The sequence below is a fragment of the Pinus tabuliformis genome, chromosome 7, assembly GCF_031772625.1.
Source record: "Pinus tabuliformis cultivar Carrire ecotype Pingquan chromosome 7, CPIR1, whole genome shotgun sequence".
Lineage (NCBI taxonomy): Eukaryota > Viridiplantae > Streptophyta > Pinopsida > Pinales > Pinaceae > Pinus > Pinus tabuliformis.
Window position 1 is genome coordinate 506,482,014 of NC_142293.1, and position 72,089 is coordinate 506,554,102.

The 72,089-nt window shown below is 38.6% G+C and overlaps 1 protein-coding gene across 1 annotated transcript; it reads left to right on the forward strand.

The window, feature by feature from the left end:
- Positions 1-6,201: 6,201 nt before the first annotated feature.
- On the forward strand, positions 6,202-34,334 carry LOC149248267 (small ribosomal subunit protein eS25-like). The gene is made up of 2 exons (XM_089456022.1): positions 6,202-6,334; positions 34,117-34,334. Exons 1-2 carry the CDS (start codon positions 6,239-6,241, stop codon positions 34,228-34,230), a joined length of 210 nt encoding a protein of 69 aa, XP_089312148.1. The 5' UTR covers positions 6,202-6,238; the 3' UTR covers positions 34,231-34,334.
- Positions 34,335-72,089: the final 37,755 nt, after the last annotated feature.

Sequence of the window (72,089 nt, forward strand, 5' to 3'; positions counted from 1 at the left end):
AGTCTCTACAAGCTCAGTCATCAGAGCCATGTAGCCAATGTACCGAGGAGGTGATATCCTTTGCCCACGTTATGAAGTGGGTGCTCCAACATTCTCTATAGCATCAAGCAATAATCTATCAGCTTCCCTGGTTCATTTCCTTCCTTCTCTGGATGTCTCTACTTGAGTGGCTGTCTCCATTCTCTACTCCTCTGCTTATGGCTGCTGTACAACTTCCCGAGGTTCTTCCTTTGGAGTCAAAAACTCCAGATCAGGCTGCAACTGAAGCTCCCTCTCAAGAGAACACCTCATTAACTTCTCCTCATCAAACTTCACATCCCTTCATACAACTGTCATTCTGAGGTATTGAAAGTACACACGATAATTGTGAGGTGTCTCTGTGTACCCCACAAATATCCCCAACTCTGTTGTTTGATCTAGCTTTTTCCTTGATTCCTTGGAGACATGGTAATGCTCCAAAGATCCTGAAGTGTGACACATCTAGTTTCTTCCCTAAAAAAATTTCTTTCGGTGTACTCATGCCAGGAATCTGATGAGGACTCTTGTTTTGAACATAGACCGTTGTGTTGCATGCTTCTGCCCACAAGTGCAGTGGTAGGCCTTGGTCATGCAACATCACCCTTGTTTCTCCCACAATACTTTTTTTCTTCCTCTTAACCACTTTGTTCTGTTGTGGGTTGTGGGGTGCTGTCAACTCCCGTTGAATTCCTTTCTTTGCACATAAATTTTTAAACTCATTCGACACATACTCACCTTTGTTATCGCTCTTGAGAGCCTTCACCTTCTTTCCAGTTTCTTTCTCAACAAGTGCTTTGAATTCAACAAACTTGGAGAATGTATGGTCTTTCTTCTCCATGAAGTAGATCCAACACTTCCATGAGAAATCATCTACAAAGATAACATAATACTCATGCTTGACAATGGAGGCTGTCGAGAAAGGTCCACAAACATCAGAGTGGATCCTTTCAAGCACTGCATGCACCTTGTTGCCCCGATCATGGAAGGTGGATTTTGCGTACTTCCTCAAATTACACCCTTTGCATGCCTCCTGCTACTCCAGTGCTCCTCTAGGTATGCCTATGGTTATTTGCTGCATGATATTCAAAGCTCCATGATGCAAATGGCCAAGTCTTCTATGCCATAGTTCATGAACATCGCAACTCTGCACCTTCTCTACCTTTGTGCTCAATGCATCACGATCCTCCACATCTAGCTTGTACATGTTCTTTACCTGAACCCCAATCTGTTTCACCTATCCCATGGCTATGTGTTTCAAGAATGCCTTTCCTTTGCTAAAGATCACATCATAACCATGATCTTCCAAAATTGCAATGAAGGCAAGATTCTTCTTTAGACCCGGAACAAACATTACATCCTTGAGCCTGAGAGGGGAGCCCTAGTCCCTCTAAAAGGTGGATGTACCAATATCGACCGCGCTATACATTCCATCATATCCCATCTCAATGCGCATCTGGATATATTTCTCCTCCAACTCACTAAAAAATTCTTTGTTCCCCATCATGTGGAATGAGGCACCACTATCCACATACCACAAACTTTCCATTATTCTTCTTGCCATGCATGAAATGAGGGTGAAGTCAAGCTCAAACTATGAAGCTAAAGCTTCACTTGCCTCTTCTCCTAAGGTCTTCTTGCTTTCCTTCTTGTGTGGACTCTTCGTGGCACAGTGCCCAAATTCATGACAGTGAAAGCACTTGATTTTGGACAAGTTTTTCTTCTTTCCCCCTTGACTAGATTATGGTTTGGATTGGAATTTATTCACTTTTCCCTTCTTTTCCTTTCGAGCTAAGGCACAATTTATTCATCCTCACCCTTAGATGAAGTCATGTCTCTAGTATTCCGCCTTATTTCCTCCTGTACCAAATCAGACCATAAGTGTTTCCAATTTGGTAGTTTCTCCCTCCCATTCACCGAATCTTGGTAGTTGTGCCAGCTCTTGGGAAGGCCTAGAAAGGCTAGGCTCACCAAATCATCATCTCACACTTTGAAACCAACTCCAACAAGTTCATCACGACATTGTGTGAACTCGCTAAGATACTGTTGAATTGAGTTATTCTTTTGCATCTTGATACTTCAAAGCTTGTCCTTGAGCGCCAGCTTCATATGGTCACCGTTATTCCAGAATAGATCTGTCAATGCTTGCCGCATTGCATACATAGTCTCTTTCCCATGGAGATTTGAGACAATATGGTCTTGGACTCCCTCCAATATGATTCTCCTCGCTTGGCTACACACTTCTTCCATTCTACTAGATTATGAGTATCAATTGCTGATGGTTTCGGGATATCTGTATCAATGAATTCCTTCAACCCATTATCTTCCAACACTGCCTCCATGCGGTCCGCCCAAGCAACATAATTCGAGCTTCCCTCAAGGGCATACTTGAGTCTTAGTCCATAGAAATACATCCTTTTAGCTCTGAAGAATTGATCTCGCAAACCCAATCCTCCTGTAATAACAACTTCGAAATCTCTTCTCTACTATGAATCTTGCTCTAATACCATGTAGAAATTAATGTGTAGATTGAAAACTGCTCATGAAATTTACTAAATGACAAGACTGGAAGCTACTCTACTGATCTATGGAAGTTAATTCACAATCAAGAACACATAACATCGACTTGCAAGAAGAAACATAACACATGCACAAATATTTATCTAGGCAAAAGCCACTGCTCAAAACCCCTTATTATATGTATTGCATTAATCAAATAATAGAGATGAAATACAATGCTTTCTCAAGCGTGAGCACAACTTGCAAGTGTATAATCTATCCTTCTTCCCAACTGACTGAACCTAGCCAATTTTTCAAGCCTCCAAGCTCCTATTTCCTTGCGTTGTTCCATAAGGAATTAACCCCTATTTTTTAGAAAATACTTCAATTCGATTGGGAATCTCTGTAGGACGATTCTCTAACTGCATGCACCACCTGTACACATGGGCCTAGTCTATTGATCAGTTAATTGGATGACCACTGAGTGTGATTGAAGTTACACTGCACAACTTGACCTTCCATTAGTTTCTCCAACAGTTGGAACTTGTAACTGACAATAACTCAAATTAACTGAAATAGATTGCTACAACTTAGCAATCAATCATACTAAACTGAACTCAAGATTCCCTAAATCGAATTAACTGAGTTAACTGAGTGACAAGTGCCATGTCACCTCAATTAAATACCTCCAAGATTTTATTGATGTGGAAATTCATATTTTCTCTAGTTTGACCATGGCAAGGTCAGATTGAGATTTTCTTGTTGCATTTTCAATAGAGTGATCCAAGGGATCCAAAAATTGCCCAAAAGTCAAAGTGATCAAATTCTCTTGAAACTAATGCCAAGTCAAAGAGCTTGTTGTTCTGATTCCAACGAGGCTTGAATTGCCCAATCCAACACTATATGAGAAAGTTATGGTGTTCTAAAGTTTTGGCCAAACAATAAAAAAGTCAACTTGCAGGGTATCACTGCTGACGTGGCAGTTCGTATAGTGACGTGGTAGCACTCGGTTGGATGTACGGATGGACAAGTGGGTGAATCATGTGAAGCCATGTGTCAGGTGGCATCATTAGTGACTAGGCATACGGTTGATTAAGTGGACCCAAGTGGCCTCGTTTTTCATGCCAAAACTTCATTGGGTCGAACCAGACTCCACAGGAATCAAACACTTGACCTCTTGGCAATGAAAGCAACACTATACCATTATACCAAAGGTGGAACTTATTTACATATGTCGGTGTGTTTTATTTATGGGTTACGATTTTTAGTTGGGGACAAAAAGGGCGGGCCAGTGGGCACACCCGACCGACCCAACCCATATTATATATGTCATTATTGGCGCCACGATGGGCTTGCACATGGCTAGTGGACCACCACTAGCACCCGTATACAATGAATAGTCAACGAAGACGGGGGTGTTCCCATTACCACATATGACCGTGAAAAGCGGGGCCAACGAACTAAAAATAAATAAATAAATAAGTATATATATCTATATATATATATATATATATATATATATATATAACAAATGCGCCATTGTGGCTGACCCCGACAGATCAAACTCAAGATCTATGAGTTCCAAACCAATGCGCTTAGCCAATAGGGCACGAGCCTGTTTGTTGAACAATCAACATAGGAAATTAATTTTGTGGCAGAGTTTGCATATAGTTTGGAAAAAGAGGTGTATTTTGGTCATTTGGAGGTCCTTTTAAGTGCAACAAGAGCCTATATAAGGGTTTTTGAGCATTCTGGACAACAGGGGAGCATTATTTTTGCAAGTCGAGGCTTGTATTTTGATGTAATGAGCACTTGAGCATCTTAATAAAGTTGTCACTATTGGAAGCTGTACCTTGAGATGTAGCCCAAGATGGGTGAACTCTGTTATCAACTTGTACTTGTCTTGTGCTTTGTTTTTATCCTCTTAACTCACTAACTTAAGTTTGTGTGTTTTCGAAATCTTGATACATTGCACAAAGATACATAAAATAACTTGCAAATTACTCAGTAAAACCTTCACTTTTATTTTTGTATCAATCTCAAAAGGCTGAGTCCTCTCATTCCTTAGATGTTTCAATCCTACAACCTTAATGGAGGTTTTAACACGAGTAAAGCAAGGGATGTATCAAATCATTCTGAGGGCACTTGGGTCCCCATTCATCACATATTTTTATATGATTATATGTAATACATTTGGTATATATTACTTTGCATTTGAGATCAATGTATATATTTTGTAGGAAGGTTAAGCTGCATGTGGAAGTTAATTTAAGATGTGGAACAATCTCTTAGAGGCCTGTGACAAACCTCGTCTTCAACCCAATATGCTTCAACACCCACAACAACACTTATTTTGGTCAGTTCTCTCCATTTCCACTCTCACTCATTTCCAACATTTGGTTTAATTAGCCCACTAAAGGAGACTTGAGAATTAAACCTGGGTTGACTTACAACATTTAGTTTAATTAGTTCATTGAAGGAGATTGAGAATTAACCCTGAGTTAATTTGTTTTTGCTTTATTAATTTGTCGACATTTACTTGCTAGAAACCTTAATTGAAATACTCTAGTTAACCTACAATGACATATAACTAGTTAAAATTAAAACCCTAAAGGCCTTGTTAATTTATTTTTTCTTTCTCTCCTCCCTTTCTCTCAAGATTTCTTGGTTTTTCCCTAAAACTAAGTAAGGACTCCACTCTTTCCTTCTCTTTGTTGGTGATACTATTTGTGGTGGGATGATTAACCATCATTACTCATGTGCTACCACATTTTCATATGCTTGGATTTTGTTCCATATCAATATTCCTACTCTTAGTTGTTTTGTGTATGTGTTAACATCCTCTTGATTAAATACTCAATAAAGAAACCATATACAACATCACCCTACACTACATTCACACATTGCCAAAGTTTTTGTCCCGTATTAAATCTCCTCTTCAAAATCACCTATAAGCCAACTCCTTGTATTTTCCTTTATCGGGCCAGCTCAATTCTCCTCTTCAACATCACCTAGAAGCCGACTCGTTGTATTTTCCTTTATCGTTAGCTCTTTATCAGGCCAGCTCATGTGACCACATTATAGAGGAGGTATAATGGTTCAATCCCGAGAAACCCTAGCACCGAAACTTCAAAGCTTTTAAGTTTTCACACCAGTTATTATCCAACCTAAGGTTCGAGCTGGATTAGGGTTTTCAATCTGTAATATTCACATTGTCTTCATTAGAACATTGTTACAGCCTTGTGACCATCCCTGCGTTTCTCATCGGAGGAGACAAAATAGCGGCCATTTCATTCCCTTGTAATTGAAAAAGGTTGGTGGCTATCTTTCTGCCATTATTCTGCAAATACAATCAGTTTAATGCCCATTTGGTCGGGTGCTGCTATATTTTAGGTTTTTTCTTCTCATGTTCTCAGCGTTCATGGCAACCTATACCATAAAACTTATAATGGGTATTAAGGGTATCAACTTTTTTTATTGAATAATGGGGCTTTTTGTGAATTTTTACAGGCACTGAAGAAGGACAAGGCTCCCCCACCACCCTCCAAGCCTACCAAGTCTGGCAGTGGCAAATAGAAGAAGAAGGTAGCATAAATCATAATGGAAGTTCCCCCGTTATTAGTGAATAGCTTTAAGGTTTTTATTCATTAAGAATTAACCCTTTATATCTTTTGTCACGGTGTAGAAATGGAGCAAAGGAAAGCAAAAGGAGAAGGTGAACAATATGGTGTTGTTTGATCAGGCAACTTATGATAAACTTCTCTCTGAAGTGCCCAAATACAAGCTCATCACCCCTTCCATTTTGTCAGACAGGCTAAGGGTAAGTTTTTGCATTTTTTTTCTCTTGATTTTTTGTGGGCTATTTTTCTTATAAATAAATCGTGAATCAAGCATAGATCCATTGTTAAATCAAACCTGTTAATTACAAAGAAGACAAATTTGTAATTTTGAAATGGATTACTGCAATTAATCTGTAAACTTCGAGTTGAGATCTACTATTTACTTAAATCTGTGATTTCAAGTAGGTATTCTGTGTTATGTTGTACCGTAGGTTCAAACGTGTTTTTAAAGGTTCTATTCCTACAAGTAGGGATTTTTGTTAGCTTTGGGGTTGACTATGTCATTGTGGGTTGTAGTGAATTAGGAACCCACAAGGGTGGTTCAATAGTGCAACCAATGCATTATTTGATTGCAATCATAAGTGTGGTTTTATCCAAAAGAGTGTTGGATGCAGTGCTATAAATGTGAGTTGCCTAATAATCTGGGTGTTGCAAGGGATGAGAGTATTTGATCTTGAGCTAGTGAATCCTAGGTCCCAAATGGAACCCTTTGCTTCCCAGGCACCCACATATTTACTGCGATTTGGGAGGTCTGTGATTTGGGAGGTCTACACATGACCGTCAATTTCTGATCATCAATTCCTGTCCACCTATGATTTTTTATTTTTGTGTTTTTTTTCCAATTTTTTTCTTTTGAAAATGGGCTTGGGCTCCCTTACCCTGAAGGCAAGTTAAGAGTAATGTTGTTGGTACCAGGCTAACCCACAGTTATAGTCATTTAATGGTTTTTTTCTTAGGATCAAAGGCATTACAACAATATTCGTCAAAACGAGTTATTTTCTTAGGCTCAAAGCCATTACAACAATATTCATCAAGGCACCAATACAACAATAATACAACAATATTCATCAGGGGATAATAATAATAGTTCTACCCATCCACCTGAGATAATCCCAATTGACATACACCTATCATTGAATCATTCATGGTATTTCTGTGGGCCCTGGGGTTACTTTTCAAATCACCCTATCCATAACGATTCAACAAAGGCTTATTTATTTGCCTCTACGTCCCCATAAAGAGTGGGGAGGTGTTATAGACATTTTTGGGCCCTACAACCCCAAGCATGAAATGTCCATAAACCAAGGGCTCCTAAGTCCCTAAAAGTGTTGTTCTAACCCCCAAAGGAACAAGGTCAACAGATTACAGCTTCTCCCAGAAGTTCTCCATGAGAAACTGCTCAGAATTGGTCAAAACAAGATCATTGCAGCTGCTCCACTGGCTAAGTGTGTTGCATCTCACCTAAATACACTGTGAGGGTGCATTTCATTTCAAAAGTCCCTTCTGTGGGGTGCGGTGGGCGAGAAATGACAAATGGCAGTGTCATTCCGTGAGGTGGAGAGGCAATGGAAGCTTCCAGAATCTTCTCCTGTGACACTTGCCTCACTGAATTCAACCAAGGATGAGTAAGAGACCATCAGTCTCCAAGTGGAAACAAGAACTATCAGAGAGAAGACACTAATCAAATCACAAGCTGACTCATCCCCCTTACAGATATCTATATATGGATCCCTCATCCCAGAGATCCAGAGGCTGTAATTTTGCATATTGTAAGGAATTGTTGTTGGTTTCTTGAGACAAACATCAGATTGTTGGGTGATCTAAGCTTTGTTTGAGGTGAAGAGGGGCTTCTTTGCTGGGAGGTTGATGTTGGGTCAGAACAACTGGTTGTAACTCCTCTTGGCTCTTTTCTTGTTTATCAATAAAAGCTATCTGAGTTTTCCTCCATGCTTTTGTGTCATTGATGCTTGTTACATTTGTATGGTCAATTTACATCTGATCCTAGGTTGTTTATGATTATAGATCCATGTCTTTGTATAGTGCTATGCTTCTGTGATCTTACAGGTACTTTGTGAAGCTGGACGTGCAAGGGAGCAGGTAGCTGAAGACTATCAAAGAAGAGAGGGATCAAATAAGGAGATTAGCGCAAGACAGAGGTTGGTCTTTCTGTTCCTCTCTATCTATAATTCATAAAGGAAAAACAAAAGTAGCTTTTCTCTGTTTGTTTCTAAGGCAGCTGTCACACCTTAGTGGGATAGAGCAGTTCTATATAGACACTTTTCCCTGTAACAAAATGGCGACTCCACTGGGTAACTCTAGACTCGTCTAGTTGCTGATTCGATTGTTTAGGAATTGCGGTGTTTTGAATGACAGAGGTTGAGAAGAGCCATACAGGCAAACCAATTGTCAGTCCTGGAAGCGACAATGTGGCCATATGGGGTGCACCAACATCTCCCCAAGAGGAGAAGGGACTAGGATTTCCTCCAAGGGGAATTCCTTGGTTGGTGGATTCCATTTTCTCAACCCAAGATCAACATAGGAAAGGGTAATGAATATTCCGTTTAAAATAAATTTTAGATGCTTTGACACAACTTGCTTTTTCAATTTTTAAGAGTCAAGAAAAAACAAAAGATGACTCTAGTCTCCTTAGATTTTTAATGAGCCTAAAGTGACAAGTGCTCAGATGGACCTTTTCCATTAAGGAGTCTAAAAAGGAATGAAAATGACTACTCTGGAAATCTAGGTAGAGGGATTACCAAACCAATCGCAAAACTGCAGAATACTTTTTACGGTACGGCAGTCAATCTTCCCGAACGCTGTGTTCAGTGCATTGCGATCGATAGGGCAGCAGACACGGCTTCCTATGGATAAAGGATTAAGCCTATTGGGGTCTCCCAAAATATACTCGACGGTACGTGGGAGCACAAGTCCATACTGGCACTTATCGTCTCAAAGTGGAGGAATCACCAAACCATTAGTGAGAACAACAGTTACCAGGCTTTACGACACCGGAATATGTCTCTAGCCTAGACTTCTAAATGTTGTGTGTTAAGTTCCAAAGCGTTGTTAGATTCATTGAATTTATTTTAAGTTTATCTTGTTTATGAAGTTTTCCTTTCAGGTTCACCACGAGATGTAGATGTAATTCCTAAAATGCAATCTAAGATGATAAACAAACTTTTTATCTCCTTTATGCAATGAAAATCCTAGCTACTAGGGAAAAGAAAGACAGAATTTTTTCACAAAGAGCAAAGAGCACACTCTAAATGCACTTTCCTAAATCAAGCCAATCAGACTGTCTATATGCAAATGCACATGCATGTATTTGTTTTCGACTTTCTTAGTATATGAATGCTAAAAAGAAAGTTGATGCACAAATCTGAATTTCTTTTCAAGCAACGAATATAAACAAGTTTCTTTTCGAAATCAAAAAATGGAGACGATCACAACACCTTACGATTTTGAAATGAATACTCATTTTTGACACTAGAAAATTACAAATTCAGACCAAAAGCAATAGTAACAGGATAATCGACCATCAACAGCAATCAAACTCTTTCCTACGATTGAAATCAACACTTGCGACAGTTTCAAATCAAAGGACGATAGTACGATTATGCTACTCTTGCAAAGGAGAACTGTAAACGACTCAACAAACACACAAAAACATTTACAGTTCTTTTGTACAAAGGAGGCGGAATAACAACAAGGAAAAGGGGTTTCAAACAGACATATACTGATCACAGGCAGCAAAATTCAGGAATAGAACTGGAAAGAATGAACCACAGAAGCCACAACTGCACAGAGCTAGTCTGATTAGCGCACCTGTAACACAGAGAATCTGAAATGCAATGCAGGTTGTCCACTCGGGAAGTGCACTGAAATTCAGAATCTCTGAACAGTACCTGCGCTGGGCCAGAAACGAGACTCTGTTCGGGTTCCGGGTCACAGTTTGCAGTTCAGTTCTTGGGTTTTGGCCAAGCAAAAAGCAATAGGTAATGCAACAATCAGGGGTAGATCTAAGGAGGATCTAAGAGCTATCACAAGGGAAATCAGATAGTTTGTGAATCAGTTGTTTAAATCATAAACAGATCCAGTAGATGGATTGAAGTAGCAGTTATCTACTTTGCATTTGTTATGGCAAATGCAATTCGAATGCCACTTGTTTGTAAACCCGGTTGCATTCCTTATCGATGTTCGGTAAGCCCACAAAGCTGAGTACATGGCCTGGAAGCAGTCTTACCAATCCAGTGCGAAATCTCGTCTCTCAAACTCACAATTGATCTCCTCCCCGGAACTTCAGAAGAAGAAGCTCGTTTCATGGAATTAATCCAATTGGATGAAACCCGTCGTGATGCCGCTTTGGCTAACGAAGCCCATAAGAAACGAGTCAAGGCGCAGTTCGACAAAAATGTCAAACCCCGTGTCTTCTCAGAAGGTGACTTGGTCTTGCTTTACAACCAAGAATCCGATAAATTGGGAGCAGGTAAATTTAAGTCTTTATGGATGGGCCCCTATATTGTTAAACGAGTGTTAGCAAAAGGAGCCTACGAGTTAATGGATTATGACGGAATTCCACTGGTGCAACCTCGTAATGGGTTGTACCTCAAGCGTTACTATGCGTAATGGTAACCTGTATGCTTTTGTTATGTTTTTGTTTTCGCTAAAGTGTTTATTTTGGTCAAGTAAATCCACTTTTTACATTTATTGCAGATGTCAAACCTATTGGAGTCATGTGTTGGATATGCCGACAAAGCGAGTCGTAGTTCGCGGAACCTATCTTCCGCAGCCTGGGCCATTTTTGATCCAAGCGGCGAGTTAGTAAGTTTCAGAGGGGTATGCATTGGTCGATCAACAAATAACATCGCTGAATATAGCACATTGATAGAACTTCTCTCTGATGCCATCACACATGGTATACGCTGACTAATTGTCAGGCTAGACTCACAACTCGTAATACTACAACTCACTGGTATCTATTCTGTCCGAAATCCAGCTATTTATCGCATGTTCCTAAGGGTTAAGATTTTGGAAAGACAATTTGATTTTATTCAATATTAACATATTTCCAGAAACTTAAACACATTAACTGACTCATTAGCAAATTATGTGTTAGATAGACATTTGCAACATTTATAAAAAGAAACATACCATCAATGTTTGCATTTGGATCATGTAACTTAACCAAAGTAAAACTCCGAAAATCAAAAATATATATAACTGTTTATGGTTTACACATAATGTTCTGTAACCAAGACAAAATCGGTCGAGTGACCAAAAACTCAAAATGCTAGGGGGCACCCTAGTCTAATGATGCTCGTGATAGCAAGTCACAGCCTGTGCGATCATGCGTAAGAGACGAGTCCATCGTCTTGGCACACCAGTAGTATGTCGCTGTAGCCTCAAAGGTAGCTCGTCAGTCCTCACATCTGGAATACCAAGAGTGAGGCCCTCAACCTGCTCCTGTAATGCTGCGAGAGTCTCGACCACATCAAGGTCATGAAGGATAGCCCTTCCGACAGCCTCTCCTGCTGGGGCAGCAGCTGGTACTCTCAGGCGAGCTACTGGACGAACAGGACCAACATATGCATGTACACATGAGTTTGATTAAAGTCTTGATAGAATAAAGCACAAGGACATTATAAATGAAAAACGATAAACAGGAATATGGTCAAAGATTTTACCAATGGCGCCCCACTGTTCGCCATCCGGCAGTACTAGATCTGGATCACCCCGGAAGTCCATGACAGCATATGGATACTCGGAATAAACCATCTCCTGACGATCAAACCACTTGAAGAAGGTATCAGAAAATGAAATCTGAGACTGACCAGCATGCCTAGACATATGGTCAACCCATCTCTGCATACATGGTTCAATAGGTGAAGGTAAATTGAGTGCAATATACTGCAGCTGCATCAGTGGTATTTTCTCCAAGGCAAAGGGGGTCAAAATAGAACCATACCCAAAGTTCTTCAACCTCCCGCTCTTTATCTTGGTCAATTGTTCTTTCATCACAAGAAGTACTGCGTCGCACCAGTTGAACACCTTCGGTTGGAGGCATTCCAAGGCATACTGCGTATAAGATCGGTTGGCTACATGAAGAGTCGCACCACCGGACATCCTACCAAAAGTAAACAGAATAGTCCTGAGGGACCTGTCAGTGACATCACGGATGATGATCTTGTCGTCTTTACTCAGCTGAGATCCTTCTCTACAGTACCGGCGAACATAATCTCTCACAGAGTCACCTCCTCGGGCCGAACCTAATAAAGAGATGGGGGCACCCCGCCTCGACAAGCCAGTCAAGAAATAGATGTCTACTACAGTCAAGGGGATAGATTTGCCCCTGATCTGGAAAACCTGGTTGGTAGGATCCCAAGCATCGAGCAAATACTGCAGTAAGTTGATCTGTTGTCTCATGCTAGAAATGCGGAAAAACTTCAGCAAGCCACAGTTCCGCAGTGCGTTTACTGTAACTGGATCATGTAGGGCAAGCATGTCCTCTTCTTCATGCTCACGTTCTCACCATGTAATGGTCATCTTACTCCAAAGATCTCTGAAAAACAAACAAGAGAAGAGTTAGATCCTGATTTTGGTAAGAAACAGGCAAAATTTCCATCAAAAATTGTGCACAGAATTCCTTCTCTGCGCCCATCGCACCTACAACAGTGCTCTGGGTGCATTGCATGTCAGATGCCCTTCAGACTGGCCAACATTCAATGCACCTTTCGATACACAGAGGGTGCGCTGAAGGCAAAACGAGTTTTTCAAACCCCAGAGGCTCAGGAAAACTAGGAATCAAGCTCAGAATGCAAAAATGGAAACCAAGAAATGAAAGAGCTCAGGTTTAGCTCCTACCTGGTCCAGACGGCGCCGAGAATCGTCCACAGAATCTCCCAAAATCAGCTAATGAAAATCAAAGGGGGAAAGCACCTCCAAAGCTCCAACAAACCAAAGTTCAAATGAAATGGTAAAATGAGAGGTAAAAACACTTTTTCATTACTTTTTACGTAGTTCAAAGTAAAATATTAGTGTTCTAACTCGTTTTCAAACATATATTGTTCATTTCTGACTAGCTTGTTGAAGCATTTGAAAATACAGTGCAATCTTTGAAAGAACAAAGCTATTTATGGTAAAATCAAAAAGGGGCCATTCAATCGAGCAGTTTTAGCACATAGTTCAAGCTCGTTAAAAAATAAACATAAGACATGAGCAAATGTTTCCCCCCACGTTTAAGCTCGTTAAAAAATGAACTATTCCCCGGTAAATAACCATTGTGAATGTAGTACTTCAGCGGTTAAAGCCTTGGTCGTGTTTGCACCGTCACCTCCACTTTTTCATTGGCCGATCATTCACCTCCATTTGATTATTTATCCATTTTGAGGAACAACTGCGAAGAGTGATTTCACTAGCCATCCTTGTGACACTGCCATGATTGGAAAATTCCAACCCTTACCTGGAATCAGCTGCTACCCATTTTATCACTCGTTCCTCAAAAGACGAGTCTCCTTTAAGCTCTTTTCAACTGACTCGTAAAATATGAAAAGATTGCCGAGCCATTGGCCTCTCCAGCTCGTTAAAGGGACAGGAAGTGCTATCCCTCCTCTAGATTTTAATCTTTTTGGACCTGAGGGATTATTACACAAAAAGATCGAGCGCTTGTTTTGTTCAGCTCGTTAAAAGTATCGAAAATTCATCCCTTCTGTATTGTTTTATACTTTTTTGGACTTAACGGATTAGATGACGAAAAAGGAATTTTGGAGTTACCTTTACGTTCCTTTTCATACTCTCTAAAATTGAAAAGGACCGAGTTATCTTTGTCGTTAAACTCGTTAAAAAGATTAATAGCGACAAACTTGTCTATAGACGAGAACGAGTTTCACTGTCGCTAGGCTCGTTAAAACATAGCGATGGGTTTGCCCGAAGGGCAAATTATAGAACAAGCATATGTTATCCTCCTCAAGCTTGCAAAAAATAAAGAGGTACTGGTCAGCAATGACTGGGGAAAATTGGGAAGAAAACTTAAAGAAACGTTGTTGGTAGCAAGTCGCTCTTGAACATGACACTTCCACTCCGTGTCCGAGTCGGGTTGGGTTGTTTCATTCACCGGTCACATCACCATGGTCACGCCATACCATCCACATTTGGGGTTAATGCTACCAATCCATCACATCAGTGTCGCCAATATGTTCAAGAGAAGTCATTCAGTGAATTCACTTGTGTCTCACCCACTACCATACATTATACTACATTCTTTCATGACCGCCACCCTGAACCTTATATCACCAAATCGTTTTCACCTCCATTAAAATCATTTGCTCCGTTCCGTGTCATTGATGTGGGATTCATTAAGGTCCTCCTATGAAAGATCACTTCTTGTCGACATCAGCTCATTATCCAAGAATTTGATCTAGGAAAACCCCATTCAGTACTTTGAAGCTTGCATGCCTCAATGGCAAGTTTCTCACTTCCGACGACAGGTTTACATCAATGGCCTTCGACCGAAAGATTTTGCGTGGTGTTCGACGCCAAGTCCTTTATTCACACCGCGTGAATTGTACTGCAGTACCTTGAGGGTCATTATCATTATCGGTGATTCCTCTCGCGCTTGTTAACAGTTTACATCATTGACTGGTAATCAAGCGATGTCTTTCCATGTTCGACTTCAGAACATTTCTCACATGGATCGACTTGTACTTTGAGTGAAGATCGGACGAGATTGAAGACCCCGGATCTAGTTTCATCCATCCGGGCTGCGATATATATTCAGGGAAATAAAGACATTAAATGTACATCATTGCTACACAGATGATCATCCACTCAAAAGGATGATGGCTCTATCAGAATCATCAGTCTACACTCAGACGATTGTCTGTCCTATGTACATGAAAATGAATTTATAAAGCTGAGCATGGGAATGCCCGCCTCAGCTAGATCATGAAAATAGTATGAAGATAATGTATGGTATTGTATCTTATTACAGGTCTCCTCCCAGCATTGAAAGAACTTCGGATCCTCATAATAAAGCATTTCACCCGACACCAAAAGATTAATGACCTCATGCTTTAGGGGGCAACTGTTATAAACATTTTGGGCCCTACAACCCCAAGCATGAAATGTCCATAAACCAAGGGCTCCTAAGTCCCTAAAAGTGTTGTTCTAACCCCTAAAGGAACAAGGTCAACAAATTACAGCTTCTCCCAGAAGTTATCCATGAGAAACTGCTCAGAATTGGTTAAAACAGGATCATTGCAGCTGCTCCACTGGCTAAGTGCGTTGCATCTCACCTAAATACACTGTGAGGGTGCGTTGCATTTCAAAAGTCCCTTCTGTGGGGTGCGATGGGCGAGAAATGACAAATGGCAGTGTCATTCCACGAGGTGGAGAGGCAATGGAAGCTTCCAGAATCTTCTCCTGTGACACTTGCCTCACTGAATTCGACCAAGGATGAGTAAGAGGCCATCAGTCTCCAAGTGGAAGCAAGAACTATCAGAGAGAAGACACTAATCAAATCACAAGCTGACTCATCCCCCTTACAGATATCTATATATGGATCCCTCATCCCAGAGATCCAGAGGCTGGAATTTTGCATATTGTAGGGAATTGTTGTTGGTTTCTTGAGACAAACATCAGATTGTTGGGTGATCTAAGCTTTGTTTGAGGTGAAGAGGGGATTCTTTGCTGGGAGGTTGATGCTGGGTCAGAACAACTGGTTGTAACTCCTCTTGGCTCTTTTCTTGTTTATCAATAAAAGCTATTTGAGTTTTCCTCCATGCTTTTGTGTCATTGATGCTTGTTACATTTGTATGGTCAATTTACATCTGATCCTAGGTTGTTTATGATTATAGATCCATGTCTTTGTATAGTGCTATGCTTCTGTGATCTTACAGGCACTTTGTGAAGCTGGGCGTGCAAGGGAGCAGGTAGCTGAAGACTATCAAAGAAGAGAGGGATCAAATAAGGAGATTAGCGCAAGACAGAGGTTGGTCTTTCTATTCCTCTCTATCTATAATTCATCAAGGAAAAACAAAAGTAGCTTTTCTCTGTTTGTTTCTGAGGTAGCTGTCACACCTTAGTGGGATACAGCAGTTCTATATAGACACTTTTCCCTGTAACAAAATGGCGAATACACTGGGTAACTCTAGACTCGTCTAATTGCTGATTCGATTGTTCAGGAATTGCGGTGTTTTGAATGACAAAGGTTGAGAAGAGCCATACAGGCAAACCAATTGTCATTCCTGGAAGCGACAATGTGGCCATATGGGGTGCACCAACATCTCCCCAAGAGGAGAAGGGACTAGGATTTCCTCCAAGGGGAATTCCTTGGTTGGTGGATTCCATTTTCTCAACCCAAGATCAACGTAGGAAAGGGTAATGAATATTCCGTTTAAAATAAATTTTAGATGCTTTGACACAACTTGCTTTTTCAATTTTTAAGAGTCAAGAAAAAACAAAAGATGACTCTAGTCTCTTTAGATTTTTAATGAGCCTAAAGTGACAAGTGCTCAGATGGACCTTTTCCATTAAGGAGTCTGAAAAGGAATGAAAATGACTGCTCTGGAAATCTAGGTAGAGGGATTACCAAACCAATCGCAAAACTGCAGAATAATTTTTACGGTACGGCAGTCAATCTTCCCAAACGCTGTGTTCAGTGCATTGCGATCGATAGGGCAGCAGACACGGCTTCCTATGGATAAAGGATTAAACCTATTGGGGTCTCCCAAAATATACTCGACGGTACGTGGGAGCACAAGTCCGTACTGGCACTTATCGTCTCAAAGTGGAGGAATCACCAAACCATCAGTGAGAACAACAGTTACCAGGCTTTACGACACCGGAATACGTCTCTAGCCTAGACTTCTAAATGTTGTGTGTTAAGTTCCAAAGCGTTGTTAGATTCATTGAATTTATTTTAAGTTGATCTTGTTTATGAAGTTTTCCTTTCAGGTTCACCACGAGATGTAGATGTAATTCCTAAAATGCAATCTAAGATGATAAACAAACTTTTTATCTCCTTTATGCAATGAAAATCCTAGCTACTAGGGAAAAGAAAGACAGAATTTTTTCACAAAGAGCGAAGAGCACACTCTAAATGCACTTTCCTAAATCAAGCCAATCAGACTGTCTATATGCAAATGCACATGCATGTATTTGTTTTCGACTTTCTTAGTATATGAATGCTAAAAAGAAAGTTGATGCACAAATCTGAATTTCTTTTCAAGCGACGAATATAAACAAGTTTCTTTTCGAAATCAAAAAATGGAGACGATCACAACACCTTACGATTTTGAAATGAATACTCGTTTTTGACACTAGAAAATTACAAATTCAGACCAAAAGCAATAGTAACAGGATAACCGACCATCAACAGCAATCAAACTCTTTCCTACGATTGAAATCAACACTTGCGACAGTTTCAAATCAAAGGACGATAGTACGATTATGCTACTCTTGCAAAGGAGAACTGTAAACGACTCAACAAACACACAAAAACATTTACAGTTCTTTTGTACAAAGGAGGCGGAATAACAACAAGGAAAAGGGGTTTCAAACAGACATATACTGATCACAGGCAGCAAAATTCAGGAATAGAACTGGAAAGAATGAACCACAGAAGCCACAACTGCACAGAGCTAGTCTGATCAGCGCACCTGTAACACAGAGAATCTGAAATGCAATGCAGGTTGTCCACTCGGGAAGTGCGCTGAAATTTAGAATCTCTGAACAATACCTGCGCTGGGCCAGAAACGAGACTCTGTTCGGGTTCCGGGTCACAGTTTGCAGTTCAGTTCTTGGGTTTTGGCCGAGCAAAAAGTAATCAGTAATGCAACAATCAGGGGTAGATCTAAGGAGGATCTAAGAGCTATCACAAGGGCAATCAGATGGTTTGTGAATCAGTTGTTTAAATCATAAACAGATCCAGTAGATGGATTGAAGTAGCAGTTATCTACTTTGCATTTGTTATGGCAAATGCAGTTCAAATGCCACTTGTTTGTAAACCCGGTTGCATTCCTTACCGATGTTTGGTAAGCCCACAAAGTTGAGTACATGGCCTGGAAGCGGTCTTACCAATCCAGTGCGAAATCTCGTCTCTCAAACTCGCAATTGATCTCCTCCCCGGAACTTCAGAAGAAGAAGCTCGTTTCTTGGAATTAATCCAATTGGATGAAACCCATCGTGATGCCGCTTTGGTTAACGAAGCCCATAAGAAATGAGTCAAGGCGCAGTTTGACAAAAATGTCAAACCCCGTGTCTTCTCAGAAGGTGACTTGGTCTTGCTTTACAACCAAGAATCCGATAAATTTGGAGCAGGTAAATTTAAGTCTTTATGGATGGGCCCCTATATTGTTAAACGAGTGTTAGCAAAAGGAGCCTACGAGTTAATGGATTATGACGGAATTCCACTGGCGCAACCTCGTAATGGGTTGTACCTCAAGCGTTACTATGCGTAATGGTAACCTGTATGCTTTTTTTATGTTTTTGTTTTCGCTAAAGTGTTTATTTTGGTCAAGTAAATCCAATTTTTACATTTATTGCAGATGTCAAACCTATTGGAGTCATGTGTTGGATATGCCGACAGAGCGAGTCGTAGTTCGCGGAACCTATCTTCCGCAGCCTGGGCCATTTTTGATCCAAGCGGCGAGTTAGTAAGTTTCAGAGGGGTATGCATTGGTCGATCAACAAATAACATCGCTGAATATAGCGCGTTGATAGAACTTCTCTCTGATGCCATCACACATGGTATACGCCGACTAATTGTCAGGCTAGACTCACAACTCGTAATACTACAACTCACTGGTATCTATTCTGTCCGAAATCCAGCTATTTATCGCATGTTCCTAAGGGTTAAGATTTTGGAAAGACAATTTGATTTTATTCAATATCAACATATTTCCATAAACTTAAACACATTAACTGACTCATTAGCAAATTATGTGTTAGATAGACATTTGCAACATTTATAAAAAGAAACATACCATCAATGTTTGCATTTGGATCATGTAACTTAACCAAAGTAAAACTCCGAAAATCAAAAATATATATAACTGTTTATGGTTTACACATAATGTTCTATAACCAAGACAAAATCGGTCGAGTGACCAAAAACTCAAAATGCTAGGGGGCACCCTAGTCTAATGATGCTCGTGATAGCAAGTCACAGCCTGTGCGATCATGCGTAAGAGACAAGTCCATCGTCTTGGAACACCAGTAGTATGTCGCTGTAGTCTCAAAGGTAGCTCGTCAGTCCTCACATCTAGAATACCAAGAGTGAGGCCCTCAACCTGCTCCTGTAATGCTGCGAGAGTCTCAGCCACATCAAGGTCACGAAGGATAGCCCTTCCGACAGCCTCTCCTACTGGGGTGGCAGCTGGTACTCTTAGGCGAGCTACTGGACGAACAGGACCAACATCTGCATGTACACATGAGTTTGATTAAAGTCTTGATAGAATAAAGCACAAGGACATTATAAATTAAAAATGATAAACAGGAATATGGTCAAAGATTTTACCAATGGCACCCCACTGTTCGCCATCCGGCAGTACTAGATCTGGATCACCCCAGAAGTCCATGCCAGCATATGGATACTCGGAATAAACCATCTCCTGACGATCAAACCACCTGAAGAAGGTATCAGAAAATGAAATCTGAGACTGACCAGCATGCCTATACATATGGTCAACCCATCTCTGCATACGTGGTTCAGTAGGTGAAGGTAAATCGAGTGCAATATATTGCGGCTGCATCAGTGGTATTTTCTCCAGGGCAAAGGCGGTCAAAATAGAACCATACCCAAATTTCTTCAACCTCCCGCTCTTTATCTTGGTCAATTGTTCTTTCATCACAAGAATTACTGTGTCGCACCAGTTGAACACCTTCGGTTGGAGGCATTCCAAGGCATACTGCGTATAAGATCGGTTGGCTACATGAAGAGCCGCACCACCGGACATCCTACCAAAAGTAAACAGAATAGTCCTGAGGGACCTGTCAGTGACATCACGGATGATGATCTTGCCCTCTTTACTCGGCTGAGATCCTTCTCTGCAGTACCGACGAACATAATCCCTCACAGAGTCGCCTCCTTGTGCCGAACCTGATAAAGAGATGGGGGCACCCCGCCTCGACAAGCCAGTCAAGAAATAGATGTCTACTACATTCAAGGGGATAGATTTGCCCCTGATCTGGAAAACCTGGTTGGTAGGATCCTAAGCATCGAGCAAATACTGCAGTAAGTTGATTTGTTGTCTCATGCTAGAAATGCGGAAAAACTTCAGCAAACCACAGTTCCGCAGTGTGTTTACTGTAACTGGATCATGTAGGGCAAGCATGTCCTCTTCTTCATGCTCACGTTCTCACCATGTAATGGTCATCTTACTCCAAAGATCTCTGAAAAACAAATAAGAGAAGAGTTAGATCCTGATTTTGGTAAGAAACAGGCAAAATTTCCATCAAAAATTGTGCACAGAATTCCTTCTCTGTGCCCATCGCACCTACAACAATGCTCTGGGTGCGTTGCATGTCAGATTCCCTTCAGACTGGCCAACATTCAACGCACATTTCGATACACAGAGGGTGCGCTGAAGGCAGAACGAGTTTTTCAAACCCCAGAGGCTCAGAAAAACTAGGAATCAAGCTTAGAATGCAAAAATGGAAACCATGAAATGAAAGAGCTCAGGTTTAGCTCCTACCTGGTCCAGACGGCGCCGAGAATCATCCACAGAATCTCCCGAAATCAGCTGATGAAAATCAAAGGGGGAAAGCACCTACAAAGCTCCAACAAACCAAAGTTCAAATGAAATGGTAAAATGAGAGGTAAAAACACTTTTTCATTACTTTTTACGTAGTTCAAAGTAAAATATTAGTGTTCTAACTCGTTTTCAAACATATATTGTTCATTTCTGACTAGCTTGTTGAAGCATTTGAAAATACAGTGCAATCTTTGAAAGAACAAAGCTATTTATGGTAAAATCAAAAAGGGGCCATTCAATCAAGCAGTTTTAGCACATAATTCAAGCTCGTTAAAAAATATACATAAGACATGAGCAAATGTTCCCCCCGCGTTTAAGCTCGTTAAAAAATGAACTATTCCCTGGTAAATAACCATCGTGAATGTAGTACTTCAGCGGTTAAAGCCTTGGTCGTGTTTGCACCGTCACCTCCACTTTTTCATTGGCCGATCATTCACCTCCATTTGATTATTTATCCATTTTGAGGAACAGCTGCGAAGAGTGATTTCACCAGCCATCCTTGTGACACTGCCATGATTGGAAAATTCCAACCCTTACCTGGAATCAGCTGCTACCCATTTTATCACTCGTTCCTCAAAAGACGAGTCTCCTTTAAGCTCTTTTCAACTGACTCGTAAAATATGAAAAGATTGTCGAGCCATTGGCCTCTCCAGCTCGTTAAAGGGACAGGAAGTGCTATCCCTCCTCTAGATTTTAATCTTTTTGGACCTGAGGGATTATTACACAAAAAGATCGAGCGCTTGTTTTGTTCGGCTCGTTAAAAGTATCGAAAATTCATCCCTTCTGTATTGTTTTATACTTTTTCGGACTTAAGGGATTAGATGACGAAAAAGGAATTTTGGAGTTACCTTTACGTTCCTTTTCAGACTCTCTAAAATTGAAAAGGACCGAGTTATCTTTGTCGTTAAACTCGTTAAAAAGATTAATAGCGACAAACTTGTCTATAGACGAGAACGAGTTTCACTGTCGCTAGGCTCGTTAAAACATAGCGATGGGTTTGCCCGAAGGGCAAATTATAGAACAAGCATATGTTATCCTCCTCAAGCTTGAAAAAAATAAAGAGGTACTGGTCAGCAATGACTGGGGAAAATTGGGAAGAAAACTTAAAGAAACTTTGTTAGTAGCAAGTCGCTCTTGAACATGACACTTCCACTCCGTGTCCGAGTCGGGTAGGGTTGTTTCATTCACCGGTCACATCACCATGGTCACGCCATACCACCCACATTTGGGGTTAATGCTACCAATCCATCACATCAGTGTCGCCAATATGTTCAAGAGAAGTCATTCAGTGAATTCACCTGTGTCTCACCCACTACCATACATTATACTACATTCTTTCATGACCGCCGCCCTGAACCTTATATCACCAGATCGTTTTCACCTCCATTAAAATCATTTGCTCCGTTCCGTGTCATTGATGTGGGATTCATTAAGGCCCTCCTGTGACAGATCACTTCTTGTCGACATCAGCTCATTATCCAAGAAGTTGATCTAGGAAAACCCCATTCAGTACTTTGAAGCTTGCATGCCTCAATGGCAAGTTTCTCACTTCCGGCGACAGGTTTACATCAATGGCCTTCGACCAAAAGATTTTGCGTGGTGTTCGACGCCAAGTCCTTTATTCACACCACGTGAATTGTACTGCAGTACCTTGAGGGTCATTATCATTATCGGTGATTCCTCTCGCGCTTGTTAACAGTTTACATCATTGACTGGTAATCAAGCGATGTCTTTCCATGTTCGACTTCAAAACATTTCTCACATGGATCGACTTGTACTTTGAGTGAAGATCGGACGAGATTGAAGACCCCGGATCTAGTTTAATCCATCCGGGTTGCGATATATATTCAGGGAAATAAAGACATTAAATGTACATCATTGCTGCACAGATGATCATCCACTCAAAAGGATGATGGCTCTATCAGAATTATCAGTCTACACTCAGACGGTTGTCTGTCCTATGTACATGAAAATGAATTTATAAAGCTGAGCATGGGAATGCCCGCCTCAGCTAGATCATGAAAATAGTATGAAGATAATGTATGGTATTGTATCTTATTACAGGTCTCCTCCTAGCATTGAAAGAACTTCGAATCCCCATAATAAAGCATTTCACCCGACACCAAAAGATTAATGACCTCATGCTTTAGGGGGCAACTGTTATAGACATTTTTGGGCCCTACAACCCCAAGCATGAAATGTCCATAAACCAAGGGCTCCTAAGTCCCTAAAAGTGTTGTTCTAACCCCTAAAGGAACAAGGTCAACAGATTACAGCTTCTCCCAGAAGTTCTCCATGAGAAACTACTCAGAATTGGTCAAAACAGGATCATTGCAGCTGCTCCACTGGCTAAGTGCATTGCATCTCACCTAAATACACTGTGAGGGTGTGTTGCATTTCAAAAGTCCCTTCTGTGGGGTGCGATGGGCGAGAAATGACAAATGGCAGTGTCATTCCGCGAGGTGGAGAGGCAATGGAAGCTTCCAGAATCTTCTCCTGTGACACTTGCCTCACTGAATTCGACCAAGGATGAGTAAGAGGCCATCAGTCTCCAAGTGGAAGCAAGAACTATTAGAGAGAAGACACTAATCAAATCACAAGCTGACTCATCCCCCTTACAGATATCTATATATGGATCCCTCATCCCAGAGATCCAGAGGCTGGAATTTTGCATATTGTAAGGAATTGTTGTTGGTTTCTTGAGACAAACATCAGATTGTTGGGTGATCTAAGCTTTGTTTGAGGTGAAGAGGGGCTTCTTTGCTGGGAGGTTGATGCTGGGTCAGAACAACTGGTTGTAACTCCTCTTGGCTCTTTTCTTGTTTATCAATAAAAGCTATTTGAGTTTTCCTCCATGCTTTTGTGTCATTGATGCTTGTTACATTTGTATGGTCAATTTACATCTGATCCTAGGTTGTTTATGATTATAGATCCATGTCTTTGTATAGTGCTATGCTTCTGTGATCTGACAGGCACTTTGTGAAGCTGGGCATGCAAGGGAGCAGGTAGCTGAAGACTATCAAAGAAGAGAGGGATCAAATCAGGAGATTAGCGCAAGACAGAGGTTGGTCTTTCTGTTCCTCTCTATCTATAATTCATAAAGGAAAAACAAAAGTAGCTTTTCTATGTTTGTTTCTAAGGCAGCTGTCACACCTTAGTGGGATAGAGCAGTTCTATATAGACACTTTTCCCTGTAACAGGAGGGCCCTCCTCATATGTTATATGCGTGTTAGCAGATTGAGTCTATAAGATTAGGATGTTAGCTGCTGGCAATTCGAGACACCTGTTTTCGTTGAGATATGGAGTAACAAGGTTATGTATCTTATTATAACCTCTTTAGTTAGGAATATTTGGTGAAAGTTTTACCTTGTCTGGGAGCATTGCATTTCTCTAAACAAGCCAGCCTGTAATTAGTTGAACTGATCAGAAGACAAACCATTTGAAAGCTAGACAATGTGGACACATTACATCACCTTCATTTTCCAAGCCCTAGGAACAAGAAAAACAATCTAGCTTGTTATGAATGCCAGTGGTATAATAGTAGGTGATATGTTAAGACTTTTACTTGGATTAAGAGGGTGTGTGATGAAAGTAATGAACTTAGTAATTTGTCTCAATAATGTGAGAGATCGCCTCTTGTTGTAGTATGTAGTTTAATAATGTTGCGCACTCTCATGGCCCTGGAACAAGAAAAACATTATAGTTTGTTGTGGTGGTCTATGACATCGCTAGACTTGATATTGTGGTAAGAATCTTGATGACATAACTTTTATCTAATGATTAGTAGGTTTGAATTTGGCGATAGGTGGTCATTAGATCAATACTGACAGCATGTGAGACTTACAAGTCATCCCTCATCCTATTAAATGGATTAAATATTATCTAGCTTGTCAATTAGATCAATACTGACAAAATGTGAGACCTACATCTCATCCCTCATCCTTTCAAATAGATTAAATATCATCTGGCTTGTTAGTTTGGCTACTTGAAACATGCAACCTAATTGAAATTTGTCTAAGAGTATGTAGGTTTTAACCCTGTATAGAAATTACTTGCATACGAATTCTAAAACACAGAAAAATAAAAAATGCGAGAGCATAACACATAAAACACATATACACAGAGATTTTCCCCTGGATCCCAAAACCGAGACTACCAACTTGATTTTTCATTATGTTCCTTTCAATGTTACAATACATATTTATACATGCCGAAGCATCCAATACCATGGACCGAAAACCATCGCGTCCAATACCATGGACTAAAAACCATCGCGTCCAAAAAACATGTGCGAAAATCATGCACAAAACCATAGGTGGGTCCACCCAACCTAACATAGGGTCCAAAACCAAAATTTTTTGGGGTGCTACCCCGGACCCCATAAAGTGGGGTTACGGGTACCCCTCAAACCCCCTGTTAACTACGTGGAAAGAATATAACACAACCCAACATTCTCCCACTTGTTGTTTTCTTTCCACAGGGGGCCACAAGAGAGCTTAGTCATTTTTCCAGCCCTGAAATGCCCATTGTCTCTCTACACCAAGAGAACTTCTTAGAGCTCACAGATTTTGTCAATGCATCTGCAATATTCTTCAAAGTGTCCACCTTTACCAGCAACACCTTTTTGTCTTCTATCATATCCCTCACAAAGTGATACTGAACTGCTTTGTCTTTGAATGATATGCGGGGTTCTTTGCCAAGAAAATTGCACTTTGGCTGTAAAAGTCTATACTTATAGCTCCCTGTACTAACCCCATACTTGAACACAATCTCTGCAACCAAACTACTTCCTTGCTTGCATGAGTGGCTGCCATGTATTCTGTCTCTGTAGTTGATAATGCCACTACAGATTGTTTCTTACTCATCCAACTGACTGCACATCCAAATAGGTTAAACACATACCCACTTGTAGATCTTCTCTGATCTAGATCTCCAGCCCAGTCTGCATCAACAAAGCCACAAATATCCAACATTCTGTCCGATCCTGATCTTCCTTGGTAGCACAAACCATAATCATTAGTGCCACACAAATCCCTGAAAACCCGCTTCACTGTTGTCCAATGCTCCTTTCCTGGTTTTGACATAAACCTGCTCAATACTCCCACTGCATGTGTAATGTCTGGTCTAGTACAGACCATTGCATACATCAGGCTACCGACTGCACTTGCATATGGAACATGGGACATGTCCTCTTCCTCTTCTTGTGTCTTAGAACATTGTTCAGCAGATAACCTCACACCTACATGAATAGGAACCTTCACCGATTTACTATCTTGTATATTAAACCTCCGTAGTATTGTCTCGACATACTTCCTCTGGTTTAACCAGAGCTTCCTCTTTGCCCGATCTCTTTTAATTTCCATGCCCAAAATATAGTTTGCAGCATCAAGATATTTCATGTCGAATTTGGAGGACAATTGGGTCTTCAAATCCTGGATAATTTCTTTGTCATTTCCAACCAGCAACATATCATTTACATACAAGACCAGATAAATAACACAGTCACCAATTAATTTAAAATACACACAATGATCTTCCTTGCTTCTGGTGAAGCTAAGTCCCCGTATAAATGTATCAAATTTCTCATACCACATCCTTGGTGACTGTTTTAACCCATACAGAGACTTCTTTAACTTGCATACCAGTTCTTTTTTACCCTTCACCGCAAAGCCTTCAGGTTGCTTCATGTAGATCTCCTCTTCCAGATCCCCGTGAAAAAATGCTATCTTCACATCCATATGTTCTACCTCAAAATCAAAAGCAACAGCAACAGATAAAAGTAATCTAATAGAAGCCACCTTAGCAACAGGGGAAAAAATATCACCAAAATCAATTCCCGGCACCTGGGAATAACCTTTTGTTACCAACCAAGCTTTGTATTTCTCCACTTTTCCTTCTGCATTTGTCTTATTTTTGAACACCCATTTGCTGCCAATGGGTTTCCTTCCAGCTGGCAACTCCACCAGATCCCAAGCCTCATTTTTGTGCAAAGATGCCATTTCATCAACCATGGCCTCTTTTCAGAGTTTTCCATCCTATGAATCTACTATTTCCTTCACAGTTCTGGGATCATCGTCAATAATAGATAAAGAAAAATTTGAACAGAAAGTAGATGGAATATACCTTTTAGGATGCCTTCTTTCTTGAACTGATCTTCTTACAGCCGGAGTTTGTGGCTCTTCATCTTCTTATTCCTCCTTTGCTGTGGAGTTTGGTTCTTCCTCCTTTAGCTCAAACTCTATCTTCTTAGGTTCCTTTGGCTGGACTTCATGTTTAATAACATCTTTCACCTCTCTTAACACCACATCTTGGTTGTACATAACCTTCCTTGTTACTGGGTTCCAAAGTTTATAACCCTTTAAACCATCCTTATACCCAATAAAGATGCACTTTTCAGATTTATTATCCAACTTGGTTATTTTCTCCTTTGAAACATGTACATATGCATCACATTCAAATACCCTTATATGTGAAAGAGAGGGTTTCATACCAGTCCATACCTCTTGTGGAGTCTTATCCTCTAACGCTGATGAAGGTGACATGTTGACCAGGTAACATGCAGTATCCACTGCTTCTACCCAGAATTCCTATCTTGACCTGGCACCACCGAGCATGCTTCTTGCCCTTTCCATCAATGTCTTATTCATTCTTTCTGCAACTCCATTTTGTTGAGGTGTATATGGAGTAGTCTTCTACCGTGCTATACCACACTTCTTACATAATTCTTCAAATTCCTTACTGCAAAACTCTCCACCATTATCTATCCTCAGCACCTTTATCTTCTTCTCTGTTTGATTTTCCACGATAGCCTTAAATTCTTTAAACTTGTCAAAGACTTCAAATTTCTTCTTAAGGAAATATATCCATGTATTCCTCGAGAAGTCATCTATAAATGATACATAGTACATAGACTTACCCGGTGATGGAACCTTCACAGGTCCAAACACATCACTGTGCGCAAGCTCTAATATTCGTTTTGCCCTCTTACTACCACAGGGGAAACTCACCCGATTCTGCTTCCCATATACACAATTTTCACAAAAATCAAAATCCAGAGAGCTATTACTCATACCTTCTACCATACCTTTACCATGAAGTATTTGAAGGCCCTTCTCTCTAATATGTCCAAGCCTTTGATGCCACAGCATGGTCTTCTCTCCAGAGACCACTAGATTTTCTACTCCACTTTCAAGAACCAGAGAACTATTGTACCCATCAATAACAGTGCTACCTTGCAGCTTGTACAGAGTTCCAATCCGAACTCCCCGCATCAATACCAGTGCTCCCCGAACCATCTTGTAGGTATCCTTCTCGAACACTGTTTTTACACCTGTATCATCCAACTTGCTTATAAAAATCATATTTCTGGCCAATGCAGGAATATGCAGAACACTTGGAAGTGTTCAAACCCTTCCACCTTGCAACTTCAACTTTACTTTTCCGCAACCAATGATTCTAGCCTTCCTAGCATCCCCTAAGAAGACATCACCACCATGGTATTTCTCATACTCGCAGAACCACTCTCTATGGGAGTGAAGTGAAAGGATGCACTTCATTCAATCAACCATGCCTCGTGATCTATATGTGTACTTGAAGAAACCAAGTCCACATCCCCACCTTCATCTAAAGTGGTTTTCGCCTTTACAAAAGGAGCATCATCAGATCCCTTTCCTTTATCAGGAGCTTTAGATTTACAGTCCCTTTTATAGTGCCCTTCCTTTCCGCATTTCCAGCACACCACCTTTACAGGTTTTCCTATAGATTTAGATCTCCCTCTAGATTTAGATCTCCCACTCGATGACTTATTTTTGTTTCTGTTCTGGGACCATCCTCGTATAGACAAGGCATCACCATTCTGGCTCGCTATATTTTTCCATCTCATCTCCTCTGTCAGCAAGGATGAGACTATTTCATCAAAATGCAAGGCAGTTGCATTGCTACCTATTGCAATAACTAGACTATCCCACGAATCTAGTAGAGAACACAACAAACTGATGCACTTATCTTCACCTAAAATTTTAATATCAACAGATGCTAACTGACTTACCACAGTATTAAACGCATTCAGATGCTCTGTCACTAGGTCTCCATCTTTCATCCTCAGGTTATACAGCTTTTTCCGTAGGAATAGTTTATTCACCAAAGACTTAGATTGGTACAAAGTCCCTAACTTGTCTCACAAAGCCTTTGCCATAGCTTCCCCTCATACATTCAGCAATACTGAATCTGAGACACACAATCGTATTGTGCTCTTTGCCTTCTGATCCAACTTCTTCCATTCTTCATCGGTCACTCCCGTTGGTTTAGTACCCGGATCTACCGCGATCCACTGATCTTTATCCACCAACAGATCCTACATCTTGAGTTTCCACAACTCAAAACTTTGACCATTAAATTTCTCGATCTCTATTTTTCCACTGCTCGCCATCTTCTTTCACCACTAGAATCGATCTTGCAGATCTCCCACTGAACAGGGTCTACCACAGGCTCGAGCAAAACCCCTCAGCAACAAAGGCGTCCCCTTGAAGCCAAAACTGCTCTGATACCGAATGTAGGTTTTAACCCTGTACAGAAATTACCTGCATACGAATTCTAAAACATAGAAAAATAAACAATGTGAGAGCATAACACATAAAACACATATACACAGAGATTTTCCCCTAGATACCAAAACTGAGACCACCAGCTTTATTTTTCATTATGTTCCTTTCAATGTTACAATAAATATTTATACATGCCGAAGCATCCAATACCATGGACCAAAAACCATCGTGTTCAATACCATGGACCGAAAACCATCGCGTCCAAAAAACATGTGCGAAAATCACGCACAAAACCATAGGTGGGTCCACCCAACCTAACATAGCGTCCAAAACCAAAATTTATATGTGAAAGAGAGGGTTTCATACCAGTCCATACCTCTTGTGGAGTCTTATCCTTCAACGCTGATGAAGGTGACATGTTGACCAGGTAACATGCAGTATCCATTGTTTCTACCCAGAATTCTTGTCCTAACCTGGCACCACTGAGCATGCTTCTTACCCTTTCCATCAACGTCTTATTCATTCTTTCTGCAACTCCATTTTGCTGAAGTGTATATGGAGTAGTCTTCTGTCGTGCTATACCACACTTCTTACAGAATTCTTCAAATTCCTTACTGCAAAACTCTCCACCATTATCTGTCCTCAGCACCTTTATCTTCTTCTCTGTCTGATTTTCCACGAGAGCCTTAAATTCTTTAAACCTATCAAAGGCTTTAGATTTCTTCTTAAGGAAATATATCCATGTATTCCTTGAGAAGTCATCTATAAATTATACATAGTACACAGACTTACCCGGTGATGGAACCTTCACAGGTCCAAACACATCACTGTGCACAAGCTCTAATATCTGTTTCACCATCTTACTACCACAGGGGAAACTCACCCGATTCTGCTTCCCATATACACAATTTTCACAAAAATCAAAATTCAGAGAGCTATTACTCATACCTTCTACCATACCTTTACCATGAAGTATTTGAAGGCCCTTCTCTCCAATATGTCCAAGCCTTTGATGCCACAACATGGTCTTCTCTCCAAAGACCACTAGATTTTCTACTCCACTTTCAGGAACCAGAGAACTATTGCACCCATCAATAACAATGCTACCTTGCATCTTGTACAGAGTTCCAATCCGAACTCCCCGCATCAATATCAGTACTCCCCAAACCATCTTGCAGGTATCCTTCTCGAACACTGTTTTTACACCTGTGTCATCCAACTTGCTTACAGAAATCAAATTTCTGACCAATGCAGGAATATGTAGAACACTTGGAAGTGTTCAAACCCTTCCACTTTGCAACTTCAACTTTACCTTTCCGCAACCAATGATTCTAGCCTTCCTATCATCCCCTAAGAAGACATCACCACCATCGTATTTCTCATACTCGCAGAACCACTCTCTATGGGAGTGAAGTGAAAGGATGCACTTGAGTTAATCAACCATGCCTCGTGATCTATATGTGTACTTGAAGAAGCCAAGTACACATCCCCACCTTCATCTGAAGTGGTTTTCGCCTCTACAGAAGGAGTATCATCAGATCCCTTTCCTTTATCAGGAGCTTTAGATTTACAGTCCCTTTTATAGTGCCCTTCCTTTCCGCATTTCCAGCACACCACCTTTACAGGATTTCCTAGAGATTTAGATCTCCCTCTAGATTTAGATCTCCCACTCAATGACTTATTTTCATTTCTGTTCTGGGACCGTCCTCATACAGACAAGGCATCACCATTTTGGCTCTTTGTATTTTTTCGTCTCATCTCTTCCGTCAGCAAGGATGAGACTATTTCATCAAAATGCAAGGCAGTTGCATTGCTACCTATTGCAATAACCAGACTATCCCACGAATCTGATCGAGAACACAACAAACTGATGCACTTATCTTCATCTAAAATTTTAATATCAACAGATGCTAATTGACTTACCACAATATTAAACGCATTCAAATGCTCTGTCACCGAGTCTCCATCTTTCATCCTCAGGTTATACAGCTTTTTCCGCAGGAAGAGTTTATTCACCAAAGACTTAGATTGGTACAAAGTCCCTAACTTGTCCCACAAAGCCTTTTCCGTAGCTTCCCCTAATACATTTAGCAATACTGAATCTGAGACACACAATCGTATTGTGCTCTTTGCCTTCTGATCCAACTTCTTCCATTCTTCATTGGTCACTCTCGTTGGTTTAGTACCCGGATCTACCGCGATCCACTGATCTTTATCCACCAACAGATCCTACATCTTGAGTTTCCACAACTCAAAACTTTGACTATTAAATTTCTTGATCTCTATTTTTCCACTGCTCGCCATCTTCTTTCACCACTAGAATCGATCTTGCAGATCTCCCACTGAACAGGGTCTACCACAGGCTCGAGCAAAACCCCTCAACAACAAAGGCGTCCCCTTGAAGCCAAAATTGCTCTGATACCAAATGTAAGTTTTAACCCTGTACAGAAATTACCTGCATATGAATTCTAAAACACAGAAAAATAAACAATGTGAGAGCATAACACATAAAACACATATACACATAGATTTTCCCCCGAATCTCAAAACCGAGACTACGAGCTTGATTTTTCATTATGTTCATTTCAATGTTACAATACATATTTATACATGTGGAAGCATCCAATACCATGGACCAAAAACCATCGCATTCAATACCATGGACCGAAAACCATCACGTCCAAAAAACATGTGCGAAAATCACGCACAAAACCATAGGTGGGTCCGCCCAACCTAACATAGGGTCCAAAACCAAAATTTTCCGGGGCGCTGCCCCGAACCCCATAAAGTGGGGTTACGAGTGCCTCTCAAACCCCCTGTTAACTACGTGGAAAGAATATAACACAACCCAACAGAGTGAGGATGTTGTGATGATTGCTTGAATTCAAACTTTGCCCCCATGATATGGAAATTATGTGATGTAGCTTGCATTTGCAGACCTGCGTGAAATAAAGAATATCATGCAAGTGGAGAACATCAGGAACTTTGTCAAAAGCTAATCTCGATTGGAAGGAATAGCTGGAACTAGTCCACCCTAACCATTGAAACACAGTGAATGATAGAATCGTTTAGATATTGGAGAAAATCATTGTCCTCTTTTTGAGGCTTGCATCCTGCACATTACCAGTGTTTTCTTTTTGTGAGGAAACATTCAAATGGACTTTCAAAGTGGAAATGGATTTGGGTACAAATATGTTCCTACAGATTTGGGTTTGGTCTAATGATTGGCAATGGGCATGCTTTTGCATGAGCGTCAGTTATAAGCTTGATGGATGAGTCTCTTATGCAGATGAAGGCATTTTCTGTTATTGATTTATTTTTAACCCACCAATACTATTTTGTTATGTTCTGAACACCTCATTAATTCAGTGCATCCTATGCTACAGAGGTTTTCTAATAATTTTTAATTATAAAATTTGTAAGGCATCTTCGTTGTATTCTCTAGCTCCTACATATCCCGAATCTTTCATGCTTGGTAAGTTGGCAACAATAATGTCGGGGAATGCTATTTCAATTTCTTCGGAGGTCATCTGTTAGGGGCAACTTGCAGTAGCAGCATGAATGATAATAATTACAATTTTTACAAGGTGTATACCCTGCATTGTTATTTATTTATTCACAAGCTCTATAAATTTGCTCATGTTTCTGATGCTTTGTGCTAATATGCTGCACTGAGTTTGTAGAAGTCTTGTTAATTCATGTTTTTTTTTTATTAGACAACGAAAATGGCATATGAGTTGAGACCAAGCTGGACAACCTAGTTTGAACAATATCTGTTCGGGGCAACTTGCAGTAGCAGCATGAATGACAATAATTACAATTTTTATAAGGTTTATACCCCGCATTGTTATTTATTTATTTGCAAGCTCTATAAATTTGCTCATGTTTCTGATGCTTTATGCTAATATGCTGCACTGAGCTTGTAGAAGTCTTGTTAATTCATGTTTTTTTTATTAGACAACGAAAATGGCATATGGGTTGAGACCAAGCTGGACAACCTCGTTTGAACAATAACGCCGCTCATAAAAATATGTTTGGCCTAAAAATGTAACCTTAGTTGAGGTATTACTGGTGTCTTGTAAACAAAGGGTAAAAGCTAGAATAAAAACTTCATTGGTTTCTTCATAGTCCTATAGGAATCACTTGTATGGTGAAAATAATGGAAATAACATGAAATAAAGTTTTCTGTGAATTAGACCATAGCGTGTATAACAGATTTGGGGGCTTGTCCCCTTGAAATGAAAGTTGGCAAAAAAAAACATCCTCATCCTTTTCTTCAATATGATAATTGGTCTTGAAAATTTAGCAGCGGAGTAACATAGTGAATAATAGGCATGCCTGTCTCTTCTTTAAGCCCTCTTTGTTTGACCTAGCTTTTCAAGAGATTGACTTTTCGATATAACAATGCTTTTAAGATTATTGTATTTTTACTTGTTATTTTAACGTTTAAGCTAGTTCCATATCCCTGAAACGGTCCCAAGTTTATGCCCTTGGAAAACATGATAATATAGCATGTGCTCATGCACACACCTTGTCATCTCCAATACAATATCTTTCCCTTTTACTGTCATTCTTCTGAAGTTGGTCAATTTAATCATGAAAAACAAGTGAGTTGTTCTTTTCGATGAATATGACTGGAGATAAGTATGTAGTTCTTATTAATTCTTCATGTGTTCTTTAATTTTTCAGATTAATGGTTCACTTTCCAGAAAGGCTATCAAGGATCTGATGGCACGAGGTTCAATCAGGATGATTTCTGCTCACTCAAGTCAGCAGATTTACACCAGAGCAACTAACACATGAAGCACATTTTTTTTTAATGTTTTTGTATGGCAGTTGGCATTGGTAATTTTTAAAGCGGACATATAAGTCACAGTTTGTAGTTCAAATGTGCCATCTCTTAGGTTAGCGAGACAAAAGTGTAGACAATATTTGCCAAATACCTTAAATTCGGACGAGTGCTTTTCATGTTTTTTTAAGCATGGCTGTTCTTGATGCAGTTATTTTAAATATTTCATTAAGATTAAATTGTTTAATTTCATCTGTGGGATGCAATTTTTCCTTGTGAAATTTTCCTTGTTTCTGTATTTCACGGAGTCATGTATTCTATTGATCTAATGTTTTAGAGGTTTGCTTACATAATTAGCTATGGAAATGGAGTATATTTATTTGGTTTCACCATAGCCTCTTTCTTGTTTATCCATGTCAAAACGATTTAAACCTTTTATTGGCCATGCTTATAAGGTGTCATGTCACTCTGGATAGTGGAATGTATGACACAATGCTTATAAGGTGTCACGTCACTCTGGACAGTGGAATGTATGACACAATTGCCGGTAGTGGAAAATAGGCAATAGTTTTGTAGCATATGCATTAATATGATTACCTCCCCTGCACACTGGAAACACGAGATCACGAGATTTTTTTTTTTAGAGACATTTGACCATGCCTTTATGATTTTACCTTCTGTATTACTCACTAGATTCCTAGATTTTTCAAAAACATTTGACAATATGCATTTTTAGTTGCAATGTTCTGTGTTTTTGTGGGGATTAATAAAGTTCGGCCATGGGTCATGTCCAAGAATAACACTTAAATAGGGCGGGGAATTGAATCAGTGATTTCACCTCTAAGAGTGTCTTAACAGTGCATCTGATCACTCTCTATAGAGGGTTGACAATATGCATTTTTAGTTTCAATGTTGTGTGTTTTTTGTTGTCGGGATTAATAAAGTTTGGCCCTTGTTCATGCCCAAAAATAACTCAAATAGGGCAGGGAATTGAATCAGTGATTTAACATCTAGGAGTGCCTTAACAGTGCACCTGATCACTGTCTATCCAAAACCATATAGACCTTTTTAGTTGCAATGTTACACTACATAACAAAGTGGCTATTAAAATGACATCCTCTTCCCCTCCACGAGAAGATAAAGCCCTTGCAAATTTTTGCACATAAAATAGCCATTGTATGTTTCTAGAAATGCCTGATGTTACCTGATTATTTGCTCTTTGTATTATTCAGAACGAGATTGGTTTTGACAACATATCAAAACTAGAAAACAGGATTATCTTCTAGTTATGATGCACTGATATTCACTGTTTTAGGAAAATCCTATTCCCTGATGTTTAAGCATGGTTTCCTTTTTGTTTAAAATTATGTTTTCTACATGCAGATGGATTCTTTTCTTTCTATATTTGCTTCACAGGATTTATATTCACTGTTTTAGGAAAATCCTATCCCCTGATGTTTAAGCATGGTTTCATTTTTGTTTAAAATTATGATTTCTACACGCAGATGGAGTCTTTTCTTTCTGTATTTGCTTCACAGGATTTTCTACTGATTTTAGTACGTTCGAACTTGTGAACTTTCATTGTTCAATTTCAACAAACCTCTTAATTTAATAAAACGAGAACACGAAAATAGTTCATTAAGATGGCATCCTAACCTCCTAATTTAATAAAACGAGAACATGAGAACCTAGTTCATTAATGATATGGTACTTGTTTATTTGATCTCGATGAGAGGTTAGGTCGGGAAATGCTATTTCCAACTTTATAGCAAAGTTAATGCGGTCTGACATGGCCGCTGGATAGCTCGATATAACACGTCGTTTTTTTTCCTTAGTCATCACCGCACGCATGTTACATCTGGGTATCGAGTGACCATATCAAGACGCATTAACTTTGCTATAAGATTGGATATAAAAGTCGCAGTTAGGTCTTGCAAATATTTGCATGTAGCAATAGCCAATGTATGTTGTAAGCATACCAGATGTTCTCGTATTATATTCCATGTATTGATTATATTGTTGTATTATTGAGAACGAGATAGATTTAGTACGAAATGTTTATACATGTATTTTTTAGCTGGCAAGTTAGTACAGAGTATGCATTGAGAAAATATTTCGAACATAAGTGAAGATGTTTTTTTTATTGAAATGTATTTTTCTTTTCTTTTTCTTTCTTCGAAAGGAACATCTGAAAAATGTTTTTCATCATTGTGGGGACTTTAATTGCTGATTTTGTAGGGCGTTTCAAGGTTTTCTTTTTGTTATTTATTCGAAAGTTATTTTATTTAGATGTCCGAAGTAACGATTAGAATATTGTGTCTGGTACGTATAAAGCCGTTTCTTCATTCTTATTTTAGCTTTAAATTAGATATATATATCCAGTTTTGGATAGCGATTTTGGTATTGGAAGTAACGTTAGTGAATTATAAAAGGATATTGAGTAAATGGAGAAATGATATACATATCCAGTTTTGGATAGTGATTTTGGTATGGGAAGTAATTCTACGTAGAATTATAAAAGGAGATTCAGTAAATGGAGAAATGGTTTTTAAATGTGGTTTTATATAGATTTTAATAATTAACCAAACAATTAATTTGATAAATTCTTGACTAAATTATTTGCAAATAGACATAATTTTGTAGACATACTATTAAAATAATATTACATCTAAAGTTAGGCCAATTCTGCAAAAAAGAATTGCAAATATTACAAGGGTGCTTACCTCAATTTGAAGATTAAAGGTACTTTTCATTTTTGTAAATTTGAAGATGAAATCAAAATGGTTAAATATAAATAAAGTTTTTTGAGCTCCACTTATTGGGTCTATAGAATAGAATACAAGGTGATGTGATGTTTTGTTAAGGTCTTCTATGATGTGAAGTTTTGTTAAGGTATTCTGTAATGTGAAGGTTACTAGTTTGAATTTTCATGGGTAAACATATAGCCATTTTAAAGGTTGGTGGGGTTGGTGTGGCCTAGAGCTGGTGAGATCCTCGGAGGATTTTGAAGGCTTAGATGCTCTTGGGTTGTGGTTTTTCAAGCCAAAGGTTAAGCGTGTAATCATTTGAGGATTCATAGAACTTAGCAAACAATTTTCTTTTCATGAGCTCCATAAAGTAATGGATATTTTTTAAAACATTTTCGGATAATAGAATTTGTTATCACATCTCCATTTAATGGATATTTTTTAAAACATCTTTGGATAAAAGAATTTGTTATCACATCTCATTTAATGGATTTTTTTAAAACATCTTTGGATAAAAGAATTTGTTATCACATCTCATTTTAAGGAAAAGTTGTGGTAGGTCGAATTTTAAAGAGAAATTGTGGTGTGATAAAATAAATAATGAAAATACTATCAAGTAAGAAAAAATCCCAAGGGGGGTGAGGCAATTTTTAAACAACTCTTTTAAGCACTGAGATTAACTAACTTGGCATTTTTGTGATATGTTTTTTTTGTAAGCAAACAGATCTTTATATTACCAAAATTTTACATAAAGTGGAGCTTGTGATGAATTGGTGAAGCTTGTGTTTATGATGAAGAAATGTTTGCAAAATATCTATCTTATCTTGTAGTAGACATAGGAGATGATGAAATATGTAACTAGGTTTGGTTTTCATAATATGTAATGTGCTTTTGATTATTGAATATTGTAAAAGAAAAGGGAAAAATCTATTATTATTATTATTATTATTATTATGAATATTATTATTATTTTTTGTAGCATGGGCTTCATGTTCAATGTTAATTTATTTTAGGTCAAACACCCATTGAGTGTTTTTAGGTTTTGTCATAAGAGTCAAGAAATCAAAGAGTCATTGTCATATGCAAAGATCCCATTGGGCATTTTGTAACATGTCAATATAATTATTTTTGAATCTAAAGTGTCAAATTACTCCTCCAAGACCAAGTGGGCTTGGCAGTAGAGAAGTCGGCGTAATTATGGTAGTTTCTACTCTTGGAAGGGCTACATATAAGAGACCATTTGATCTCATTTGGAGCATTCATCACACACACGTCAAGCAAGCGAAGGATAAGAAGAAAGAAGGAAAGGGAAAGGATTAGAAGGAAGAAAGATGTCGTGAAGGAAGGCTAGGGTTTTTGCAGCATCAACGCTGAAGCTTTCAAGTTGCAAGGTAAGGGTCGAAATTGATAGAAGAGAGGTCAATTTGGTCACCTACAAGCATTAGAACAGGAAGCAACCCAAGTGAAGGAGGAAGACTTAAAAGCCTTAATTCTCCCACACATGCAAAAATTGCAATAGTTTCCGAGGGTCAAATATTTCAGCCTTGTAGTGAGCGCTGAAATATGAAGTTGGGGGTTGAAGATTTTGCAATTGGAAGAGATTTGACTTGGTAAAAAGAAACACATATTCTAGAAGGTTTGACTTGGTCTTGGAAGGGTCTTAATCTTGGTTTAGAAGAGGTCTTGAAATTTGTCATTTGAAGAATCTATAGGAAGTAGAGAGATTTTCGCGAATTTTCCTCTCTATGTGAGGTTTTGGCCTTAGCTAGCACAACCTACATCTTGCGTCCTTGTGTATTATTGATATTCATGTTTTGGTAATTGTTTGATGATAAGAACAACATAAGAATAAGAGAAGAAGAAACTAATAATAAAGAAAAATAAAAGAACATCACAAGAAATTATCGAGTTTAAGAGAAATCACTTTAACTGTAGCCCATTCTGATAGCAATTTAAAATAGTTCAAAATCGTGCCAGAATAAAAAGTGCAGATACTATGATGTCTGAGATCACTGAAATAGCTATGAAAACTAAGAGAATACAGAGGTTGGGTGAGCCTTTCGTGGAAGTAGTTAAGAGGCTTGGCAAGTTTGAACCTTGGCTAAATCATGCTGGGGCTGGTTGCTTGGAGCTTGATCATTTTGGAGTTGGTCATGCTTGGCCTTATTCTTCTTTGCTTGGTCTTGTAGGGCAAGGTGTTGGAAGGGTTCGTCGTATCCTTCAGGCCAAGGAGGGTGCTTCTATTCAACCATTGCTTTGTCTATATAGAGGTTTGTCTCTTGTTGAGAGGTTTCAACTTTGGTGGTATGAGCAATGCAAATATGGTTGACTTCCTTGGCCTCTTACCTCTTATAGTTTGGGGAGCCTTTGTTGCCTTTAGGCCCTTGTTTTTTTCATCATTTGTTGGACGATTACGGTTGGATAGGGTGAATTTATGGAGAGAGGAAGATTCAGCTCTAGAGTTTTATGAAGAGTTGGTGGACACTAGAGTTGGTAGGAAGGGAGAAAACAAAATCCCCATCGATTGAGAGAGATTTCCCTACGCTCCTTCTCCTCCATGGCAACTACTAGGCAGCGAATGTGCATCAATATATCCTTGTCAAACTGCTCTTCCTCTTGGCCACGCCAGGTATAGGGAGAGGTGGATGCTCACACCCTTTGCCACCTCTCTTGGCTCTGTCTCATTCTCAGACCATAGTTTATTACCTGTGAAGGTGTGTCATTATAAGCTTTCTACATCAAAGCTTTTTCGTTCTGTATCCCTCAACCTTGCCACCCTCGCTGAAGCTAGACACCTAGGTAGAGTTGAATGTTTGAGGGAATGTGTGAACTGCTGCGGAATTGAGATAAATATGGAGATATCGTTCCATACGGAGTAATGGTTCAAGATGCCATTATGCATCCTTCTCTGGGAAGTAATGAATGAGATCGGTGGTGCATGGCCGTCACCCAGTCTTAAGTTTTAATGGAATGAGGACTGAAATGAACCTCGAGTTGCATATGGACACATAGATCTAGGAGCATTTTTGTGATATTAAGAAAGCAGAGGATGAACAAATTATATTTAGGATGTTTTGCATATGTTTACTTTAAATTTGACTTTGAAAATTTTTGTGATATTAAGAAAGTGGAAGATGAAGAAATTATATTTAGGATGTTTTGCATATGTTTACTTTAAATTTGACTATGAAAATACTTTTAATAATACCAACTTTTATTGATTCTCAATGCATCAAATATATGGAGATCAAAGGCGGATAAAGAAACTACTTTTTTTTTTTTCAAAAAATTGTATATTTACATTAAATCTCAATTTTTTTATAAGTTTTTTTGTAATGTTAAAAACATGAAGAATGATTTTTTTTTTTAAATCTCTTACATATGTTTATATTAAATACCACCTTCAAAATATTTTTCTTAATACCAACTTAACTTTTAATTCACTAAATTATGTAAATTAAGAAAGTTTCTCTTTAATCTTTAGTCCCTGCATTGCACCATACTTGAACTTAGAAGTCCAAGTTTATTGGATGCTTATTTTCTTAATTTTTTTGGTACCTTATCAATTTTGTCGATTAAAACACAACATATATGTAATCATGGTAGATAAAAATGTATTTTTAGTCCTTGCCGCAAGCAAGGCAGGGACTATAGTAATCGGAATGGTGCCCACTAATATTACTTTGAGCTAGTTACAATCTAAAGTTAGGCTCGCGATATATTTTTCATAGTGAAATCTCTTTTGCCATCTTATTTGGCCTCTTCTCGAGGCAGTGAGGCCAGAACCATATGTTATATTCTTTTATTTCCTTCGCATTTTCATTTGTTTCCTTTTCATTTTGAATTGCGAAACTAATGCTAACATTAGTTCAAGGTGACTTAAAATATGCCATGCAAAGCAAAGTAACCAAGGCGAACCAAGGAGGAATTTATATGTAGGTTGCGTTAATAGTATGATCGCCATTCATAGCAGCGCTGCATTAATAGTATGACCACCCTTCATAGCAGGGCAAGTTGGTAGTTGTGCGAGCCACACCACATGGATACATGTGGATATTTGCATGCACTGGCACTACTTAACCACCCGTCAAGACAAAACTATGGCTATCTACATGTATTATCACCGCTTGACCATCTGCATGTATTGTCATCACCCCTGCTATTGCCACTGCAACATGAAGGGCAGAGCTAGAAACTTTGCACTACTTGACTGCCTGCATGTACTGTCATTGCCCCTCCTATCACTACTGCAACATGAAGGGTAGAGCTAGAAGCTCTGTAAGAGTTCAGAGCCATAATAAACTGATGCAAATGTCGAGCAACTTTATCTTTGACTTGTTAATGTTTGTATTGATTTGCTTTGTGTTTTTTAGGAACTACAACTATGGACAGACCATGAACACTCTCAGGTTTGATGACATAAACAACCCAGACATTGTTTCTAGCGATGCTACAATCTCTTTAAAGATGACAATCTGGTTCTGGATGATGACACAATCTTGAAAGCCTTCTTGCCACAACGTCATGACCGGCACATGGACTCCATCCAATAGTGACAGTGCTGTTGGCAGAGCACCCAGATATGGAGTGGTGACTAACATCATTAACGGTGGGCTGGAGTGCGGGAAAGGCAGCAACCCGAGGCTGCTTTGTCACTCTTTTGTACGAGTTAGCCAAAATCAAGGCGTATAGGCCTGTCCAAATGAGCATAAAGGCAACAAATATAAGAAACTAGGCAAGCGAAAGGAAGACATAGAGGGAACCAAAGTATGTTGTATTCTTGTTACTTTTTACAGTATTACACTTTGAATCAATAGCAGAGAATAAAACAACAATTTTTATCTTGTTTATGCCATTGAAATGCACATATTCAAATTACCCTCTCTGCCTAAGAACAATTCATAAGATATATTTAGCGATTTACCAGTTTCCAAGGATTCGATGAAGTCTAATGATAGTCTGTTCCTCTTAGAGACTAAAGTTCCCATGTTTTATTTCGAGTCTCGGAGAGTTTGTTCATCGTAGCCAACAACTCTTCCCGCATCGCCTAAGTCTTGCACGACAACATACAATTCAATTTGTTAATCCTCGAAAGTCCTTTAAAACATAAACATACACTCCACAGTGCACTGCCCCTTCCTAAATTATTTTGGAACAAGATTTATTTCTACATTTTGGGGCCAATTTTCGAGGAGATGGGGCCCATTCAATTTTATTAGGAGACTTAGGAGTTAGAAGTAAGTTATTTTGGTTTTGTTCACACAAGGAAAATAAGCACTTCCTAAGCCAATAGTTTGAATTGCATGAGAGGGAAAATCGATGGCTTAGTGAGGGACCCACAAAGGAGGGAAAATGGAGGGAAAAAGTGCTCCATGAAATCTATATAAGGAAGGTAGCTCTCCTCATTTCAATCATCTTATTGGAGTATATCGATTTCTCTTTGGTTGCTCAAGTTGCTTAGCTGAGTCACTGGCTGTTTAGCACGAGTTCTTCACACAAAGAGCTCACCCTTTCTTCGGGGGACTTCTAGTGCCACCCTAGGAAGGTTTTCTTCATTTCTTTGGGAAGAGGATCACATTGTGATTCCCAACAGTAGCATTCCCTTCTGGGTAGTGTGTATTACTAAGGGACACAATGGAGAGATGGCTGAGTTCATTGGTGGTGCTTAGCAGTGGAGATTTGATGTGAGATTTTCCAGGGAGGAGGCTAGGGAGGATTGTCGGTATCTAGGAGAGTTTGGGAGCTGCTTGAGCTTCTAGCTTGGCAATGTGACTTTCACACTATTTGGACCAGCATAAAGGTAGTGTGTGGGAGCTCATTTGGTGGGCAGAGTATCATTTCTTGAGGCCGAGCTTTGCTGTGGAGGTTAGAGGAGATATTTGGAGTGGTGTTTTCTTCCATTTCAGATCTTGGAGGAGGACTTTGTGGTCATTCCTTGTAGGCCGTATTTCTGGAGCTGTTTGGAGGGTGTGGGCCACACAAGAGGTTGAATTTGGGAGGTCAAAATCCGACCAAACCATGTTTTGTTTTTTCTAGGTTTTTGACAAGGATTCCAAATATAAAGTTTCAGAATTTTTCTGAGCACCAGAAGTGGGATTTTCATCCGTATATTTGCAACAGACAGTGCAGAATTGCTGGGGATTGCATAATGCCTTTGGGGGGTCAATTTTGGGAGGTCAAAATCAGGCCAAATAATTTTTGGGTTTTTGTGGGTTTTGGTCAAGGAGTTTGGGGATAAATTTGTAACATTTTTCAAGAAGCAGAAGTGGATTTTCTTGCAGTTCCTTTCTAGCTAGCAGTGTAGTTTTCTACGCAGCACAGAGCATTAGAGGAGCAAACATTTTCCAGTACTTGATAACATTGTCTCATCACCTGGATTCTGTCATGATTTCCATTGAGGCGAGCCTAGGTGCATTCATCCATACTATTGTACTACTCCATTGATTAATAAAATGGCTCAGCTGGTTCTACTTCTGGGGTTTTTATGAGCATGTGTTGTTTGTTAAAATTTTCTATGTTGAGAATCGTTTTTTCTTTGTATATCACTGTTTGTTTAAGTTTGGAACATTACAGTGGTATCAGAGCATGATCTTGGCCTAGCTATGGGAAATTAGCCAGAAGATCATGGAAGCTTTGGGTATGAGTGCATAGTGACGGGTGAAACCGGAGACAAACCCATGACTCAAGGGAAATCAAGTATGCAAAAATTCTGGGATGGAATCCCCGACAAATTTTATGTGTTAACCAGGATGGTGATTTGAGGCAGCATGAGTTGCATATGGTGCAATACTCGCAGGATGGAGGGCTTGTTCTATGTGCTAGAGTTTGTGCATTCGATCCCTCTCTTGGGGTTGGATGGAGAGAGATTCTGAGTTGGAACCCGGTGGAGTGGGCTAGACTCATGGAGATGGTCGTAGTTCGAAGTAAAGCTCAGTGGGAGCTCTCAGACATTGAGGGTGATGGAGGCTCAGATTGGCATTGGGATCCAGGTGGCGCTTCCAATCTGATATCAGACATGCAGGATGACTATGGCATTGATGAGGTAATCAACCCTGTGCCTAAGCGCATGCATTCCTTAGGGGAGTTCTAGTTGATGCTAATGGCCAGGTGGTTTGTGAGCAAACTCCATTGGTTGTTTTGGCATGTTGGTTGCGCATGGGGCACAATATGATTAGCATTCTCTGGCAGGAGTTGGTTAGAGGAGGTGGCATGGGTATGCCAGTAGACTAGATATTGTATGGAGACGATGTTCTCCCATTGAAGTTTAGGACTCACGGGTCACAGAGGATCGGCACAACAGAGATATCCCCCCTAGCAGGAGTGGAGTTAGGGTGCTCAAGTCTACCAAGACGGACGAGGGGACATGACGTGTGTCATGGTGAGGTCAGTATCAGAGTGACAGACACTTTGGCACGTGCAGGATACCATATGTTACAAGATGGTATGATAGTTGGCAATGGTACACAAGACTACACAGAGTCAGGTCGTAGCATCCAGTGTTATATAGAGGGAGGTGGCCTGATGCATACAGACCCAATTATAGGGCTTAACACCTAGTGGTGTGCAAGGCTATGTAGTGAGGAGTAGTGGCCTGCAGAGGAGCATGGAGATACATGGTGGTATACCACTGCATGCTGGTTGACACTGTGGAGTAGGAGGAGTGACTCGCATCGCATTGAGGATGTGCAGGGAGTGATAGATGCAGTGCCACAGGACAACAGAGGATTGTATAGCCGTAGCCGAGAGTATCCAGTGGTGTACAAGGACAGGTCACTATGTACAGTGGCATGTTGAGGAATGCGGTCATACTGGGTGGTATACAGCGGCAGATGATGCCGTGCAGAGGGCGCTTGGAGCGTTGCCTCCTAGGAGACTTATGGACATGGGCATTGCATGTACCATTGGATGCATCCCACCTAGGATCGATGAGGACACTGTTAAGCATATGGGGACACCATGTTTAGTGGAAACATGGCTTCAAGGGGGTGATCAGCAGATTCAAGACAGAGAGGGGGTCATCCGTAGGATTACTCTTGAGCATTCCTACGAACTCTTGATCATACCCATCATCCTTAAGTGTTTTTTTATAGTTGTAGAGTGTTTGTTTGTTGCCCCTTGACACTCTCCATTTAGGAAACATGGCTTGGGAGGCCCACCCTAGACAGTTTGATGATACACCTCATGTCATGAGCCGGGAGGAGACTCTCTAGTTGAGACACTTGGTAGGTGCACAAGTTGACGGTTACAGACTTAGGGATGGCATTGTTGATTGTCAAGGTAGCATATGTTCCACCCCTAGGCTCACACTTGGGGAGGTGTCGAAGAGGGAGTTACATGTTGCTTTTTCAGTTCGACAACTTGTGGTGTTAGGTGAGTATGAGGTGTGGAGGATGGTAGTCTTTGTTGTCAAGATGATGCCTAGGCTTCCAACAGTACCCAGGCACATCATCAGGAGCTGGGATAGCAGATCTTGCTGTGTGATTTGGCAGGCACAAAGCAACTCTATATTCACAACATAGGTTCTTGATGCTCGGTGTCTACCTATTATATACCTACAAGAGACAAAGACGGGGCACAGAAGGGTCCCAACAGCTAGCAACATAAGACAACCACAAACAGAGATGATTTGGGGTTGTGGACCTCTAGTATGGTTATGGGATCCATTGGATTTGTGGGATACTCCACTCCTTAGTGAGTCTGGTTAGAATAACAGGAAAACTGATTCATTTGTAGGTAAACACATGGGGAGTCACCAAAGCTCTCACCATAAGGCAAGGCTGATTTTTTCTCTGGATTGGGGCCAACCATGGGGCGATAGGCGTTTGCACTATTGAGGTGCTTTGGCAGGTTGGGCCTAACCTCGATCATCACATAGATTGTGGCTAAGAGTTATGTGAGAGGAGGCTTTGGTACGAGCATGCTAGGAAGTCATTCATGACCAGAGTGTCACAATGTCAGCATGATAGGTTCCTTCTGCGATGGGTAGAGGATTCTGGAATAACAGGGCTAAGCAGTTCAACTACCCGTGTAGGTGAGTTGGTTTTTACAGGGGAGGGTCATCCAGATCTTCCATTTGGTTTTAGTGATTCATTGATGGTGTGGGGAAATTCACTGGTATGGTAGGGTGATCGACATGAGGAGATTAGGGGAGGCCGAAGTAGACGAGGGTTCAATTTCACCAGGATTAGATTACATCTTCAAAGTTTACTCTTGTAATGCATGAGATGGACTACTCAGTAGGGAAATTTCATGGGGAGTCGGGCAGAGTCCTACATTATCATGATGCTCTACCTATTGTTAGAATACAGTGGGCTCCTGGTACATGTATCTGGTTGGATAGTGAGTGGATCAAGATGTGCTTCACATTGATTAGGATGGCTTGGGACCCTGGTATCAAGGGATTCCTTCATGTCGGGACAATGTTGAGATTGGGGATGACTCAATGGTACATTTGGGACCCTGGTATTATTGGTGGTTACAATGGTGATCAATAGTCAAAGAGGGCACTTGTTTAGGCATTGCTTGAGGACAATCAATTTTTGGCGGGGAGGGCTGTAATGTCCCTTCCTAAACTATTTTGGAACAAGATTTATTTCTACATTTTGGGGCCAATTTTGGAGGAGATGGGGCCCATTCAATTTTATTAGCAATGTAGTTTTCTAGGTAGCGCAAAGCATTAGAGGAGCAAACATTTTCCAGTACTTGATATCATTGTCTCATCATCTAGATTATGTCATGTTTGCCATTGAGGCAAGCCCAGGTGCATTCATCCATACTATTGTACTACTCCATTGATTAATAAAATGACTCAACTGGTTCTACTTCTAGGGTTTTATGAGCATGTGTTGTTTGTTAAATTTTTCCGTGTTGAGAATCATTTTTTCTTTATATATCATTGTTGTGAAGTGCCAGTTCCAAATTTTCTACATTTGGGACATTACACACAACTTGGGCACTATAGACCTGCTTGTTTCAGCCATGCAAGCCACTTTCCATGGCCATTATCTTTTATATATGAGATAAGTATTTGATATTCATCAAGTGGGACACACATTTCGGTACCCAGAGTTGATCACCAAACCTCCAGTAGTAGCTAATGGTTCAAAGGTCTAGTTAGAAATGGAAGAGCACATTAATGAATGACTCATGCCCAAAACCTAAGGCCCTAGAGTAGAAGCCTCAAGATGATCTCGTCTTAGCAGTATATGAGCAAAAGCCAAATCATGTAATCAACATAGAATTTGAAGATGAGGAGCAGGCAATCAAAGTCACTCGAGGGAAGCACTAGACAAACTTGTAACAGAATAAGGGTTGACCAACAGATCCAATATAAAAGGACTAATATTCTATTCAAGAAGGAAGCCATTCAAAAGTCTCTTTCTCTCGATTCATCAAATGACGAGGATACCTTTCCTCAGTCTCCAACACAGGTAGGCATCTGAGAAGATGAAGAAACTATGCTAGGAGAGACACTATCACAATGTCACTAAGAATTCTGACTGTGATAGACTCTCTCGGTGTCTCTGGAGGTGAAAATTCTAGGGCAGGCAAGCACATAGGAACCTCTTCTTCGATATTTTTGAGAGGATGAAACAAATGCTGAAACAACCCTTGTTGTTGCGGTTTTGATAAACTGGTGCTATTACAGTTTTTATTTTTTCTTACAACGTGGTCACCATCCTCCGAGGCATGAAGACAAGTTTCATTTTCTTTCTTTGACCATGTGGTTCCCTATGCTAGGCATGAGTTTGCACCTGATTCTTTAATAATATGAAAACAATAATATCAAACTTAAATGATTATAATATGACATACGACATGGCAACATATTCGGTTATACTTGAGTTTTAAAGTTTTGCATCTTCTAACGCCTATAAAAAGTCCAATTAAGATGCCTATATTTCTTTGATGGCAAGCCCCTACCTAAATGATGAAGAGTACAAATAGAAGTTTTGTAAGTCGTATCAGTAGTCGACCTCTATTGGTTTTATATTAGCGGAGTAACTACCAGCAACAAGATATGGATCATCAATCATTCAAATGAAATAATGTTGGAATGGACCATTAAGTTGAGATATGGACAAACTTCAACCATTTCGGGTTGTCGATACACACAGATAAAACTTGAAAGAAAAAGAAAGGAATTAGTAATCACATAAATATCTTGTCTGAGTAGCTACTAAAAAGCAAATAATGCTTGTGGTATAATCTTTATAATATTTAATTGGACTTGTCTTAGTTAATGCACCCTTAATTGGTTGGCTTCCATTGGTGTTTAATGAGCGGAGGGTTATGCTTTTTCTGTGTTCAAATTGTTGTAATATCATGTCTATTATTGATGAACCAACAAATAACTTTTAAGATGTTAATTTATATTCCTAAAAAAACCTTTCACGGTTTATATTCAACTTCCTCGTCAAAATTGGATTATAGTCAAATTGAATTTCAAATACACATTATGTAGTAATAAAAACTATAATAGTATCAACGAGTGTGTTGTATGTAGCTGACATCTCCACTCCCCCATTTTAGGGGAATCTCTTCAACATTGGCCCTTGGGGAATCTCTTCAACATTGGCCCTTGTAATGGCAGGAGGATGCCATGTGTTCATACCCAAGTTTGAAGCGGCTTCTACTATGAATGCAATATCGTTCATCGCTGCATCGCCTTCTAAAACCTGGTGGCAGGGACATGTTGCCCCGCAACCCTGTTGGTTGATATCTCAAGTTGCATTGCCCAATACTTGAACTTAGAAGTCCAAGTTTATTGGATGTTTATTTTAATTATGGTAGATAGATTTTTCCCATGATCAAGATCTTTTAATTCAAAGATCTTTTTGGAAAGGATTATTTACGTTGACCCACCTTTTATTTTTATGGGGAAGAGAGTATATTTTAAATTGAAATTTTAAAATTATAAACATTAAGTAAAACCAATTTGTTTTGTCAATATTGTTAAAGAAACGTAATGCAATACGGAAGTAATTAAAGCAAATCTTATATTTTCATTGCAAGGATTTGAAATATTGTTTCGTTTTGACATATATTGTTCTCTATATTAACTTTTTCCCTTGCCTTAACGATTAATTGCCTCCCTAGTCTTTAAATCCTATTTACCCTACCCTTTGTTACATTTCAATCATCGCATTTCTCTTTTCAATGTACAAGTGAATTTTTATTTATTTATTATTATTATTATTATTTTTATTTTTTCCAAATTTTGGTAAATGATTTCTATTACACTGAAAAGAGATTATATTAATATGTATTATAATAAAAGGTTTGTTTTGCCAAATAAAACGAGTCTAAACATAAAGACAAAACTAGATTGTAGTTTTATGTTTCTTTCTCAAAGGCATAGTTGTGCTATTCGGGTGAAGGAATATTAGAGAAAATAGAGTTACAATATCCATACTTATCAGTGAAAAACCATGTAAACACTTCCTATTGCTATTGAAAAAAAAAAATAGAGTCACCATATATACCATAAAGAGTTACATTCCAAGTGACTAATCTATAAAAGAAAGATAAGGGACTACAAAATTAATGTGATCATGGAAACATTAGAAAACCATGCTAGGAGTGCAACCAGAAAGAGAGCCAGGAGTGCCATAGTGACTGAGGAGAAAAAATGCCAAGAGTTCAAGAGGAGGTAGCCAACCATAACTACGCCATCACATCATTTGCAGGATGAGACTGATGCAAGGAGACTAGTCAGAGATGAGAACCGATGAAGAAGGTGTTGGAAGTTGTTGAGGAGAGGGAGCAGTAGGGGGTGCCACAACCAAAGGCACATCATTTATTACTGTTGGAGCCTCATGTTCCTCTGCATGATCCTCCATTGATTCAGTATCTGAAGTAGAGACTACGTATTTCTCCACTCTAGCCAACCTAGTGTCAATATCATTGAGGCTGAAGTGAATATTCCTTAGGATCCTTTTGATGTCTTCCTGTCTCGCAAACAATTGATAATTATCAACATGTTTGTCCCTTATAACCATGCGTAGAAGGATGTCAAGCTGTTGGTGTAGACTTATGGAGTGAAGAAAATGGAGGCGACGTTTCCTAAACTGCCCTGGATCTGAAACCCAATTGCATCTATGTCCAGAGACTTTAGAATATGAGAAATAAGATCTCCATCCAAACTCTTTTGACTCTAATAGTAGGATTTCTCTTCTAAATTCTGGAGGGATAGAGTCAAAGAAGTTCACCACTGAATCCCATCCGAAGAGCCTGCGTGTTGATGAAGAGGAGCTTGACTGCCTGCCCCTCTGACTAAGTTGACATTTTCGTGGAGCCATGAAACTAGAGATGCCCCATGGAACCACAATAATTGAGTGACCAAATCATAAAACAAGCATTGACTGCAAATACTTGTGAGAAAAGGTGAGAGAACCAGAGCAAAAGGAGAAAATGTTTCACCCTAGACATGATAGGAAATGAGGAAGTGTGAGTAGTAGCACTGCTATATAGATTGAGTAGATAACTGGGAGAACCCGAGCCCCAAACCAAAAACCCTGGGTAGAAAGTGACACGAGAGTAAAACACTTAACCACAGGGTAAATGACATGAAAAGGTGAAACAACTGGAGACCACACCCAACTCACCCTTTTAGAACCAGATGGAGAAGGAGCCCGAATACCAAACCCCACATAACAAGATAGGGCAGTGGAAGGATACAGAAGTGGGTTCAAAGCTCTAGAGCGACGAGGGTGACATTGCTGCTACAAATTCGAAGGACGACCCCGTGCTGGTGTTATGAAGGAACAAGACGAAGAACATTGACCTAGCGACGATATGACAATACTAACAAGAGATTTCCAGACAACAATTAATGTAATTGAAACATCATCAACCATAACCAAAGAGTAATCATAAAACTGGTGACAAGTGATTGAAGAAGGATAAGTATACCAGAAGTACCCGAGGTCGCTTAAGTTTGCGATACAAGCTTCACCACCCCAATTGTTCCATCGAGGATAGGTGTCCATGCAATTATAAAGGTCAGAAAAGAATATAGTGATGAGCCTAAGAGGGATGCCTGTGGTGAATGTTGGATCGCTGAATAGACATTTGGCAAGCCCGACACACTCTTCAACCCATTTCAACTGTTCAGACATCATGTTCTCATGAATAAGTGTGAAGAATGTGATGTTAGAGATCCGAGGAGATTGCTCCAATAAATAAGGTATTAAGGTTGCCATAACTCCTCCTGGAAAGAGAGTGTGAATCCTTATATTGTCACATTTCCCTGTAACACCTACCCAACTCTCGCATTTATAGTGACATGACTGGTGAGGTAGCTCGGAGGCATGGGATCCAGTGGGAGCCACGTGGTGATTCCCATCAAACATGTGGCAAGTTTTGTAGCGATATTAAATTTCACCAAGCCTTGCACCATTCTTCTCTTCGACATGTTAATCATGCTTGTTGTTAGGTTGTGGCTTAGTGGTAGCACCCCCATCGTGGACTATTGAAAACATGGCCCCATCCTTTTGTATCAAAACTTTAATTGCATATATGTCATCCCTTGCTGATATCTCTGACCACGTGGTATCTAGAGTCAGTTGGCTCTCCCTACACCCCTAATTCGCCAATGCATCTGCCATCAAATTCCCTACCTTGCGGGTATGATGAAGAATAATGTAGTGGAATCGAGCAAGGATAGCTTTCATACTGGATACTACATCCTACAAATGCCAACTCACCATTATATGTGGTGGTAGACCGTTGAGTAGTTTTTGAATGCAGTGGATTACTAATTGAGAGTCTCCATGGATATGGAGCAATCTAAAACTTCGCCTGTATTCTTTTTTAAACCCTTCTCTACTACTAAGAATTTTGATAAGTTATTAATAGTGACACCAACTGACCATGAAAATAGAGGATTAGAGTGCTCATCCCGGAAAATTCCTCCATACCAAACGTTTCCTAGGTTTCCTTTTGAATCACCATTGAACCTAAGTTGAATAAAGCTCAATGAAGGTGGTGTGTATGATGCACTAGTATGTGCACGATGGATAATATGGACGTCACCATTGAAGGATTCACATTAAGCGCGTATAGAATAAAAGCTTATGAGTCATCAACTTGCCAACTCTCCATATTCCATGGGGAGGAAAAGATAGTTTCTCTTATGTTTTTGTAAGGAGTGAATAATTTCCTACACGATGATGATACCATCTGTGATGAGACGCCTTTCAAAAAAACCTATTTGTTCTTGTTATTTTAAACATCCAGAAGTAATGGTTTCAATCGACTCACAATGATTGTGGAGATTATTTTATATATAACACTGCACAATGATTTTGGAAGAAAACCACTAGGTTCATCAAAGTGTCCCTCTTTTGGGATTAGGATGAGGAAAATTACATTTATAGTAGGGAGAATTGATTGAGTTTGTCGGGATTCTTCCACCACTTCATAAATCCCCATACCAAGGAAATTTCAGGTAGCGTTAAAAAAATAAAACCATCTGGGCCTAGGGCCTTATTTGTCGACAGATTAAATACTACCATTTGTACCTCTTGAAAAGCGATAGACTTGATAAGAGCCCTATTATGGTCCCTGTTGACCAATTTTGGAATAGGTGAGATAATAGAGTGAATAACTGATTGCAGAGGAGTAGAATGTTCCATACGAATACCTTGAAAGTAACCTACCAATTCTTCCTCTATGTCACAATGTAGTTTCCTCTCATGATCTGCCCCCAATATTGATCCGTAAACTACCGTCGATATTCCATTGGACAATTCATCACAACAGACCTAACAATATTATATTAAAAATACGACGTTCTACACAATTACATTTTTATTTAATTTCTAGATCTGTATATTTTGCTGTAATTAATGCATACATGCAAATGGAAATTATGTAGAAAAGTAGAGAACAACAAAATAAGTTGACACATGCACACGTAAGACACAAAATATGCACTAGGAAACCATTTAGGGATAAAACCCAGCTAGAAGGTGAGGCCGCTTCGCTCTCTTTCTCTGTCTGGGAAATATGGCTGCAAGTACAAAGAAGTAATGCCTATGGCCCATGGGATGCTACAGTGCACAAATCCTCTCTATGTGCTCTACCTCCTATCTCTCCTATCTATCTTTTCTCAGCTATGGAACAAAATGCTCTTGAAAGAATGGAATGCCTCTTCCTCCTAGTGGCCCGGTTATAACACAACCCGATAGCCTACTAGTGGTTAATTTTGACTACATCAACACTTAACTAGAGTTACAATGTAGATTCTTATAGATTATTTTACATCATAAACATGTGGCTAGCCCATTTTCCATGAATAATGGGGGCTGGCACGACATCCTCACGAATTATACGTGTGAAAACATGAAGGTCAACTTATGAGTGGAATAAATTTTGCATACAGACTCCAATTGACGCTCTTCTTGTGCCGTTGGAAAGATATCTATGTGTATAACAACATGAAATGGTGCTGCATTCAAGCAACAAACTTTTACCCCCAAAAATATGGTCTAATGCTTCAAAATACTCCCAAAATGTTTCAGACCCTATTTTCCCAAATTGGGTCCCGCTGGTAAAAACGGTCCCATTAGATGATTCCTCCACTTTTTCCACTCCAATGCATCGATATGAATGAAAAACAATATAATGATACAATCTAGAACACACTTCCCCATTTTGGGATGGTTTTGGTCCCCAAATGATTTTACTAAAGGAGGTGAGGAAATTTTTCCTCCACCTCCTCTCTGGTGTACCATTTAGCTTTGCTTGGAAGTTTTCCCTTCAATCCAATCTGCCGGAGGTCATGCTGCCCTTGTCTTGTATTTCTGGACCTCTTCTGTAAAACTATATCTTTTTATAGGGAATTAGAACACACATATTTTTGAACCTATCAACTACCATGAATAGGTAGTCATGTCCCTTCCTAGTTATTGGTAAATCTCCCACAAAGTCCATGGAAATGCTTTCCCAAGGACGAGTAGGTACATGTAAGGGATGATATAGACATTGTTTCATGTTGCTAGGCTTGTTGATACAACAAAGCATACATCCTCTTATGAACCTAGCTACCTTCTCTTGCATCTTGGGCCAATACACGTACCTCTGTAAGTTAGCCACTGTCTTCCCTACACCAAAGTGCCCTGCAACCTTTGAGGTGCGAATCTCTCTAATCATCTGCAATCGCTCACCTTTAGGAACACATAACTTATCTAGCCTGTAGAGTAACCCATCCTAGAGATGGTTTTCAATGGTGTTGTTGCCATCATGCACATGAATCTAACTCTGCAACTGCTGATACACCTCCTTGAAGTCCTCATCCTCTGAATATGCCTCTCTGTATGCATCATGGGTGAATGGATCCATGTGCATAAGAGTCCCCAAAGATGTAATCTTTGATGTGGGTGGCCTTGAAAGCATGTCAACCAACTTGTTTGTGCTTCCCTTCTTATATTTTATCACCAAATGAAACTGTTGTAAAAACCCCATCCACTTGTAATGCCTAGTCTGTTGTAGCTTACTCTGGGCCTACAAGTATTGTAGTGGTTGGTGATCTGTGTGGATTATTGTCTCCTTTTCCATCAGATAATGCTCCTTGTTGTACCATGGCATAGAAGACAACTTGCACCATGGCATAAAGCTCCTTGTCGTAGGTAGGGTAGTTAAGAATTTCCCCATGAAATACTTCAAAATGGTAGAATACATGCCTTCCTCCCTGCATCAAGACAACTCCCATAACATACCCACTTGCATATGTATCCATTTCAAAGGGTCGCCGCAAGTTTTGTAATGCAAGAACTGGTGCTTGGATGATCTTCTTTATCTCTTCAAAATCCCTTTACTGACATTTTCCCCATTGGAAAATCTTGCCACTTATTGTTATGGCATGGAGAAGTGCTACTACTGCAGAAAATGAGGATATGAATTTCCTTAGGGAATGTGTTGCCCCGTTGAAACTCCCAACCTCAGAAACATTAGTAGGAACTAACCATTTCATAATGGCCTCCATCTTGGAAGGATCTATCTTCATCTCTCCTCCACTGATGACATACTCCAGATACACCAAAGACTACTATGCAAACTCACACTTCTTGAGATTTTCTAATAGCTGGTGCTTCTTCAATGTTTCAAGCACCTACATCAAATGTGACATATTCTCCTCCCAGGTAGAACTATATACCACTATATCATCCAAATATAAATTAACAAATGAATCTATAAAAGGGTGCAATACATCATTCATTAATCACATAAATGTAGCTTGTGCATTACATAGGTCAAATGGCATGAGTAACCAATCATACAAACCTTGACTAGTTTTGAATGTGGTTTTCCAAGTATCTTCTTCTTTGACTCGAACCTGGTGATATCTATACTTCAAGTCCAAATTGGTGTAGTATTTTTCTTGCTACAACTAGTCCAATGAATCATCTATCCTGGGCAGGGGGTATCTTTTCTTGAGCGTGATTTTGTTTAACGCTTTGTAATCTATACACATCCACCAAGTACTATTCTTCTTCAACACAATGATGATGGGTGACCCACATGGTGATGTACTCGGTTGAATAACACCATGTTCCAGCAATTTATTCACCTCACTTGCTTCTATAACAAATTGCCTATACAACCCAATCTTTGGCAATGGGGAGTCCAACAATAGTTGGATATCATGATCCACTTCTCTCTTAGGTGGTAATCCTTTAGGCTCTCAAAACACATCCCTATATGCATGTAACAACTCCTCCGTTTGTTGTTTCTGTTTCTTAGTACACCCCTACAAGGATGCCTTGCCTCTTATCGACTCCTTTACAGACTAAATTTCTCTTAAAAACAATAAAACATACTTCTTGCTAGAACTGATCAATTTCTTGGCTTGGTTGGCACTTACCAGTGAATTTTTTGACTTGCATTTGTGTGCATTGTTGATGAATGGTTTTCCATCCTTAATGAGACGATATTGGTTGGCTCTCCTCATGAATATTTCATCACACATGTACATGTATGAAATCCCAAACATGACTCCACATATATCAAGGGGAACCACATCTAGATCTACTTCATTAATAAAATCAACACTGATAGAAAATCTAATTTTACACTGTTTTGTTACTTTCAACTATGCATCCTTATTTACCCATCCCAATGGATATGGGTTTGGATGATCACGAACTTACAGCCCCAACTTCTTGACCAACTCTGTTGCAATGAGATTCACCTGTGATCCCGAGTCAAACAAAGCATCAATTTTTGTCTTCTTGACCTATATCTTTATATGGAAGAGTTTGGTAATTTCTTTCTCTTCCTTATGCTGAAGGCTACTTGGATTCACCTCCTTCTGAACTGATGTAAAAATATTCTTCTCATCCATGTCTGAGCTGCTTTCAACTTGGTTGCTCGAATTAGTGGCCATGATATTCTTCTTATTATATTTATTCTTTTTCTTTGGGTTTAAACAATGTAAACTTTGAAACGAGAACTATAAACTCAAAACGGGAACTCTGGCCAAAAAACCCCAAAAAAACATCAAAAACAGTGCTAAAAACGAAAAGTGTGTATATTGGAACGATGATTTTATTTTTTAGGGGTCAATTTTGAACATGTTTTAAAAATGGCAGTGACTACGAAATTTATATAAAATTTTCGTGCAAAATATAGCTTCAAAATGAAAAAGTGATGATACTGGAATGATGATTTTTTTTTTTTAGGGTCAATTTTCAAACTTTTTAAAAAAAGCTAGTAAAACCAAATTTTTATGTGCCAAACAAAGTTGTTTATGAGGAAAAAAACACATTAATGTGTTTGATAGAATACCATTTTTCTTTCCTAAGTATAAATTCAACATGTTTTCAACCATTACATGCCATGGTTATTACACCTAAACATAGATGGACAAATTTACCATATCACATCAAGCACATTTTCCTGATTATCCTTATTTTAATTTTGAGCATGACAAATTCATAGAAGGCCAGGATTTCGCTAAAAAGAGGAACTGGAGTCAGATTACAGTGAATCTCCTCTAATGACCCTCGCTAAACTGATCACCCTCTCCATAAAATATGTTCACAAAAGGTTCACAAGGAATCCCAGAAGCAAGTTTCATTTGTTCTAAAGCAACTCAGTTACACCTCAAGAACCTTATTACTCCCTCATAAATGTGTTCCCGAGAAGTGAAGGTAGGATAACTTCATTTGCTATCAATAAATCCCAAACCTAGATGTCAGAGGATTTTCTCTCAAGAATGAAATAATTGGAAAAAACAAGCAAGTTCCCAGAAGATAACTCTAGTGTCAATCACAATCCTAATAATGCATCATCAGTGAAATCATACCCCACATGTAGGGAGAATACGATGAGCTACCTACGACCACTCGATTTAGTTTGATTAGAGTATCTAAGGCCATAATAATAATCTATTTTAATTTCTTTCCAAACCTTTAAAGGAAGGTCACTGTCACTGTCATCTTATGAACCACAATAATAACTTTGATGGCGTTTTAAATATAGTTACATGGTATTTTGTGTTTGTTTTATTTTTTTGCAGGTGACTCATGAGGAGCACATGGACGCTAATACCACAATGGGAAACACAACCAAAATGAGAAAACTAACTTTGGACCTCCATTAACATCAATTACCACTGAGAAAGGATTACATTTATCAAATTCACTGCGAATATCTTAACAACAGCATAAAAACATCTCCCTTGGCAACAATTCTAAAAAGTCAATTAGGTCAAGAATTTACACCCAATATAAGGAGACACCCCTATTAATATGGTTATTCAGTGCGTTGCTTCCCCCACTATTATCAATTAGATGTTACCCATCCTCATATCTAAATAAAAGAAAAGGGAGAAATAAAATAAATGAAAAGCACCCCAATGGGGGAAGTAAAGAGGGATATAAAAACCTTTTATGGGACTATCAACATCTAGTTGGTAGTAAATGCTTATTATTTCATTGTGGTGATTACATTGTAGACATAGAAACTCATTGATATTGGAAGAATACTTTTAGAAATCCTTGAGTCATATTTAAGGAGTCAATAATAACCCTAATGACTTCACAACACACCCTATTACCAACGATCTTATATCTGACATTTAGTCATTAATTTGATCTTATATCTATCATTTAGTCATTAATTTGGTTATTTTCTTATTATTCAGTTATATAATTATATCATATTATGTTTGATCCTAAATCAAATATTTATCAGAGTGAGGAAAAGATACTCCAAACTATACTCACCAGAAACTATAGTAAATAAATGGGAAACCTACATGAATAAAACAAAACTACAATGCAATTTAATTGATCAAAATAAAATAAAACTACAATGCAATTTAACTCATCAAAATAAAACAAAACTACCTTGCAATTAGATTGAGACTACACTTATTGAGAAATCAGTAGGTGTATGTGTAATCTTTAAAACATCCAAATCGATTTCCCATGTTGTATAATCTATGGGTTTATCCATGAAATTCTCACCATATTCTAAAATCGACAAAGAATGGATTTACGAGACTAATAAATCATATTGTGTTTCATTGATTTATTGTATCTAGCTTCCTTTTAAGATGCTTATGGGCTCTTCAATTCTTTTCTCTTGAATAAATAAATATTTGACATTTTCACCATTTATAACAGTCAAATTTCCGCCCTCCTCTATTCTTATTTCATTACCTTCTTTTTGAATCTTGAACATTGGTTTTGTCCCATCCTCTTTTTTCTCCTTAGATATTAGCACTTCTAGTTTTTCTTAGGCTTCCACCCCCTTATTTTATCATACCCATATTTCCTTATTTTCGCAATACACCTCTTAAAATATATTGCCATGGAATATCAATCATCTAAAAGGAACTTTCCAATAGTCCAAATGTTGATTGAATATTTATTTTCCCGATTACATGGATATGTCCTTTGGATGCGTAATATTTTCCCCATTATGTCTATGCGTAATACGTGGGTTGTATACATTGAATTGTGTTGAACATCGTGAATCTGGTTAACAACATTGAAAACTTAAACCCTACATTGATTTCATTTAGTTGCATGGAGGTATGTACACTAGTGTTGAAGTGTTACTTGGAATGGAGCATTGACATAGTGGTATGCATTGTGAAGTTTTTGTATCCTAGTTGTTGTCAATTAAAACTCTATAGTTGTTGTCAAAATCTGTATATACAATTGAAGTCGTAGTATATATGTGCAACGGAGATATATACTATATGCAATGTGTTGTATTGAGTGAGTGTGTCATGTGTCTGCTGGCTTATTTGCATACAACTCCAAAATTATTCACTTTAGTATGTTGATTCATTATATTATGGTGTGTGCGTTGGAGGGTTTGGAGTCATGCCATTTGTGCGGACAGCGTATTCTTGTTTGATGGTCAAAGTTTTTTGTGCATGTATACGGCATTTCAAAAGATGAGCTCAGCACACCCATTTCCTGTTCTCTTTTCTTCTACTTTGAGGGAGTTGCTTGGCTATTAGAGTATTCGAGCAATCGGATGGCGAGGCGATTCTTAGAATCGCCCCGCCACCGCACCGCCACCAGTGGTCCATTGCCAGAGGTCACAAGATTACCGGCGCATACACTTCAAAAATAGTTAGTACATATTACCACATACCCATTTAAAGTACCACATACCCATTTATTACGCTCATTGGTATTTAAAATCAGTCATATTCCACTGCAATAACCCTTTCTACGGCAGCACCTCCTGATCAACATCGACCAAACCAATATTTAACGATTATTATTTCCTCAACATAACAATATTTAACGGTTATTATTTCCTCAACATAACAATAATTGAATCTAATTTTGAACCTAACATCAAATAAATAGGAACAATAGCTATACTATTTTAACTTAACATGAAATAGAGAGGAAGGACGTTGGCAGAGATGAACTTTACCTGAAGGTAAGCGGAATTGTTCGCTCTATTCCCGGATCTTTAATCTGTTGTTGTTTCATTAACATAGCAATTAATTTAACCTAACCTTGAACAAAAAATGAACGGAGCACGAAAGAAAGAAGAATAATAGCTATAACATATTATGAAAGAAAGGAGATCTATGTTTAGCAGAGCTGACTTTTACCTGACAGCAGCGCGGAGTCTTTTGCTCCATTGCTACATCTTTAATCATTATCACAACAGTACCAGCTTCAAAATAGTTAAAGCAGGCAAAAAAACCACAACATATAGCGAGTGAATTAGTTTCAAGTACCACATCAGCGTCGTTTGTATTTAAAATTAGTAAGTTTATCCAATCATTATCATTGAATTACTTTCTTTATCAACATTTATCAGAGGATTAAATAATTATTTATATCGAGTAATAATGTATTTTTATATTTTCTTAAACATCAAATAATTACTTACATGGTAATATATTTGTATATCTTTATCCTTTCTCCCAGACTAAGGTTGATTACTCAGTACACCGGCTCTCTGTATACAATCTTTTTTTAATTAAGAATCTAATTTGAAGAGATTCGAATGCTTATAAAAAAATCTGGCGACATTAATGATGCTTTTAGTATAAAATTAATTATCAATACATTAATTTATCATTTTAAACGTATATTTAATAATAAGAAACACATCCAATATTTAATGGGCAAGTTTTAAATCTGAAATATTTAAAAGATATTATTAATACTTTTAAGTTCAGTTATATTTATATAATATCTAAAAAAATCGTAATGTATTTTATATATTTTTTATATAACATGTAAGAATATTATAATGCATGAGTAAAATATATAATATATAAAAATACTATAATGTAATGAGACAAATCATTGATTGTAAATTGGTATTTTTAGTAAATGAAAAATGTTTTTCAAAAACAATTTTATGATGGGATTTAAAAGATAATGGTTTTGAGGTATTTTTAAATTTTAATCAATAATAATTAGTATAGTCAGATAAATTAAATGGTTGGTAAATGTCAATAAACATTAAAATATACATTTCAGATTGCTAAAATTAAAAAAAAATCATAAAAATTAGGAATAAAATTATAATTTTATAGAAATTTGACAATATACATTTATATATTGAACCTCATACTAATTTTCTTTAATATTACCGAACTTCTTTAATATTACCGAACTTCATACTAACTTCTTGTCCATAAACTTACTGCAACCTATTTATTTGTGAGTTTTTCATTTCATTAAATACATGACCCTAGATTTTAATCTAAATCATAAAAATACTTTATAAATACAGTTGATCCCATTTCACTACTCATAAATACAATTAATCCCATTTCACTAATAACAAACCAGCATACTAGCTGCCTCACTTCAATAATAATTAAGGCACACTTACCAAACCTCAGACTAGCCTCTTATCCATGAACTTACTACTCCCTCCTGATCTCACAGATTCATTTGTAAACTTACCACTTTCTGCGATACACAATCTTAAATTTTAACCTAAATCAACAAAATACTTTAAAATAGAGTTGATCCTCGGAGAAAAAGAAATGAAATAAATTCGGAAAGGTTGAAGTTCTGGCTGGCTCATTGCTTTATTAAAGGACGTTAAATAATATTGTTAGACGCGAAAATGTTCTCTGGCTACCTTCATTTGTAAGTTTTTCATTTCCCTACATCAACCACATTAGATTTCCATGGAAAGCATGGAAATACTGTAAAACGCATTGGATGTTATTTCGCTTATAGGGCTACAAGAATACGACAATGCCGAGTATATTTTTTTGTTTTATATCATCTCACTATTTTTTTCTTTTATAGCTCGCTATCAATTTGTAAAACCCAGGAATGCTTAAAATGTTACATAACCATTTTTTTTTTATCTAAAATAAATCATCATCCGCTGCAACAAACCTTTACTACGGCAGCATCCCGTGATCTGGGTCAATCAAACCAGAATTCACCTGTTACAGTTTCATTAATATAACAATTAATTTAACCTAAAATTGAACAGAAAATGAACAGAGAAGGAAAGAAAGAGGAACGATAACTATGCATTTTTAACCTAACATGAAAGAAAGAGTAGGGGCTACTTTAGCAGAGCTAACTTTTACCTAATAGCAGCGCCGAATCTTTTGCTCCATTGCTACATCTTTAATCAATTGTCACAATAGCGCACACACTTCAAAAATAGAAAAGAGGAATGATAACTATAGCCTTTTAACAAGAAAGAAAGAGGATCGGCAGTTTAGCAGAGCTAAATTTTACCTGACAACAGAGCCGAATCTTTTGCTCCATTGCCAGATCTTTAATTAATTTTCACAAGAGTACCAGAGAATACACTTCAAAAATAGTTAAAACAGGGGAAAAATAGTACAGGCAGCCAATTGATTTAGTTTAAAGTACCACATACCCATTTATCAGCGTCGTTTGTATTTAAAATCGATTACATTCCACTGCAAAAGCCCTTTGCTACAGCAGCACCTATTAGAGTATTCGAGCAATCGTGTTGTGGGGCGATTCTGGGAATCACCCCGCCACCAAAAAATAGTTAAAACAGGGGAAAAATAGTACAGGCAACCAATTGATTTAGTTTAAAGTACCACATACCCATGGAATTTTTAAGCATAAAGTTTAGGTAGAAATGATATCACAGTAATAATATTCGGGAAATGACATGGCAATATGTGGCTGGCAATTTGATTGTTTGTGGATATAATTGTTTGTATGTTGTTTTCATATTAATACTGACAATGATGTTCAATGAGAAAAGAGATGAGGTGTGATACATCTTACGATTTGTCCGTTTAGCAAGATAAGACTCCCATAGATCTTGTACATATTCTTCTCACAATCACCACTTGTTGTAGGTACTTCTGCCAAGTTTTTCTTTATGGAAACTGCGAATGAATATTAAGCGGAAGTCAATTTAAAAAACTAAGTAATATATCTTTTACATTGAATTAATGGATAATCCTGTCCTCAATTTAAAAAACTAAGTAATATATCTTTTACTGACCGATTTTCCTCACTCTGATAAATATTTGATTTAGGATCAAACATAATATGATATAATTATATAACTGAATAATAAGAAAATAATCAAATTAATGACTAAATGATAGATATAAGATCAAATTACTGACTAAATGTCAGATATAAGATAGTTGGTAATAGGGTGTGTTGTGAAGTCATTAGGGTTAGATTCATATTCATTTTCGTCACGGTATTGATGGGCTTAGCATCTCCGACACCAGCACTGACATCGCCCCCTGTTGCAATAACACCCAAAGCGACCCCAGTTTAATTCCCAGCAGTGCCATCACTGCACATCTTTCGCAGGACTAGGATTTCTCCACTTAATATTGTATTGGATGCCCAGTAAGCATTGTTTGGGGCGATTCGTAGCAGATGGGGCGATTCTGAGAATCGCCGAGTGGTGGGGTGATTCTGAGAATCGCCCTGCCACCGCCCCACCACCAGTGGTGGTGGCGGGGCATCACCCAACAATTCTTGGAATCGCCCCATCTGCTACAAATTGCCCCAAACAATACTTACTGGGCATCCAATATGATATTAAGCGAATTTAAGAGGGAATTTTGATGTTAATTAATTTTCGCAGGAACAAACAAAATAATTTTTTAGTAAAAGTTCAGTTTTGATCTAGAGTGAAGAGCAAATCGCTCCATTGCGGGAGGCGTTCAGCCTATTCGACACCGACCATGACGGGTACATTACGGTGGCCAAACTGGGAACCATGATGCGATCCCTGGGGGAGAATCCCACTTAGGCAGAGCTTAAAGAGATCATTAAACGTGAAGAGATCAGCGACACCATCGACTTCCCTCGCTTCGTGGACGTGATGAAACAGAACTTGAAGGGAGGGAGCTTCCATGTTCAACTCAGGGATGCCTTTAAAGCCCTCGATAAAGAGGGCACCGGCAAGATTTCTGCCAAGGAACTCCGTCATATTCTTACCAGTGTCAGGGAGAAGCTGGAGCCGTCAGAATTCGATGAGTGTCTTCGAGAAATTAAGGTCGATTCTGATGGAAACATCTGCTACGAGATCGAGTTTTAAACAAAACAATATATTTTGGTTTTACATTTGATTAATAATCAAAGTAGTCAGACCTAGATTTTTGGAGCTTTGTAAAATATTCTTATATGTTATGTTATATAAAAAATAAACATAGGGAAAATTGATACATAAATTATAAATTTTGAAGTAAACAACTTTTGATAGATTGAACATGATGTATGACTTGAGTTTAAAATTTTGAAACTTCTTGATAGATTAAACGTAATGGATGACACAACTTTTTGGTAAATTGATCATAATAGATGACTTTAATTTGAGAAATTCTGTTCTGATGAGATAAAATAGTTTATATTTTTCATTTGCAAATCTGTAATTTGCAATTTGCAATTCTTCGTTGATTGCATAAAATAGTTTGCATTTTCCATTTGCAAATCTGTAAATAATCACAAATGGATTCCCTGCTCTCTTTGGCTAAGCAAATTGTTATAAACCAAATCAAGTCCAAACGTACGCAAGCAATGTTTGGTAAATGAAGGCAACCAAGTGCTTCAAGACTTGAGATATAGGGTGAGGGTCTTTCGACTATTTTAGTTAATGACTTGAAGTTGGAATGTGATCAGGCTATGTCAGTTAGGGTTTGTTAGGCTGAGTCAACAACTCACTTAATCCATTTTGTTTAGGGTCTGTTAGGCTCATTTTGTTTGAATGCATGAGGTTAAAACAATGGTTTTTGGGAGATTTGGGATCGTTTTGACTAGATTGGTGTTAATAAATAAAAATTTCAATAATTTCTAATAAATTGATATGGTTTAATTCCCCACATCATTATTAAATTGATAAATAGACAAATCACTTGGTGGAAATAAAAAAAAAATTCGAAGAAGCTTATCTTTTATCTCTTTGCATAGATAAGATTTGTTTTCGCTGATAATTCTGTTGAGATGAATTGATTACAAGGGAAACAAGTGTGTAAGCAAGTCTTAATCATATAAATGAATTTCACATGTAGACTTGAACATATATAATTTTTATTTTTTTTAATAAATATAAAATTAATTGTGTTTGGATGAATTATGGTGCTTTTTCTTCACTTGATTAACATTGGTAGTGGATGATATGTAGTGAGTTCTTTTTATATATTACAATTCACCATTATTAAATTAGTTGAGTTTGTTTTATTAATTTTGAAAATTGGTATAAATTGATATAAAATGTTTTAAAGTGATTTCATGTTTGTGAAAATATTGAATTTTGATAAAAATGAATGTTGAGTAGAATGATAAATACATTCTATTTTATAAAAGTGACATGGGCGTTGAGGAGGTGATATGGGCGTTGAGTATGTGCTTGCATTACCATCTTTTCTTAAATGGTATTTGAAATAGTTATTCAAGAAAAATTTTAAACATTTCAGCCTTTCATTCAACAAAGAATTAATGCTCTTCAATTTCTTCCAGATGCAATGCAAGAAATTGGGTTTAAGAAAGGGGACTTTAGTGAATCACGTGTGGAAAAAAGGCAAAGGAACCCCAACCACCATTACATGGAATGTTTGGAAAGACATACATTGGGAGATTCACGGACATCAAAGACCCATTAGAAGAGGAAAATGAGCAAAAGGAAACAGAACATATTGTGGAAGAAGACAATGATGAAACTCTAGAGGACGAAGAGTTTGGATTACGTGACATTGTTGATTAAATTTAAGTTATGCTTGGAAATCAAGCTTTGCAATGTTTTGACTTTGACATTTTATGAGAAAAATAAACACTCAATTAGGGTTGTTATACGTTCAATATTTGTAATATGTGATTTTCGCATTGATTTTTAAGTTAATCATTATTTTTTGAAAAAAAAATGTGATTATTATTATTTTTTTGACATGAAATTCATTAAAAAAACTATTATTTAACCATTTTTAGTTAAAATTATCGTATAAAAATTGTGATTTTGACATGTCAATTCTAGCAAAAAATTATCAAAACGTGTAGTTTTTTAGTTATATTTATGTTAAAAATGGTTATTTTTATGTCCATTGTTAAAAAATATTGTTTTTTAGAAACAATTATTTCACGTGGAGTGAAAAATTAATTAAGGATGTATAAATATGTAGAATATCGAAAATTCTAAATATCGACCTCCTAATTTAAAAATGCAAAACAATAAGAACCTCACTCAAAAAAAAATTAAAATTAAAATAAAAAACAAGAAAATGTGAAGAAAACGACCACTTCAAAAATGATCAAATTTACAAAATAATTATTTATATTTTATACATTAGAAAATTTAAAGCCAAAAAACAGGTCTTTTAAAAAAAGGGGGTGATGCAGAATACTCACTTTTTAAAATCAGCATGAAAATCACTACCATTCAAAAACGTAATGTACATAAGACTATCCTTCCCATGACATTCCTTCCAAAAACTATGCTCTAAAAAAAACATGTTCGTTCTGCATCACCCCTTTTCAAAATCAGGTCAATTTTTTGCTATCTCTACGAAACGGGTAACAATATCAGTTCCCGTTTCAAAGTTTACATTGTTTTTAGTTTCGGATGCAACTTCCAACACTTCTCCTCTGTACGGCCATCAATGTTGTAGTGGTTTCTAGGATATCTACACCAGTGTGTTGTGGATGTGGTCTTTTTATTTCCCCCCTTTTTGCTTCTTCTTCTCCTCAAAAACATCTTATTGCTCCTTTTGCTTCAATCCACTTAATTGCGATCTCTTTAGGCCTATGTTTTCCAGGTATTGCACCTGTACACAAGCCTCTTCCACCAATTTGGGCTTGAACAAAATCACTTGCTCGCACAGATGGAAATGCATACTCTTAAATTATTGAGGAGTATATCTGGGTTCTTTGGAGAGATACCCAACATTATAGCCATCTTTCTGAATTCCCTTGTGTACTCTTGCACGCTTTGGCCCGATTTTTGCCTGAAATAATGCCACTGGATCCACTAGTCCTCCACGTACCCAATGGGATAAAAATATGAATTAATGAGGGTTTTGAAATGCTCCCACTTAGTCACTTGAGGTTCTCCCTCCAAGATCAGGATTCCCATGTGGCTCTTCCACAAAGTTAGTGCATGGCCCTCTAATTTCAACCACGCAAATGAGATATTTTTCCCTTCCTCGATCTGATGGACACTGAAAGAAAATTCCAATTGCTACAACCAGTGGTTTAGATTCAAAGCATCGATCACACCATATGACTTGATATTGACTTTTTCTTCCATTTTAAACAGGGACTGTGATTGGTTCACGACACTCAAACTAGGTTGATCTTTTCAGGTCCTTTCTTCGACTGGCTCTTCGTTTCTCCTGATCTTCTGATCCCTGTTATGATTTGTCCTCTGCATTCAAACCCCCATCTTCTCCAAATATCCCCAGATTAATATTCAAGGCTGCCATGAGGAGGATTACATTGTGGTTGATATTTGCGAATTGTTGTTCCAACAACGTAAACCTCACCTATGCAGGATCACAAGGTTGGTTTACAGATTCTTCGACCATGATTAGGGTTTTATGATTTTTAGCCCCGCTGATCTAGATCCCTGCAATCTCCACAAAATACCCAAATAAATATTCTCTGATACCAAATGATCCATAAACTACCATGGATATTCTACTGGACAATTTGTCACAATAGATCTGACAATATTATATTAAAAATATGAAGTTCTACACTATTACAATTTTATTTAATTTCTAGATCTGTAGATTTTACTGTAATTAGTGCATGCACGCAAATGAGAATTATGAAGAAAAGTAGAGAACAAAAAAATAAGCTCACACACACACATAAGACACAAAATATGCTCTGGGAAACCCTTTCGGGAGAAAACCCAGCTGGAAGGTGAGGCTGCTTCGTTCTCTTTCTCTGTCTAGAAAATATGGTTACAGGTACAAAGAAGTAATGCTTGTGGCCCATGAGATGCTACAGTTCACAGATCCTCTCTATGTGCTTTACCTCCTATCTCTCCTAGCTATCTTTTCTCAGCTATGGAACAAAATTCTCTTGAAAGAATGGAATGTGTCTTCCTCCTAGCGGCCTGATTATAACACAACCTGATAGCCTACTAGTGGTTAATTTTGACTACATCAACTCTTAACTAGAGTTACAATATAGACTCTTTTAGAGTATTTTACATCACAAACATGTGGCTGGCCCCTTTTCCATGAATAATGGGGGTTGATGCAACATACTCCCAAATTATAGGTGTGAAAATAGGAAAGTTAACTTCTGAGTGCCATAACTTTTGCATACAGACTCCAATTGATGTGCTTCTCTGTGTGGTGGACCCGTCTCCATCTCCGTCCTCCGTCTCATCTCCGTCCTCCGTATCCGTCCTCCGTCTCATCTCCGTCCTCCGTATCCGTCCTCCGTCTCCATCCTCGAGTGGATCCAGCGGGAGTGGACCCAGTGGGAATGGATGAAAAAAAAATCTTGCTTGAATGAAGCAAGCGTGATTGGGCTTCATTGTTGGTTCGACCGGAATACTTGCTTGGGGTCGGGGTTGTTTAGCTCCCTCCTTGCACTAGGACCCTTTAGGGGGCTCGACCATTAGGGAGAGGAAGCGCAAGCCCCTCCGGGACCTTGTTTTTTCGCCCCACCTCACCGGCGAGTCTTTTCCTATGTATGATCATAACATGAAATGGTGCTACACTTAAGCGGCAAAATTTTACCCCCAAAAACTTCATTTAATTCCTCAAAATGCTCCTGGAAGGTTTCAGACCCCGTTTTTCCAAATTGGGTCTAGCCGGTAAAAATGGTCCCATGAGGTGATTCCTACATTTTTTCCACTCCAATGCATCAATATGGATGAAAAATAATATAATGATCCAATCGATCAAATATAGAGAAAATGCAAATTTTGTGGTGTATCTACAACATTGATTTGTGGAAGAAATGAGAGTTTCACTCCCCTTCCTTAAGCCATTGTTCTCAAGATTTCCGCCTTCATAGGATTTACTCTTGTTATCTGTGTTCCTCCAACCTATTAAGAATAATTCCTTCCACCGAAATAAGTTAAGGATATCTCCCTTCCAGGATTATGCATTGTTGGATAGTTTTCATTTGGCCCTCCAACTTAAGCTTATCCTAAAAAATGTTACCAAACTCTTTCTTATTCCAAATTCTGATTTTATTTTTTAACACTTTGAGCTTTAATTGAAAGGTATGCATATTATTCTTACCTTGAACATTCATCTCTTTCCACCAAAGTTGTAGCTTCTTTAAGAATCAAGGATCCTTTAACCAGAAGCTTTCAAAGCGGAAGGGGGGATTAGGAGGAGCCTCCTTCAAATCTAGCTCCAGTCTAAGAGGCTAGTGATTAGAGCCCATACATGGTAAAATAGTCGCTTCAAAGAAAATATCCTTATGCATAATTCCCTCAGATAGAAGAAAATGATCCAAATGCCTTGCTATTTGATGTTTTCCCCCTCTCTGATTGTTCCAAGTATATAGACCATTTATGGTATGGATATCCACTAAATGTAATTGTTCTATATAACTGTCAAATAAGGCTGAAACCAAGTCCAAACAATGTACCCCTCATTTCTCCTTCAATGATCTGATAAGGTTGAAATCTCTGCCAACCACCCATAAGGAGTCCCCTATTAATTGTTTAGTTGCCAAAAGTTGGTCTAGAAAGGGACATCTGTCGACCGCCATCGAAGGGCCATACACCGCCATGAGAAAGACTAGCTCTCTTGTCCCTATATATCAAAACCTCCCAGTCAAGATTCTAGAACTGGCCATCCAGTTCTGGAAAAATGCCTCTTGCGGATTCCATAGAACTGCCAATCCTCCAACCATTCCCTTAGCATCAAGGGCCATGTATTTACATCCTTTCCAACACTTATCTACAATTTGGGGAAATTTATCCCCCAGAATCTTTGTTTCCTGCAACATTACAATCGTTGGTTTTTCTAGTCAGATTTATTCTTTAATATATCAAAGCTTTCCCTTGCTATTCAATCCCCTTATATTCTACAATAAAATATTCATGTTGAAGGGTTTGATAGAGGTGGAAATACCTTCGGCAAAGCCACTACCTGTCCTGAATTGACAGGGTTATTGCCTATATTTTGAAGGGCTTCCTTCCTAGGCTTCCGCCCTTTCTTCTTGAGCTCCTTGGTAAGATATTGAATCGGAATCTCCTTGGATTTGGCTTTAAAAGATTGGATGGAACGGGGAACTTGAACCTATCCAAGGGTTTGACAATGTTTCATTTTCCAACTAATATAGGCCACAACATACTGTTGCTTGATTTCTTTAGTGACTTCCCCTAGGTCTTGATGTGCCTAGTCATTCACCATAGACACTAGATATTGTTCCTCACTAGTAAGGTCCTTTGAGTCATGCTGCATAAGTTGAATTACTTTTTCAATCCATGGTAAGTTAAAATAATTAGTGTCGCTTGGTTGTGGTACACCTTCCTCCAACTTCCTATTCTGCATTTGCATACCTTTCTTTGGGGGTGAGGACTTATCCTTCATCTAAATGCATACAGGGTATGGGGGTTCTTCCTCCACCACCTTCACCGCCTCTAAGGCCGAGAAGGAGTTTGATTATACCATTGGTTTTTGGATTGGGCATACTGACCCTTTTGTGAACTTCTTCTAGGTGCAACATTGGTAAAGCCTTCAGTGTTTGGTTCACTTCCAATCATTTATTCCCTTCTGTCAAGTGTGAAATCACGAAAAATATGTCCATGTTGGTGTTATCGGGAAAAGTGTCTATCTAGATCTGCTCTATCCCACTAAGGTGTGACAGCGACCTTAGAAACAAACAGAGAAAACTACTTTTGTATTCTTCTTTATGAACTATAAACAAAGAGGAATAGGATGAACCAACCTGTGTCTTGCGCTAGTCCTTTGATCCAATCTCTCTCCTCTTTGACAGCTTCCAGCTACCTGCTCTCTCACTTGCCCAGCTTCACCAAGTTCCTGTAAGATCACAAAAGAAAGAAACTATACAAAGACATGGATTTATATTCATAAATAACTTAGGATCAGATTTAAGTTAACCATACAAATGTAACAAACATCAATGAAACACAAGCATGGAGAAGAAACTCAAATAGTTTTATTGATATACAAGAAGATCCAGGAGGAGTTACAACTGATGATTCCTGACCCAGCATCAACCTCCCAGCAAAGAAGTCCCTTCTTCAACCCCAACAAAGCATAGATCACCTAATTCTCTGATATGTATCTCAAAACCAACAGTAATTCCTTACAATGTGCAATATTCCCGCCTCTGGATCTCTGGGATGAGGGATCCATATATAGATGTATGCAAGGAGGATGAGTCAGCTCATGAATTGATTAGTGGCTTCTCTCTGTCAGTTCTTGCTTCCACTTGGAGACTGAGAGCCTCTTACTCATCCTTGGTCGAATTCAGTGAGGCAAGTGTCATTGGAGAAGATTTTGGAAGCTTCCATTGTCTCTCCACCTCGTGGAATGACTCTGCCACTTGTCATTTCCCGCTCAACGCACCCTGGTAGTGCATTTAGGTGTGTTGCAACGCACCTAGCTAGTGGACTTAGGTGCTATGCAACGCACTTGGCTAGTGGAGCAGCTGAAATGATCCTGATTTGACTAGTTCTGAGCAGTTTCTGGTGGAGAACTTCTGGGAGAAGCTGTAATTTGTTGACCTTGTTCCTTTAGGAGTTAGAACAACACTTTTAGGGACTTAGGAGCCCTTGGTTTATGGACATTTCATGCTTAGAGCTGTAAGGCACAAAAATGTCTATAACAGTTGCCCCCTAAAGTATGAGGCCGTTTATCGGGTGAAATGCTTTATTAGGAGGATCCGAAGTTCTTTCAATGCTGGGAGGAGACCTGTAATAAGATATAATACAATACATTATCTTCATACTGTTTTCATGATCTAGCTGAGGTGGGCATTCCCATGCTCAGCTTTATAAATTCATTTTCATGTACATAGGATAGACAATCGTCTGATGGTAGACTGACGATTCTGATAGAGCCATCATCCTTTTGGTAGGATGATTATTTGTGCTGCAATGCTGTACATTTCAATGTCTTTATTTTCCTGAATATATATCGCAACCTGGATGGATGAAACTAGATCCGGGGTCTTCAATCTCGTCCGATCTTCACTCGAAGTACAAGT

Bases quoted from the DNA above. Each gene is read 5' to 3' on its own strand.
- LOC149248267 (XM_089456022.1), top strand. From the start codon at position 6,239: ATGGTGTTGTTTGATCAGGCAACTTATGATAAACTTCTCTCTGAAGTG. The intron at 6,335-34,116 runs GTAAGTTTTTGC...TTAATTTTTCAG, and splicing joins TTTTGTCAGACAGGCTAAGG to ATTAATGGTTCACTTTCCAG.